The sequence below is a fragment of the Lethenteron reissneri genome, chromosome 53, assembly GCF_015708825.2.
Source record: "Lethenteron reissneri isolate LAM-NWPU_2019-01 chromosome 53, ASM1570882v1, whole genome shotgun sequence".
Taxonomy (NCBI): domain Eukaryota; kingdom Metazoa; phylum Chordata; class Hyperoartia; order Petromyzontiformes; family Petromyzontidae; genus Lethenteron; species Lethenteron reissneri.
In genome coordinates this window covers 4539648-4611567 of record NC_083831.1, presented here as the reverse complement: position 1 = coordinate 4611567, position 71920 = coordinate 4539648, and the positions used below count along the sequence as shown (strand labels likewise).

Genomic DNA, 71920 nt, shown 5'->3' with positions numbered 1-71920 from the left:
TATTAACATCGAGTTATGCGTAATTCTTATGTTCAAAATGTGGAAAAGACCGCCGACTCAAAGAATTCCCAGTCAAGCGACTTCTGCCGCTGCTGCTCAAACGAGCCACTCTGGCGCATCAGAACCCATCTTGTGTTTATGGCCTCGCAGAGCTAGTGGTGGAAATTCCACGTCCCTGGGGCCGGGAGCAGGTCCGTCTATACACAATGACAGAGGCAAAGGCGGCCGGGCGTTCTGCTGGCCACACCGTTGTCTCGTATCCATAGGTCCTAACTGCACTTGCCCCAATCGTCGGTTAAATGCTGTACGGGGGACCTTCGTCTTTGAGTGTGCGCGACTTATGTGAACGTGTGAGTGTGTTGTGGGCATGCACACGCACGCACACTCACTCGCTCGCGTGCCAAACCACCGCACCTGCATTGGGTCTACAGCTTGGGTCAACGTTCACACAGCCAGGCCTCTCTCTGCGCGTGGGCCACCTCGGGATGGGCCGAGCACTGACCCTCGCCTGTCGCGCTGAGTGTGAGGGAGTGTGTGTGTGGGCCTCCCCTAGGTCGACTCAGCCTCAACTGAGTACCTGGTGTGGTGTGTCGTCAACATCCCCACTAAAGGAGACAAAGGCGGTCGGGCGTGGTGCTGGCCACCGACACTCCGCTCGTGTGCTGTGCCGCCAGTCTTAGGTGCTGCTCGCTCCACCCAACTCGCACTCGCTGCTCGGGGCGCAGCGCGCGAACCACTGCACTGGGGCGCCAATCCCAACTTACACCCGCTCGCAAAGACAAAGACCTAAATTGTTGGGGCAAGTGCTGTTAGCGAGCACTTGTGAAGGCCGACACGGCACGCGAGGGGGTGGGAGGCCAGCACCACGTGCGGACCGCCTTTGTCTCCGCAGTGGTGATGTTAACACAGCGCACCAGGTACTCATTTTAAGCTGAGTCGACCTAGGGGAGGACCGTGAGTAGGGATCGAACCTGGGTAAACGGGTTCGTAGATGAGGCGCGCTAACAACTCCACTACCGCTCCTCCTATACTTCCCACAAAGACAACATCATCACTGGGAGACAAAGGCGGTCGGGCGTGGTGCTGGTCACCCATCATGCGAACTCCGCTCATCCTCTAAGTGGCTTGTGGCTGGCCATCGGACAAAGATGGTCACCGCATCGCACGCTTTCAGATGCTCTTCCGTGGCCGTCTGGAACGCTCTTCTGATATTAGGAAGCCACTCGATTGAAAACTAATTTCTTTAAAACGTCGTTTTGTGTTTAGTTTGTTGTCCTTCCCCTGCACCTCCGATTAGCACGGTCGGCGATGTACGGTTCGAAAGAAGTTCAACGTACACATCAAGATGCAAGCATTGTTGAATTCCCACATGTGGCGAAGTGGTGCTCATTTGACGAACCCCGGAGGGGAGGTAGGAAATTACGGGTTGAGTCAGCCCCCACTCACGAACCGGGATGTGAATTCGGAAACCTTTTGATTGCGAGCTGCTCGCTCTTGCACTGAGCCACCTGAAGGATTCGTAACTTGCTCACTCGCCATGATTGGACATCTGTGAAAAAGAGCTTCATAGCTCATCGGATTCCACCAGTCTCAATCAATGTTCTGATTTTGAAATAAAGATTCTCAATCTGATAAAGATTCTGATAACAAACGCATCAAACACATCAACAGTGTTGTCCATCAGCCTATTGGCTTCCCAACGGGTCTAGAACATGCCATGTATCCGTGTGCAAAAACACATTATGCAGTTCTGTTTATAGCGGGGTTTGCTCATAACAATCCACGGCATATTGAGCTCGGGTGGGCGTTACGGTTGTGAAAGAAGACGAATGCTAATTGTGAGGAAGGCCTAAAGATGAAAGCGGAAGGGCCGACTCAGGAAGGGGTGGTGGTGGAATAAACAGGAAGGTGTGGGGGGGGGGGTCTAAAGATGAACGTGTGGGGTTTAAAGAGTAAGGGCCAGGGCCGAGAGAGGTGGAACTTCCCTGTTGCTTTAAGGCAATAGAAGAAGAGAGTAAAACAGAAGCAGGGCATCAAATCATGGACGGCAGGCAGCAGCATGGCTTTCGTGCTGCAGACACTGCCACAGGTCAACTCGTGAACAGAAAGATGTCTCCATAACAGAAGTTTTTGGGTTAGATCACGTAGATATAAATGTGTCGTTAAACCCACCACCACCCAATACAGCCGATTAGCAAGGTTTGTCACGTAAATAAAACGTAACGAATTGGCGGGAACGAGTTTTGCTTACATGACACATTTATTTTTACGCTCTCTTACCCAAAAAACCTCTGCAGTGTGTTATACACGGAGGCAATACAGTTAATAAACACAACCCTCACAACTCGGGTTCTATCGCTAGCTGTCTATCTGTTGGACATGTGTGTGCGCCACACAGCTGCCTGACCCACGACGTCAGGCGACACGCGACTCACGAACGAGGAACGAAGACGAAGAGACAGTGGCGTAGAGAGGATATTTTGCGCCCGGGGACGAACTATAAAATTGGCGCCCCCCCCCCCCCCCCCCCCGTTTAATCACATACCAAAATGTAATTACATGACATGTAGGCTGTGTGTGGCGGGATATATAAACTTTTAGGTTGAGGTGTAGATTTGTGCAGTCGTTTCAGGCTGCCGTGCCCGCCGCAATAAGTTATAATGTCACGCTGTAAGCCTCATTTTGGCGCCCCTTTACCTTGGCGCCCGGGGACATATGTACCCCCCTGCCCCCCCCCCCCCCCCCCTAGCTACGCCTCTGCGAAGAGACGCGGGACTCCAGGCCGATACCCACAACGGGGACCCCGATCCCTGTCCCCGAGCTCCCCCTTCATTTCCCTGGGCTCGGACTCGCCCCGCCTCCGGACACGCCCCCGGACACGCCCCCGGCCACGCCCTCTGCCACGCCCTCTGCCACGCCCTCTGCCACGCCCTCTGCCACGCCCTCTGCCACGCCCTCTGCCACGCCCTCTGCTGCATCAAGTCAGGAGCTCCCGGCTCCCAGTCACGTGTCCCTCCATTTCCCGGCGCTCAGCAGGAGCACGTGTGAATGTGAATAGTGGCTGGCGCTAACCATAGAGTGACAACATTCCATGTCACTACACCTCTATGATGGATAATATTGGTCGCGAAAGCCTACGACTACTACGTGTTAAACTGACAAACTATGGAAACATTTCGGGCATGGCCATCGCAATGTCCAGGGGTCGGCAAACAAAATAACAAGGGCCATTTTCTTTTGACTCCTTCTAAAACGACATGTTTTAAAGCCGCGACAATGGCGTGTGAATCGGACAGTGGTCCTTTGTGAAACAACGCCACGAGGCAGGCCCGAAAGAGCCGCATGCGGCTCGAGCCACGGGTTGCCGAGCCCTGGGGTCATGATGTCTCACTGGGAATGGATTAGAGGGAACGGTGCAGGTGAGAAAAGGTTGCTCGGGTAGCGGGAAGTGTCGTCCAAGTGACGATGGCCGATTGGTCGACACTTGTGACGGAATGTCAGCTGGAAGGAGGGAGGGAACGTGCTGTAAAGGACGCCCACGGTGGAGACGGCGCAGCAGAGGTGCTGGATGAATTGTGTCGCCGTGAGACCGTGAGAGATGGCGATCGCTTTGCGGAAGCCGAGGGCACGGCACATCCTCACGCACAGCGCGCTCACAGCGCACCGCTCACACACCGCTCACACCGCTCTCCACAGCCTCCTCCCCCGTCTCTCCCTACCCCCCTCCACCCCCCCTCGAACAGCCCCCCCCCTCTCCTCCGCCTCCCTCCCCCGTCTCACCGCAGACTCCACTCACACGCGACTTCCCATTCACAGACTTCCCCGAGCAACCGCGCGCCTCTTGCCTCGCGACACGCGGACCCCGCGGGAGACACGGACACGGACCCCCCCCCCCCCCCCCGTGAAACTCCTGCGTGACCGGGAGCCCTGCGAGACCCCGACACGCGGACCCCGCGGGAGACACGGACACGGACCCCCCCCCCCCCCCCGTGAAACTCCTGCGTGACCGGGAGCCCTGCGAGACCCCGACACGCGGACCCCGCGGGAGACACGGACACGGACCCCCCCCCCCCGTGAAACTCCTGCGAGACCGGGAGCCCTGCGAGACCCCGACACGTGGACCCCGCGGGAGACACGGACCCCCCCCCCCCCCCGTGAAACTCCTGCGAGACCGGGAGCCCTGCGAGACCCCCTTTGACACCCTTGTCAGACCTTCTGAGACACGTTTGAGAATTAATTGTGCTATGAAGAAGGGTCATTGCTCGAAACGTCACCAATCATATTTTCCTTTGAAGCCCAGTGTAATTGACGAGTGTATGAGTTTCGTAATTGTTATACTTGTGAGATGTGGAAGAGAGACGTAGAAGAGATCAACACGTGGATTACAGGATACGCATCATCACCACATTGTGGATACACCGTGGCTCGCTGAGATCGCAGGCCGAGCGAGACTGGAGAGGAGCGAGCCAGGAGGGAGATGCTCGCGTGTCCAGAGGGGGAGACGAGAGAGAGACACGCCGCGCGCATTGCAGGCATCAGCGCCTCTACAACCAGCGGTGGATCGAGCTCGCCCCGTGATGTTGGAGTTGCCGGTCATTCAGAGGGTTTATTTATTTATTTGTATTTGTGTCCCCGTTATGGGAGCAGCTTGCCTGGTGCAAAGACAGGTAAAGGTCCCCCGGATAGCCTTGGGACCAAGTGGTGTTAGCGAGCACTTATGAAGGCCCACGTGGTCCCCCAGGGTGATGTGGGGAGCGCTAGGCCCAGACGCGTTTGTCTTCCCCAGTGGTGATGTTTACACACAGCGGAAGGCGACGCATTTGAGGCTAAGTCGACCTAAGGAAGGTCCAGAACTGGATAAGATAATCGTCGTTGGTGTTGGCCGTGAACAGGAATCGAACTCGGATCGTTGGGGTCGTTGAGCGGCGCGTTAACCACAATACCACCGCTCCCCGCAACTCACACAGAGACAAAGACAAAGATCCCCCGTATAGACTTAACAGACTGTTGGGGCAAGTGCTATTAGCGAGCACCTAATGAAGGCCCGCACGGCACACGACACTCGCACAGAGACAAACACTCATACTCATTCACACTCACAAATCCTCAGACTCACAAACACTCCCACACACTCACAAACACTCACATTCACACTCACACACACACACTCACAAACACTCCCACACTCACAAACACACTCACACACACATACAAACACTCACCCACACTCACAAACACTCACCCACACTCACAAACTCATCCACACTCACAAACACTCAAAAACACACAAACACTCGCAAACACCCACTCATACACACTCACAAACACTCAAAAAAATCCACACTCACCAACTCACACTCACAAATACTCACACTCATAATAACACTCACACACACTCACAAACACTCACACTCTCACACTCTCACACTCACAAACTCTCACACACACACACTCTCAAACACTCACACACACATACACACTCACACACACTGACACACAAACACTCATACACACTCACAAACACACTCACAAACACTCGCTAGTCCTCTCGCATCCCGTGCGGAGCGACGCTCTCAAAACGAAACGCGGATTCGGACGCTGTCATCGTGAGCACAGCACGTGCCCCCCCCTCAACCCCTCCCCTACACCCCCCACTCCATCCCCCCACTCCATCCCCCCACTCCATCCCCCCACTCCATCCCCCCACTCCATCCCCCCACTCCATCCCCCCACTCCATCCCCCCACTCCATCCCCCCACTCCATCCCCCACTCCATCTCCCCACTCCATCCCCCACTCCATCCCCCACTCCATCCCCCCACTCCATCCCCCCACCCATCCCTTACATCCCCCCCACCCATCCCTTACATCCCCCCCACCCATCCCTTACATCCCCCCCACCCATCCCTTACATCCCCCCACCCATCCCTTATATCCCCCCCACCCATCCCTTACATCCCCCCACCCATCCATTACATCCCCCCACCCATCCCTTACATCTCCCCCACCCATCCCTTACATCCCCCCACCCATCCCTTACATCTCCCCCACCCATCCCTTACATCCCCCCACCCATCCCTTACATCTCCCCCACCCATCCCTTACATCCCCCCACCCATCCCTTACATCCCCCCCACCCATCCCTTACATCCCCCCCACCCATCCCTTACATCCCCCCCACCCATCCCTTACATCCCCCCACCCATCCCTTACATCCCCCCACCCATCCCTTACATCCCCCCCACACCTCCCTTACATCTCCCCCACCCATCCCTTACATCCCCCCACCCATCCCTTACATCCCCCACCCATCCCTTACATCCCCCCACCCATCTCTTACATCCCCCCACCCATCCCTTACATCCCCCCACCCATCCCTTACATCCCCCCACCCATCCTTTACATCCCCCCACCCATCCCTTACATGCCCCCCACCCATCCCTTACATCTCCCCACCCATCCCTTACATCCCCCCACCCATCCCTTACATCCCCCCCACCCATCCCTTACATCCCCCCACCCATCCCTTACATCCCCCCACCCATCCCTTACATCCCCCCACCCATCCCTTACATCTCCCCCACCCATCCCTTACATCCCCCCCACCCATCCCTTACATCCCCCCCCCCACACCTCCCTTACATCCCCCCACCCATCCCTTACATCCCCCCACCCATCCCTTACATCCCCCCACCCATCCCTTACATCTCCCCCACCCATCCCTTACATCCCCCCACCCATCCCTTACATCCCCCCCCCCCACCCATCCCTTACATCCCCCCACCCATCCCTTACATCTCCCCCACACCTCCCTTACATCTCCCCCACCCATCCCTTACATCCCCCCCACCCATCCCTTACATCCCCCCCCACCCATCCCTTACATCCCCCCCACACCTCCCTTACATCCCCCCACCCATCCCTTACATCTCCCCCACCCATCCCTTACATCCCCCCACCCATCCCTTACATCTCCCCCACCCATCCCTTACATCCCCCCACCCATCCCTTACATCCCCCCACCCATCCCTTACGTCCCCCCACCCATCCCTTACATCTCCCCCACCCATCCTTACATCCCCCCACCCATCCCTTACATCCCCCCACCCATCCCGTACATCCCCCCACCCATACCCTTACGTCCCCCCACCCATCCCTTACGTCCCCCCCACCCATCCCTTACATCCCCCCCACCCATCCCTTACGTCCCCCCCACCCATCCCTTACATCCCCCCACCCATCCCTTACATCCCCCCACCCATCCCTTACATCCCCCCACCCATCCCTTACATCTCCCCCACCCATCCCTTACATCCCCCCACCCATCCCTTACATCCCCCCACCCATCCCTTACATCCCCCCACCCATCCCTTACGTCCCCCCACCCATCCCTTACGTCCCCCCCCACCCATCCCTTACATCCCCCCACCCATCCCTTACATCCCCCCACCCATCCCTTACATCCCCCCACCCATCCCTTACGGTCCCCCCACCCATCCCTTACATCTCCCCCACCCATCCCTTACGTCCCCCCCACCCATCCCTTACATCCCCCCCCACCCATCCCTTACGTCCCCCCCACCCATCCCTTACATCCCCCCACCCATCCCTTTACATCCCCCCACCCATCCCTTACATCCCCCCCCCACACCTCCCTTACATCCCCCCCCCCCCACACCTCCCTTACATGCCCAACCCCCCCTCCACCCTCCATCCCCTACATGCCCCCCCCCCCCACCTTCACACGGCGGCGCACTCGTATTGTTTATTTATTTATCTGACACTTTTTAAGGAAGTCGCGGACGCCACGAGGCGGCATCTCCACGAGGAGGGGGGGGAGTGACCGCCCCCCCCCCCCTCACCCTGGCGGTGCAGCGCCTCCCTGTCACTCGACTACCGCCATGGCCGCCGTGGCCGCCGTGAACTTCACTCGTCGATTCCTCCACTCGTGTGTGCCGTCACATCTACAACCACCACCACCACCATGTTCAACCACCACCACCGTGTTCAACCACCACCACCACCGTGTTCAACCACCACCGCCGTGTTCCACCACCACCACCGCCGTGTTCCACCACCACCACCACCGTGTTCAACCACCACCACCACCGTGTTCCACCACCACCACCACCGTGTTCAACCACCACCACCACCGTGTTCCACCACCACCACCACCACCGTGTTCAACCACCACCACCACCGTGTTCAACCACCACCACCACCGTGTTCCACCACCACCACCACCACCACCGCCGTGTTCCACCACCACCACCACCACCGTGTTCAACCACCACCACCACCGTGTTCAACCACCCACCACCACCACCACCGCCGTGTTCCACCACCACCACCACCGTGTTCAACCACCACCACCACCGTGTTCCACCACCACCACCACCGTGTTCAACCACCACCACCACCGTGTTCCACCACCACCACCACCACCACCGTGTTCAACCACCACCACCACCGTGTTCCACCACCACCGTGTTCCACCACCACCACCACCACCGTGTTCAACCACCACCACCACCACCGTGTTCAACCACCACCACCACCGTGTTCAACCACCACCACCACCACCACCGTGTTCAACCACCACCACCGTGTTCAACCACCACCACCATGTTCAACCACCACCACCACCGTGTTCAACCACCACCACCACCACCGTGTTCAACCACCACCACCGTGTTCAACCACCACTACCACCGTGTTCAACCACCACCACCACCACCGTGTTCAACCACCACCACCACCGTGTTCCACCACCACCGTGTTCAACCACCACCACCACCACCGTGTTCAACCACCACCACCACCGTGTTCAACCACCACCACCACCACCACCGTGTTCAACCACCACCACCACCGTGTTCAACCACCACCACCACCACCATGTTCAACCACCACCATCACCGTGTTCAACCACCACCACCACCACCGTGTTCAACCACCACCACCGTGTTCAACCACCACTACCACCGTGTTCAACCACCACCACCACCACCGTGTTCAACCACCACCACCACCGTGTTCAACCACCACCACCACCACCGTGTTCAACCACCACCACCGTGTTCAACCACCACCACCACCACCGTGTTCAACCACCACCACCACCGTGTTCAACAACCACCACCACCACCGTGTTCAACCACCACCACCACCACCGTGTTCAACCACCACCACCACCGTGGTCAACCACCACCACCACCACCGTGTTCAACCACCACCACCGTGTTCAAACCACCACCACCGTGTTCAATCACCAAGTCCACTATGTTTAACCGCCACCACAATGCAGGTCACAACTACTCACCCACTCACTCCCTAACCTACTCACCCAAACTCTAACATACTCATACAATAACCTTCTCACCCACTTACCCTCGCATTCGCCCGCTCACTCACTCACCCGTCCACTCACTCACCCGTCCACTCACTCATCCACCCTCTCACTCACCCTCTCACCCACCCTCTCACCAAACTGCAGGTCACCTCACTGTTCCACGTTGCAATCCCTCCACCCACCACCAAAACAAACATCCCCCGTATAGCCCTAGACTGTTGGGGCAAGTGCTGTTAACGAGTAGCACCTATGGAGACCGGCACGGCACACGAGGGGGTGGGTGACCAGCACCACGCCCGGCCACCTTTGTGTCCCAAGTGGCGATGTTTACACACCGCACCAGGTCCACATTTTAGGCTGAGTCGACCTAGGGGAGGCCCAGGACCGGTTCAGATAATCGTCACTGGTGTTGGCCTGAGCGGCAATCAAGCTCGGTCGGGTTGCTGGGTTGGGAGCGCAGCGCGCTAACCGCTACACCACCGCTCCCCACATCATCATCTCCACCACCATCACAGCCATCACTGTCTTCCCTCCCCCCAAGCTCTTACAACAGCAATAACCTCCCATGACACTCCCATCACACTCCCATCCATCGCAACGTTCATAATAGTGCTGCTTGTTGCTGGTCGCCTGGCGCTTTGGGTCTATGCTCAGCAACCGTGGGAGCCGCAATGAGGCAGCCCTCCTCCTCACCACGCCCCTTACCTCCTCACCCTGCCCCTCACCTCATTGACACTTCCAAATGTCTCACCCTCCACGCACTCTCCTGCCTCTCCCCTCTCATCTCACTCTACTCCCCTCCACGCACTCTCTTGCCTCTCCCCTCTCATCTCACTCTACTCCCCTCCACGCACTCTCCTACCTCTCATCTCACTCGACTCCCCTCCACACACTCTCCTACCTCTCCCCTCTCATCTCACTCTACTCCTCTCCACGCACCCTCCTGCCTCTCCCTTCTCATCTCACTCTACTCCCCTCCACGCACTCTCCTACCTCTCCCCTCTCATCTCACTCTACTCCCCTCCACACACTCTCCTGCCTCTCCCCTCTCGTCTCGCTCTACTCCCCACCACGTACTCTCCTGCCTCTCCCCTCTCATCTCACTACACTCCCCTCCACGCACTCTCCTGCCTCTCCCCTCTCATCTCACTCGACTTCCCTTCCAGTCAACCTTCGCTCAGTGCGAGGGAGGTCGCTCATTCTCCTTTGCTGTCTGGAAATCCCTGTAGACCCCCTGCCTCTGTTCACAAGCCCCAGGATTCAAGACCTTCCTCCCGTTCTCTGGCTATGACTGCCTCTCTCTACAAAGTTATATATAACTTAAATATCTTAATATATAAATGAATATCCCCATTGTTTGTGAACAGCGCCTTTGAGATGCGGTCACATTTATACGCGATATAAAATCTACACAAATTCCCACACACAGACACACACGTGTACACACGTATGTGTACACACGTGTACACACGTATCTATAGACAAAGATCCCCCTATAGCCTGAACAGACTTTTGGGGCAAGGGCTGTTAGCGACCATATATACATACGGTGGTGTTTGAACACAGTTGGTGGTTGAACACAGTTGGTGGTGTTTGAACACAGTGGTGGTGGTTGAACACAGTTGGTGGTTGAACACAGTTGGTGGTGTTTGGACACAGTGGTGGTGGTTGAACACAGTTGGTGGTGTTTGGACACAGTGGTGGTGGTTGAACACAGTTGGTGGTGGTTGAACACAGTTGGTGGTGGTTGAACACAGTGGTGGTGGTTGAACACAGTGGTGGTGGTTGAACACAGGTGGTGGTGGTTGAACACAGGTGGTGGTGGTTGAACACAGGTGGTGGTGGTTGAACACAGGTGGTGGTGGTTGAACACAGTTGGTGGTTGAACACAGTTGGTGGTGGTTGAACACAGTTGGTGGTGGTTGAACACAGTTGGTGGTTGAACACAGTTGGTAGTGGTTGAACACAGTTGGTGGTTGAACACAGTTGGTGGTGTTTGGAAACAGTTGGTGGTGGTTGAACACAGTTGGTGGTTGAACACAGTTGGTGGTTGAACACAGTTGGTGGTGTTTGGACACAGTTGGTGGTGGTTGAACACAGTTGGTGGTTGAACACAGTTGGTGGTTGAACACAGTTGGTGGTGGTTGAACACAGTTGGTGGTGGTTGAACACAGTTGGTGGTGGTTGAACACAGTTGGTGGTTGAACACAGTTGGTAGTGGTTGAACACAGTTGGTGGTGGTTGAACACAGTTGGTGGTGGTTGAACACAGTTGGTGGTTGAACACAGTTGGTGGTGGTTGAACACAGTTGGTGGTGGTGGTTGAACACAGTTGGTGGTTGAACACAGTTGGTGGTGGTGGTTGAACACAGTTGGTGGTGGTGGTTGAACACAGTTGATGGTGGTTGAACACAGTTGGTGGTGGTTGAACACAGTTGGTGGTGGTTAAACACAGTTGATGGTGGTTGAACACAGTTGGTGGTGGTTGAACACAGTTGGTGGTGTTTGAACACAGTTGGTGGTGGTTGAACACAGTTGGTGGTGGTTGAACACAGTGGTGGTGGTTGAACACAGTTGGTGGTGGTTGGACACAGTTGGTGGTGTTTGAACACAGTTGGTGGTGGTTGAACACAGTTGGTGGTGGTTGAACACAGTTGGTGGTGGTTGGACACAGTTGGTGGTGGTTGAACACAGTTGATGGTGGTTGAACACAGTTGGTGGTGGTTGGACACAGTTGGTGGTGGTTGAACACAGTTGGTGGTGGTTGAACACAGTTGGTGGTGTTTGAACACAGTTGGTGGTGTTTGAACACAGTTGGTGGTGGTTGAACACAGTGGTGGTGGTTGAACACAGTTGGTGGTGGTTGGACACAGTTGGTGGTGTTTGAACACAGTTGGTGGTGGTTGAACACAGTTGGTGGTGGTTGAACACAGTTGGTGGTGGTTGAACACAGTTGGTGGTGTTTGAACACAGTTGGTGGTGGTTGAACACAGTTGGTGGTGGTTGAACACAGTTGGTGGTGGTTGAACACAGTTGGTGGTGGTTGAACACAGTGGTGGTGGTTGAACACAGTTGGTGGTGGTTGGACACAGTTGGTGGTGGTTGAACACAGTTGATGGTGGTTGAACACAGTTGGTGGTGGTTGGACACAGTTGGTGGTGGTTGAACACAGTTGGTGGTGGTTGAACACAGTGGTGGTGGTTGAACACAGTTGGTGGTGGTTGAACACAGTTGGTGGTGGTTGGACACAGTTGGTGGTGGTTGAACACAGTGGTGGTGGTTGAACACAGTTGATGGTGGTTGAACACAGTTGGTGGTGGTTGGACACAGTTGGTGGTGGTTGAACACAGTTGGTGGTGGTTGGACACAGTTGGTGGTGGTTGAACACAGTTGATGGTGGTTGAACACAGTTGGTGGTGGTTGGACACAGTTGGTGGTGGTTGAACACAGTTGGTGGTGGTTGAACACCGTTGGTGGTGTTTGAACACAGTTGGTGGGGTTTGAACACAGTTGGTGGTGGTTGAACACAGTGGTGGTGGTTTGAACACGTGTGGTGGTTGGAACACAGTTGGTGGTGGTTTGAACACAGTTGGTGTGGTTGAACACAGTTGGTGGTGGTTGAACACAGTTTGGTGGTGGTTGAACACAGTTGGTGGGTTTGAACACAGTTGGTGGTGTTGAACACAGTTGGTGGTGGTTTGAACACAGTTGGTGGTGGTTGAACACAGTTGGTGGTGGTTTGACACAGTGGTGTGGTTTGAAACACAGTTGGTGGTGGTTGACACAGTTGGTGGTGTTTGAACACAGTTGTGGTGGTTGAACACAGTTGGTGGTGGTTGAACACAGGTTGTGGTGGTTTGAACACAGTTGGTGGTGGTTTGAACACATTTGGTGGTGGTTGGACACAGTTGGTGGTGGTTGACACAGTTGAGTGGTGGTTGAACACAGTTGGTGGTGGTTGAACACAGTTGGTGGTGGTTGAACACAGTTGGTGGTGGTTGAACACAGTTGGTGGTGGTTGAACACAGTTGGTGGTGGTTGAACACAGTTGGTGGTGGGTTGACACAGTTGGTGGTGGTTGAACACAGTTGGATGGTGGGTTGAACACAGTTGGTGGTGGTTGAACACAGTTGGTGGTGGTTTGAACACAGTTGGTGGTGGTTGAACACAGTTGGTGGTGGTTGGAACACAGTTGATGGTGGTTGAACACAGTTGGTGGTGGTTGAACACAGTTGGTGGTGGTTGAACACAGTTGGTGGTGGTTGAACACAGTTGGTGGTGGTTGAACACAGTTGGTGGTGGTTGAAACACAGTTGGTGGTGGTTTGAACACAGTTGGTGGTGGTTTGAACACAGTTGGTGGTGGTTGAACACAGTTGGTGGTGGTTGAACACAGTTGGTGGTGGTTGGACACAGTTGGTGGTGGTTGAACACAGTTGGTGGTGGTGAACACAGTTGGTGTGTTTGAACACAGTTGGTGGTGGTTGGACACAGTTGGTGGTGGTTGAACACAGTTGGTGGTGGGTTGAAACACAGTTGGTGGTGTTTGAACACAGTTGGTGGTGGTTGGACACAGTTGGTGGTGGTTGAACACCAGTGGTGGTGTTTGAACACAGTGGGGTGGTTGAACACAGTTGGTGGTGTTGAACACAGTTGGTGGTGGTTGAACACAGTTGGTGGTGGTTTGAACACAGTTGGTGGTGGTTGGACACAGTGGTGGTGGTTGAACCCAGTTGGTGGTGGTTGAACACAGTTGGTGGTGGTTGAACACAGTTGGTGGTGGTTGGACACAGTTGGTGGTGGTTGGACACAGTTGGTGGTGGTTGAACACAGTTGGTGGTGGTTGAACACAGTTGGTGGTGGTTGGACACAGTTGGTGGTGGTTGAACACAGTTGGTGGTGGTTGAACACAGTTGGTGGTGGTTGAACACAGTTGGTGGTGGTTGAACACAGTTGGTGGTGGTTGGCCACAGTTGGTGGTGGTTGAACACAGTTGATGGTGGTTGAACACAGTTGGTGGTGGTTGAACACAGTTGGTGGTGGTTGGACACAGTTGGTGGTGGTTGAACACAGTTGGTGGTGGTTGAACACAGTTGGTGGTGGTTGAAACACAGTTGGTGGTGGTTGAACACAGTTGGTGGTGGTTGAACACAGTTGGTGGTTGGTTGAACACAGTTGGGTGTGGTTGGACACAGTTGGTGGTGGTTGAACACAGTTGGTGGTGGTTGAACACAGTTGGTGGTGGTTGAACACAGTTGGTGGTGTTGGAACCCAGTTTGGTGGTGGTTGGACACAGGTTGGGTGGTGGGGTTGAACACAGTTGGTGGTGGTTGAACACAGGTGGTGGGTGGTGTGAACACAGTGGTGGTGGTTAACACAGTTGGTGGTGGTTGAACACAGTTGGTGGTGGTTGACACAGTTGGTGGTGGTTGAACACAGTTGGTGGTGGTTGAACACAGTTGGTGTGGTTGAACACAGTTGGTGGTGGTTGAACACAGTTGGTGGTGGTTGAACACAGTTGGTGGTGGTTGAACACAGTTGGTGGGTGGTTGAACACAGTTGGTGGTGGTTGAACACAGTTGGTGTGGTTGAAGTGAACACAGTTGGTGGTGGTTGACACAGTTGTGGTGGTTGAACACAGTTGTGGTGGTTGAACACAGTTGGTGGTGGTTTGAACACAGGTTGGTGGTGGTTGAACACAGTTGGTGGTGGTTGAACACAGTTGGTGGTGGTTGGACACAGTTGGTGGTGGTTGAACACAGTTGGTGGTGGTTGAACACAGTTGGTGGTGGTTGAACACAGTTGGTGGTGGTTGAACACAGTTGGTGGTGGTTGAACACAGTTGGTGGTGGTTGGACACAGTTGGTGGTGGTTGGACACAGTTGTTGGTGGTTGAACACAGTTGGTGGTGGTTGAACACAGTTGGTGGTGGTTGAACACAGTTGGTGGTGGTTGGACACAGTTGGTGGTGGTTGGACACAGTTGGTGGTGGTTGAACACAGTTGGTGGTGGTTGAACACAGTTGGTGGTGGTTGAACACAGTTGGTGGTGGTTGAACACAGTTGGTGGTGGTTGAACACAGTTGGTGGTGGTTGAACACAGTTGGTGGTGGTTGGACACAGTTGGTGGTGGTTGGACACAGTTGTTGGTGGTTGAACACAGTTGGTGGTGGTTGAACACAGTTGGTGGTGGTTGAACACAGTTGGTGGTGGTTGAACACAGTTGGTGGTGGTTGGACACAGTTGGTGGTGGTTGAACACAGTTGGTGGTGGTTGAACACAGTTGGTGGTGTTTGAACACAGTTGGTGGTGGTTGAACACAGTTGGTGGTGGTTGAACACAGTTGGTGGTGGTGGTTGAACACAGTTGGTGGTGGTTGAACACAGTTGGTGGTGGTTGGACACAGTTGGTGGTGGTTGAACACAGTTGGTGGTGGTGGTTGAACACAGTTGGTGGTGGTTGAACACAGTTGGTGGTGGTGGTTGAACACAGTTGGTGGTGGTTGAACACAGTTGGTGGTGTTTGAACACAGTTGTTGGTGGTTGAACACAGTTGGTGGTGGTTGAACACAGTTGGTGGTGGTTGAACACAGTTGGTGGTGGTGGTTGAACACAGTTGGTGGTGGTGGTTGAACACAGTTGGTGGTGGTTGAACACAGTTGGTGGTGTTGAACACAGTTGGTGGTGGTGGTTGAACACAGTTGGTGGTGGTGGTTGAACACAGTTGGTGGTGGTGGTTGAACACAGTTGGTGGTGGTTGAACACAGTTGGTGGTGGTGGTTGAACACAGTTGGTGGTGTTTGAACACAGTGGTGGTGGTTGAACACAGTTGGTGGTGGTTGTTGAAACACAGTTGGTGGTGGTTGAACACAGTGGTGGTGGTTGAACACAGTTGGTGGTGGTTGGACACAGGTTGGTGGTTGAACACAGTTGGTGGTGTTGACACAGTTGTGGTGGTGTGAACACAGTTGGTGGTGGTTGAACACAGTTGGTGGGTGGTGGTTGAACACAGTTGTGGTGGTTAACACAGTTGTGGTGTGGTTGAACACAGTTGGGTGGGGTGAGTGGTTGAACACAGTTGGTGGTGGTGGTTGAACACATGGTGGTGGTTGAACACAGTTGGTGGTGGTTGAACACAGTGGTGGTGGTTGAACACAGTTGGTGGGTGGTTGAACACAGTTTGGATGGTGGTGGTTGAACACAGTTGGTGGTGGTTTGAACACAGTGGTGGTGGTTTGAACACAGTTGGTGGTGGTTGAACACAGTGGTGGTGGTTGAACACAGTTGGTGGTGTTTGAACACAGTGGTGGTGTTTGAACACAGTTGGTGGTGTTTGAACACAGTTGGTGGTGGTTGAACACAGTGGTGGTGGTTGAACACAGTTGGTGGTGTTTGAACACAGTTGGTGGTGGTTGAACACAGTGGGGTGGTGGTTGAACACAGTGGTGGTGGTTGAACACAGTTGGTGGTGGTGGTTATTGAACACAGTTGGTGGTGGTTGAACACAGTGGTGGTGGTTGAACACAGTTGGTGGTGGTGGTTGAACACAGTTGGTGGTGGTGGTTGAACACAGTTGGTGGTGGTGGTTGAACACAGTTGGTGGTGGTTGAACACAGTTGGTGGTGTTTGAACACAGTTGGTGGTGGTGGTTGAACACAGTTGGTGGTGGTTGAACACAGTTGGTGGTGGTTGAACACAGTTGGTGGTGGTGGTTGAACACAGTTGGTGGTGGTTGAACACAGTGGTGGTGGTTGAACACAGTTGGTGGTGGTGGTTGAACACAGTTGGTGGTGGTTGAACACAGTGGTGGTGGTTGAACACAGTTGGTGGTGGTGGTTGAACACAGTGGTGGTGTTTGAACACAGTTGGTGGTGGTTGAACACAGTGGTGGTGGTTGAACACAGTTGGTGGTGGTGGTTGAACACAGTTGGTGGTGGTTGAACACAGTTGGTGGTGGTGGTTGAACACAGTTGGTGGTGGTGGTTGAACACAGTTGGTGGTGGTGGTTGAACACAGTGGTGGTGGTTGAACACAGTTGGTGGTTGAACACAGTGGTGGTGGTTGAACACAGTTTGGTGGTGGTGGTTGAACACAGTTGGTGGTGGTGGTTGAACACAGTTGGTGGTGGTGGTTGAACACAGTTGGGGTGGTTGAACACAGTTGGTGGTGGTTGAACACCGTTGTGTGGTGGTTGAACACAGTTGGTGGTGGTTGAACACAGTTGGTGGTGGTTGAACACAGTTGGTGTGTTTGAACACAGTGGTGGTGGTTGAACACAGTTGGTGGTGGGGTTGAACACAGTTGGTGGTGGTAGTTGGTGGTGGTGGTTGAACACAGTTGGTGGTGGTTGAACACAGTTGGTGGTGGTGGTTGAACACAGTTGGTGGTGGTGGTTGAACACAGTGGTGGTGTTTGAACACAGTTGGTGGTGGTGGTTGAACACAGTGGTGGTGTTTGAACACAGTTGGTGGTGTTTGAACACAGTGGTGGTGGTTGAACACAGTTGGTGGTGGTGGTTGAACACAGTTGGTGGTGGTTGAACACAGTGGTGGTGGTTGAACACAGTTGGTGGTGGTGGTTGAACACAGTTGGTGGTGGTGGTTGAACACAGTTGGTGGTGGTGGTTGAACACAGTTGGTGGTGGTTGAACACAGTTGGTGGTGGTTGAACACCGTTGGTGGTGGTGGTTGAACACAGTTGGTGGTGGTTGAACACAGTTGGTGGTGGTTGAACACAGTTGGTGGTGTTTGAACACAGTTGGTGGTGGTGGTTGAACACAGTTGGTGGTGGTGGTTGAACACAGTTGGTGGTGGTTGAACACAGTTGGTGGTGGTGGTTGAACACAGTTGGTGGTGGTGGTTGAACACAGTTGGTGGTGGTGGTTGAACACAGTTGGTGGTGGTTGAACACAGTTGGTGGTGGTTGAACACAGTTGGTGGTGGTGGTTGAACACAGTTGGTGGTGGTTGAACACAGTTGGTGGTGGTTGAACACAGTTGGTGGTGGTGGTTGAACACAGTTGGTGGTGTTTGAACACAGTGGTGGTGGTTGAACACAGTTGGTGGTGGTGTTGAACACAGTTGGTGGTGGTGGTTGAACACAGTTGGTGGTGGTGGTTGAACACAGTTGGTGGTGGTTGAACACAGTTGGTGGTGGTTGAACACAGTTGGTGGTGGTTGAACACAGTTGGTGGTGTTTGAACACAGTGGTGGTGTTTGAACACAGTTGGTGGTGGTTGGACACAGTTGGTGGTGGTTGAACACAGTTGGTGGTTGAACACAGTTGGTGGTTGAACACAGTTGGTGGTGTTTGAACACAGTTGGTGGTTGAACACAGTTGGTGGTGTTTGAACACAGTTGGTGGTGTTTGAACACAGTTGGTGGTTGAACACAGTTGGTGGTGTTTGAACACAGTTGGTGGTTGAACACAGTTGGTGGTGGTTGAACACAGCTGGTGGTGTTTGAACACAGTTGGTGGTTGAACACAGTTGGTGGTGTTTGAACACAGTTGGTGGTGTTTGAACACAGTTGGTGTTTGAACACAGTTGGTGGTGGTTGAACACAGTTGGTGGTTGAACACAGTTGGTGGTTGAACACAGTTGGTGGTGTTTGAACACAGTTGGTGGTTGAACACAGTTGGTGGTGGTTGAACACAGTTGGTGGTGTTTGAACACAGTTGGTGGTTGAACACAGTTGGTGGTGGTTGAACACAGTTGGTGGTGGTTGAACACAGTTGGTGGTTGAACACAGTTGGTGGTTGAACACAGTTGGTGGTGGTTGAACACAGTTGGTGGTGGTTGAACACAGTTGGTGGTGGTTGAACACAGTTGGTAGTGGTTGAACACAGTTGGTGGTGTTTGGACACAGTTTGTGGTTGAGCACCAGGTACTCATTTGAGGCTGAGTCGATCTAGGGGAATTCCAGGATCGGTACAGATAATCGTCACTGGTGTTGACCGTGGGCGGGAATTGAACACGGGTCGCCGGGTTCGTCGTCGTGCAGCGCGCTAACCGCTCCACTAATCGTACACACACACAGACATACACACACACTCACATACACACACTCACACACATACACACACTCACACACACTCACACACACACACACAGACGTACACACACACTCACACACACACAGACGTACACACACTCACACACTCACACACACTCACACACACTCACACACACGTACACACACACTCACATACACACACAGACGTACACACACTCACATACACACACAGATGTACACACACACTCACATACACACACTCACATACACACACTCACACACACACACTCACACATACACACACTCACACACTCACACACACGCACACATACACACACTCACACGTACACACACACAGACGTACACACACACTCACATACACACACAGACGTACACACACTCACATACACACACAGATGTACACACACTCACATACACACACACTCACATACACACAGACGTACACACACACACTCACACGTACACACACACAGACGTACACACACACAGACGTACATACACACACACTCACATGTACACACACACAGACGTACACACACACACACACTCTCTCACTCACACGTACACACACACAGACGTACACACACTCACACTTACACACACACTCACACACACACACAGACGTACACACACTCACACGTACACACACCTGCACGTACACACACACCTGCACGTACACACACCTGCAATCACAAAAACAAAGACCCCTTGTATAGCTTTAACAAATTATGGGGCAAGTGCTCAAGTGATGTTAGTGAGCACATACACTCACACTCGCTCACTCACTCACACACTCACTTACACTTACTCACTCTTACTCATACACACTAACACTTACTCACACACACACTCACACTTACACTCACACTCGCTCACTCACTCACACACTCACTCACACTCGCTCACTCTTACTCATACACACTCACACTTACTCACACACACACTCACTCTTACTCACACACTCACACTTACTCACACTCACTCACTCTTACTCACTCACTCTCACACATACACTCACACACTTACTCACACTCACTCTTACGCACACTCACTCACACCTCACACACTTACTCACACCTCACACACCCTCACACACTTACTCACACTCACTCACACACCCTCACACTTACTCACTCTTACTCACACTCACACACGCTCACACACATTCACTCACACACACTCACTCACACACACACACTCACACACTTACTCACTCACACATCCTCACATTTACTCACTCTTACACAGAATCACACACACTCACACTCACTCACACACCCTCCCACTCACACACACTCACTCACACACACTCAATCACACTCACTCACACTCACACACCCTCCCACACCCTCACTCTTACACACACTCACTCTTACACTTACTCACACTCACTCACACTTACTCACACTCACACACCCTCCCACTCCCTCACACTCACTCACACTTACTCACACTCACACACCCTCACTCTTACTCACACACACTCACACTTACTCACACTCACACACCCTCACTCTTACTCACTCACTCACACTCACTCACACTTACTCACACTCCCACTCCCTCACACTCACTCACACTCACTCACACTTACTCACACTCACACACCCTCCCACTCCCTCACACTCACCGCTCTCTTGCGTCTCTCCCCGGGCTATCCCCCCCTCCCCCCTGCCCCCTCCCCCCTGCCCCCTGCCCCCTCCCCCCTGCCCCCTCCCCCCTGCCCCCTCCCCCCTGCCCCCTCCCCCCTGCCCCCTGCCCAGGTATATCGGACCCTCCTTAGGCGAGATGATGATGATGATGATGCTGATGATGATGCTGATGCTGTTTAATTCAGCGGTACATTACATAACACGCGCTGGGCGATTACGTAAGATGCACCTTGACGCGTGTGTGTCCGTGTGTGTGTGCCAGTGAAATGTGAACACACACACGTGTGTGTGTGTGTGTGTCTGTGTGTACGTCCGTGTGTGTGTCTGTGTCCGTCCGTGTGTGCGTGTGGGGGGAGCAGTCGTGTAGCGGTTAGCGCTACGCTGCGCTACGAACCCGGCGACACGAGTTTGATTCCCGCTCACGGTCAACACCGGTAACGATTATCTGAACCGGTCCTGGGCCTCACCTAGATCAACTCAGCCTCAAACGAGTACCTGGCGCGGTGTGTAAACATCGCTACTGGCGAGACGGTGGGGCGTGGTGCTGGCCACCCCCCACCCCCTCGTGTGCCACCGTGCCGGCCTTCATTGGTGCTGCTCGCTAACAGCACTTGCCCCAACAGTCGAAGGTTATACGGGGGATATTTGTATTATTACACAAGTAAACGTTTGTGCTTATCTGTATGTGTGTGTTAATGGTGTGTGTGTGTATATGTGTATTGTGTTTATATATGTAAATATTCCTATCAGAGAGGTCCTGGGAGAGGCTTGCGGAGCCTCAATGCGGGTCGTCCATGCCAGAGCGGTTCTGCATTAACGCCCCCGTCTCTATCGGTCTGCCCCAGCAGAGGTACCGGGGATTCCAGCAGGACCCAACATCACTGCGTTGTTGACCTGGTCAAGGCCTACGATACCATCAATTGGCCAGGGGGCTCTCGGTTACTCTCCGTTGCTATCGGGGTCCCTGGCTCTCTGCTCACAATCATTCGGGGGGGGGGGGGGGGGCTTCCTTCGTGATGGTGGTGGTGTGGGCGGGAGGCAGAGACGTGCCCGACATTATTTAACATCTGCTTCGACAACGTAGTTCGAGAAGCCTTCCGTGGCTGTACCAGAGGATTTCCCACGCGGTCAAGGCAAGGGTACCCGACTGGGTTAACGATGCTATGGATGCTGATGCCCTGGCAATTGTTGCACACGCTGCTGCTGATGATGAATCTAGAACTTCCACCCCAGGGGTGCGGCCGTACCATCAACCCCACCAAAGCCAGGCACCTGCCTGGGTGTTTTGTGTCATCAGCGCGGACCGATTCGCACAGTTGGCGACGTAAGGTGCGAAAGAAGTGCAACGTACATTACATCATCGGGCGGTCGTGGTGACAATGCAAGGAGTTCCCATAGCCGGGCAGCGAACTTAAAAAAATGAGTACGCGGTGCGGTATGTACTCATACCCACTGCAGAAGACAAAGGCGGCCGGGTGTGGGTACTGACGATGTTCATCGGGGCTGCGTGGTCAGGTGACGAAATGATTAGCCCAGGGGGGTGCCTTGGCCCCCCCTGGTGGCCAAAGCTACGGGTTGCCCCCCCCCCCCCCGACACTTGACAAACACCGTCAAACAACAACAATACTTTCATTTAAATCGCGGTTTCATTGTTTATGCAACTGCTGTCATCTACGTTCCACGTTGTGTTTGAATGCAATCAGAGCGGTCACATTTGGCTTCTGCAAATTGCGCCTCGCACGTTTGTTTTCCACGTCATCGTCGTCATGGTAACCCACGAGACGGAGCTGCGTGGCTACATTTGAGGAAGACGGAGCGCCCTTACAGCGTTAAATGTTCAAGACCGTGAGGGCACCGATGTGACTGGGGCCAAGGGGTGCCGCGATCTGGAACAACCGCCGCGGCGCGACGGTGCGACACCCCCGAGCTGGTCACCCTGAGCTGGTCACCCTGAGCTGGTCACCCTGAGCTGGTCACCCTGAGCTGGTCACCCTGAGCTGGTCACCCCGAGCTGGTCACCCCTGAGCTGGTCACCCTGAGCTGGTCACCCCCGAGATGGTCACCCCTGAGCTGGTCACCCCGAGCTGGTCACCCCTGAGCTGGTCACCCCGAGCTGGTCACCCTGAGCTGGTCACCCCTGAGCTGGTCACCCTGAGCTGGTCACCCCCGAGCTGGTCACCCCCGAGCTGGTCACCCCTGAGCTGGTCACCCCCGAGCTGGTCACCCCGAGCTGGTCACCCCGAGCTGGTCACCCCCGAGCTGGTCACCCCGAGCTGGTCACCCTGAGCTGGTCACCCCCGAGCTGGTCACCCCGAGCTGGTCACCCCCGAGCTGGTCACCCCGAGCTGGTCACCCTGAGCTGGTCACCCCCGAGCTGGTCACCCCGAACTGGTCACCCCCGAGCTGGTCACCCCCGAGCTGGTCACCCCGAGCTGGTCACCCCTGAGCTGGTCACCCCTGAGCTGGTCACCCCCGAGCTGGTCACCCCTGAGCTGGTCACCCTGAGCTGGTCACCCTGAGCTGGTCACCCCCGAGCTGGTCACCCCCGAGCTGGTCACCCCCGAGCTGGTCACCCCCAAGCTGGTCACCCCCGAGCTGGTCACCCCCAAGCTGGTCACCCCCGAGCTGGTCACCCTCGAGCTGGTCACCCTGAGCTGGTCACCCCGAGCTGGTCACCCTGAGCTGGTCACCTCCAAGCTGGTCACCCTGAGCTGGTCACCCCTGAGCTGGTCACCCCCGAGTTGCCGCTGGCTCCGCGTGTTCGGCGGGTGTCTGGGGCCACCTCCGTCTCGAGCGGCGGCGGCCGAGAGCTCAACGCCGCTCGCTCTCTCGCTCGCTCTCTCGCTCTCTCGCTCGCTCTCTCGCTCGCTCTCTCGCTCGCTCTCTCGCTCGCTCTCTCGCTCGCTCTCTCGAGGAAATCCGCAACTCCGATGGCGGCAGCGGCAGCAGCAGCAGCCATCGGGTTTCACGAGAGAGCGCACGAGTCGAAACCTCCCCCCACGACGCGGCCACCGTTCATCAAGGACAGCTCATCGCCGTTACATTTTCGCGGTCGCTAAAACGGCTACCAATTTGTGAGTACTGTAGTGTTTAGTTCTTCCCCCGCCGCATAATTGGCTAGGTATGGTGCAAACGAATTGCGACATTCATACAACTGTGGACAATGTATTTGGACGATTACCTCGGCCATGGGACGAGGAATGTACCACCATTGGTTCCATCGACGGCGCTTTCAATGTGTTACGCACAGACGCACAGACTCAAACACGACACGGACATAGACAAACACCCACCCCCCCCCCCCCCTGTCGTTTACTACACATTGTTGGGGCAAGTAGAGTTAGCGAGAGACTATTACGACTAAAGCAGCGAGTTGGGGGGGGGGGTTCGGCGACGTCCGGCCGCCTTTGTGTGTCAATGTCTATACAGTGCTAGAGATACTAGTGTTAAGGCCGAGTCGACCTAGGGGACGCCCAACACTTGTTTACATAACCGTCAGTAATGTGAGCCGCGGCCGGGAATCGAACTCACGTGGGCGGCTTCGTAGCGCGGTGCGCCGCCGGGCCGGCCGCCTTTGTCTCACTCGACGCCAGTGTTGTGTTTGGTCACAGCCATCACCACCACCGCGTGACATTAAATATTCATTTGATGGCCGAGTGGCCCTAAGGGAGGACCACCCCAACACGCTGGAGTCGGTTTATATCGCGTTTGCTTGGGCAAAGGCCCAACATGCCAAGCGACCAGCAACAATCAGCACTGGGGGATCATCAACACCACAGAGACGACCGGTTTAGTAGTGGTGGAGTTAGAGCTGAGGGTTGAGCGAGGTTTAGTGGTGGAGTTAGAGTTGAGGGTTGAGCGAGGTTGAGTGGTGGAGTTAGAGTTGAGGGTTGAGCGAGGTTGAGTGGTGGAGTTAGAGCTGAGGGTTGAGCGAGGTTTAGTGGTGGAGTTAGAGCTGAGGGTTGAGCGAGGTTGAGTGGTGGAGTTAGAGCTGAGGGTTGAGCGAGGTTTAGTGGTGGAGTTAGAGCTGAGGGTTGAGCGAAGTTGAGTGGTGGATTTAGAGCTGAGGGTTGAGCGAGGTTGAGTGGTGGATTTAGAGCTGAGGGTTGAGCGAGGTTGAGTGGTGGAGTTAGAGCTGAGGGTTGAGCGAGGTTTAGTGGTGGAGTTAGAGCTGAGGGTTGAGCGAGGTTTAGTGGTGGAGTTAGAGCTGAGGGTTGAGCGAGGTTGAGTGGTGGATTTAGAGCTGAGGGTTGAGCGAGGTTTAGTGGTGGAGTTAGAGCTGAGGGTTGAGCGAGGTTTAGTGGTGGAGTTAGAGCTGAGGGTTGAGCGAGGTTTAGTGGTGGAGTTAGAGCTGATGGTTGAGCGAGGTTTAGTGGTGGAGTTAGAGCTGAGGGTTGAGCGAGGTTGAGTGGTGGATTTAGAGCTGAGGGTTGAGCAAGGTTGAGTGGTGGAGTTAGAGCTGAGGGTTGAGCGAGGTTGAGTGGTGGATTTAGAGCTGAGGGTTGAGCAAGGTTGAGTGGTGGATTTAGAGCTGAGGGTTGAGCGAGGTTTAGTGGTGGAGTTAGAGCTGATGGTTGAGCGAGGTTTAGTGGTGGGGTTAGAGTTGAGGGTTGAGCGAGGTTGAGTGGTGGAGTTAGAGCTGAGGGTTGAGCGAGGTTGAGTGGTGGAGTTAGAGCTGAGGGTTGAGCGAGGTTTAGTGGTGGAGTTAGAGCTGAGGGTTGAGCGAGGTTGAGTGGTGGAGTTAGAGCTGAGGGTTGAGCGAGGTTTAGTGGTGGAGTTAGAGCTGAGGGTTGAGCGAGGTTTAGTGGTGGAGTTAGAGCTGAGGGTTGAGCGAGGTTGAGTGGTGGAGTTAGAGCTGAGGGTTGAGCGAGGTTTAGTGGTGGAGTTAGAGCTGAGGGTTGAGCGAGGTTGAGTGGTGGGGTTAGAGTTGAGGGTTGAGCGAGGTTGAGTGGTGGGGTTAGAGCTGAGGGTTGAGCGAGGTTTAGTGGTGGAGTTAGAGCTGAGGGTTGAGCGAGGTTGAGTGGTGGAGTTAGAGCTGAGGGTTGAGCGAGGTTTAGTGGTGGAGTTAGAGCTGAGGGTTGAGCGAGGTTGAGTGGTGGAGTTAGAGCTGAGGGTTGAGCGAGGTTGAGTGGTGGAGTTAGAGCTGAGGGTTGAGCGAGGTTTAGTGGTGGAGTTAGAGCTGAGGGTTGAGCGAGGTTTAGAGCGCCACTGACAGTCACTTTAACTATTCTCACTTTACGAAACTGATCACTCGCGTGGGACACAGACGGCCACACCAAAGTTCGATTCCCGGCCGGGGCTCTCGTCATTGGCGACTGATATCAACACCCGGGGAGCATCTCGCTTCATGTTCACGACCCAGCCGCGAACGAGTGCTGCCGTGGTACGGAGTGTAAACATCAACACGGGAGAGACAAACACGGCCGGGCGTGGTTATGGCTACATCACCCATTCTAGTGAGGTGTTCATCGCTAATAGCACTTGCCCCAAAAGTCTATGCAGACTACACAGGGGATCTTTGTCTTTGGGAAAGCGGTCGTGTCGTGGTCAGTGCGCTGCGTGACGAACCCAGCGACCAGAGTTCGATTCCCGCTCAACCAAAAGTGACGAATCTCAACGGGTTCTGGGCCTCCTCCCCTGGGGGGGCTCAGCCTTAAATGAGTACCTGGAGCGGTGTGCAAACATCATCACTGGGGAGACAAAGGCAGCCGGGCGTGGTTTTGGCCAACCACCCTCTCGTGCGCCGTGCCGGCGTTCATAGATGTTCGCTAACAGCACTCGCCCCAACAGTCTGTGAAGGTGATTGTCTTCTTAGATGTATTCGAGTCGGTGTATGGATACGTGCGCGTCTACATATATACTTACCATGCCAGTTACAAATGTATTTTATACATTCATTTACAAATAACAAGTTGCATATGTATACACACATACGAGACAAAGATCCCCCGTATAGCCCTAACAGATTGTTGGGGCAAGTGCTGTTAGCGAGCACCTATGAACGCCGGCACGGCACACGAGGGGGGTGGGTGACCAGCACCGCGCCAGGGACTCATTTGAGACGGAGTGGCCCTTGGGGATGATCGTCACTGGTGTTGGCGGTGAGCGGGAGACGAACCCGGGTCGTCGGGTCCGTTACAGAGCACGTTAACCACTCCGCCACCGCTCCCGATACATACACTCACAATCATACACACTCACATCCGTACACTCACACAACAAATACACATACCGTATATACACACACTTAGAAATGCATATACATACGCAACACCACATACGCCTCGAGGTGTGTGTACTTATGGTGTTATATTACGGTGGTTTGTGTTTGAAAGTACATTTTATAATAAACAAACATGTACACACAAATACACACATATATATACACACACGCGCGCGCAGACAGACCTCCCACACAAAGATGCCTCGTACAGCCTCAACAGACTGCGGGGCGACGAGGGGTGGGTAGCCGCTTCCTTTGTGTCCCCAATGCTGCCGTTTACACACCACGCCAGGTACTCGTTTAAGGCCGAGTCGACCTAGGGGAGGGAATACTCTCGCTGTTATCGGTCGCGAGCGGGGATCGAACTCGGGTGGACAGGGTTCGTATGGCATTGTAGCGTAAAGTCTTAACCACTGCGCCACCGCTCTCAGTGCTTGCCACCAACAGTCCGTTCAGGAGTACGGTGGCGCTTTGTGGAGCGAGGTGGAGCGAGGTGGAGCTTTGTGGAGCGAGGTGGAGCGAGGTGGAGCTTTGTGGAGCAATGTGGAGCAATGTGGAGCTTTGTGGAGCTTTGTGGCGCTTTGTGAAGCGAGGTGGAGCAATGTGGAGCTTTGTGGAGCTTTGTGGAGCGAGGTGGAGCGATGTGGAGCTTTGTGGCGCTTTGTGGAGCTTTGTGGAGCGAGGTGGAGCAATGTGGAGCTTTGTGGAGCGAGGTGGAGCAATGTGGAGCTTTGTGGCGCTTTGTGGAGCGAGGTGGAGCAATGTGGAGCTTTGTGGAGCTTTGTGGAGCTTGTGGAGCGAGGTGGAGCGATGTGGAGCGATGTGGAGCGAGGTGGAGCAATGTGGAGCAATGTGGCGCTTTGTGGAGCGAGGTGGAGCTTTGTGGAGCGATGTGGAGCGATGTGGCGCTTTGTGGAGCGAGGTGGAGCGATGTGGCGCTTTGTGGAGCGATGTGGAGCGAGGTGGAGCGAGGTGGAGCTTTGTGGAGCTTTGTGGAGCAATGTGGAGCAATGTGGCGCTTTGTGGAGCGAGGTGGAGCGAGGTGGAGCGAGGTGGAGCTTTGTGGAGCTTTGTGGAGCGATGTGGCGCTTTGTGGAGCTTTGTGGAGCTTTGTGGAGCGAGGTGGAGCGAGGTGGAGCGAGGTGGAGCGATGTGGCGCTTTGTGTAGCTTTGTGGAGCGATGTGGAGCGAGGTGGAGCTTTGTGGAGCGATGTGGAGCGATGTGGAGCGATGTGGCGCTTTGTGGAGCGATGTGGAGCGAGGTGGAGCGATGTGGCGCTTTGTGGAGCGATGTGGCGCTTTGTGGAGCGACGTGGAGCTTTGTGGAGCGATGTGGAACGACAGTGGAGCTTTGTGGAGCGATGTGGCGCTTTGTGGAGCGAGGTGGAGCTTTGTGGAGCGAGGTGGAGCAATGTGGCGCTTTGTGGAGCTTTGTGGAGCGATGTGGCGCTTTGTGGAGCGATGGGGAGCGATGTGGAGCGAAGTGGAGCGATGTGGAGCAATGTGGAGCGAGGTGGAGCTTTGTGGAGCGAGGTGGAGCGAGGTGGAGCGAGGTGGAGCTTTGCGGAGCGATGTGGAGCGATGTGGAGCGATGTGGAGCGAGGTGGAGCGAGGTGGAGCTTTGTGGAGCGAGGTGGAGCAATGTGGCGCTTTGTGGAGCTTTGTGGAGCGAGGTGGAGCTTTGTGGAGCGATGTGGGGCGATGTGGCGCTTTGTGGAGCGAGGTGGAGCGAGGTGGAGCGATGTGGCGCTTTGTGGAGCGAGGTGGAGCTTTGTGGAGCTTTGTGGAGCGATGTGGCGCTTTGTGGAGCGATGTGGAGCCCAGACCCAGGGAGGGTGTCGAACCAATCGCTCCAACGTGGGAAAGGTTTTGATAAAAAAGAAGAAATATCGGTTTTCAGAATCGTCGGGTTCCATGGAAATCGGTGGCGCGAGAACAGCTCTTCAGCCTTTCGAGAGAATCATTCGATTTGTATACAATGAGTGTGCGCTGATCGACTCAGCCTCAAATGAGTACCGAGTGTGGTGTGTAGAAAACATCGCCACTGGGGAGACAAAGGCGGCCGGGTGTGGTGCTGGTCAACCCCCCCCCCCCCACCACCTCGTGTGCCGTTTTGGCCTTCATCGGTGCTACTCGCTAACAAGGACGTTACCCAAACAGTCTTTGCTAAGGCTACACGGGAGATGTTTGTCTTTGTGTGTGAGGCAGTGGGGGGAGCAGTGGCGCAGTGGTGAACGCACTGCGCGAAGATCCACGGCGACGAGAGTTCGATTCCCGCTCACGGCCGACATTCAGTGGTGAATGTCGGTTCTGAGCCTGCCCGAAAACTAGCTCGACTCGGTCTTGAATGGCACTGGTCACGTCATGCCGTGCTGCACCCTATCGGCCTTCATAGGTGCTCGCTCATGGTGCTTTCCCCAAGAGGGGGGATTTGAATTATGTGTGCGTATGTGTGATAATGTCTTTGTTATATGGACTGGGGTGTTTGTGTGGATGTATTTTTCATGTGTACATATGTATGTGCATGTCTGTGTCTTTGTGCGTGTAAAGTCATATACAGACAAAGATCCCCCGTATAGCGTCAACAGACTTTTGGGGAAAGTGCTGTTCGTGAGCAGCACGGCAGACGAAGGGGTGGGTGGCCAGCACCACGCCCGGGCCGCCTTTGTGTTTTTAGTGGCGATGTTTACAAACCGCACCAGGTACTCATTTGAGGCTGAGTCGACCCTGGGGAGGCCTTGAACCGGTTCAGATCATCGTCACCCGTGTTCGCGGCCTTGAGCAGGAATCAAACTTAGGTGACCGGGTTTGTAGTGCAGCGCGCTAACACACACTCAAAATCTACTCGTACATTACGTACACATCAATACATGCACACATACACATTTACAGACATACATGTACGTCCGTGACATAGACAAACATACATGCACTCAGACACACAGCAAAACTCTCCCCCGTATCGCCTCTTAACAGACTGTTGGGGCAAGTGCTGTCAGCAACATGCAGACACACATTCGTGTACATAGACGCACAAAAGCACGCATACAGACACTCAAATACACACACGGACCTTGTACGTACACAAGCATATATACACAGACACCTACAAATTTACGCCGTATAGCCTTGACAGACTGGTGGGGCGAGTGCTGTTCGCGAGCTCCTATGAAGGCCGGAACGGCACACGAGGGGGTGGGTGGCCCACATTACGCCCGGCCGCCTTTGTCTCCCGAGTGGCGATGTTTACACACCGCACCGGGTACTCGTTTCAGGCTAATTCGACATAGGGGAGGCCCAAGACTGGTTCAGATAGTCGCCACTGTTATTATTGATCATGAGCGGGAATCGAAATCGGGTGGCCAGATTCGTATCGCAGCGAACGAACCACAACGCCACCGTTGGCCACGGTTCACGCTCACAGCAGCAAAAACTGCCACCCCAGTTCTGATGTCCTAATACAGCCGCAGGTTTTACGTTCAGGCTGAGTCGACCTAGGGGACGGCCAGGTGCAAGTTCTAATATCGCTTGAACAAAACTTAAAACATGTTCACAGGGTAATCGTCGACATTAGGGGACAGAGAGACGGAGACGCAGAGAGATACTGAGCCACACACAGAGACATCGGGAGACGCACAGAGAGATACTGAGCCACACACACAGACATCGGGAGACGTACAGAGAGATACATGGAGATACATGGGGACAGACGCAGATTTGTAGAGACAGAGAAACGATCATTAGGGGCCATCCATTGAGGACGTACGCATGGAGGGGGGGTTAACGTATGGGGGGGGGGGGGTCTATTGACAATGTGCGTACGCTGAAGAAACGATAATAATTTGTCTACTTTGGCCTTCAAATGAGTTAGATAGTCCGGCGGTGGACTATCTGTTTGCTTTAACGCGTCAATTTTATTAACCCTCGATAGTTTATGCGTAGATTAAATATCGGCCGTTCTGTAGGATTCCGCGTGCGTACAGGGATTTTTGCGTACCTACTAAATGGATGGCACTGGACACAGACACATGCATACAGAGATCTCCCGTATAGCCTTAACAGATTGTTAGAGCAAGTGTTGTGTCAGCGAGCACCTATGAAGGCCGGAACGAAACACGATGGGGTGAGTGTCCGGTAGCACACCCGGCCGCCTTTGGGGAGAGGCCCAGGACCGGGTTCAGATAATCGTCACTGGTGTTGTCTGTGTATTGAACTTCTTTCGCACCGTACATTGGCCGTGAGTGGGAATCGAACTCGGGTGGGTGGTTCGAAGCGGAGCTCGCTAACCTGCTGCACCACCGCTCCCTACACGAACATAGATCCCCTCCTACCCCCGTATTGCCTTAAAAGACTGTCGGGGAATGTGCTGTTAGCGAGCACCTATTAAGGCCGGCACGGTACTAACACACAGACTCAAAGACAAAGACCCCCCGGGTAGCCCACACACGCTGTGGAGGGCAAGTCCGAGCACATGACGAAGACTCGCGCGGCGCCACGAGGCAGCAATTTGGGCTCGGCTGTGGCTCCCCAGCGGTGTTGGCCGTGGCCTCGTGAACGGCGAATCGCGCGAGCAGCCGCGAATGTGTCGCGCGGAGCGCGCACCAGGCACAGACAATGTCGCACGACTCGTGGAGGAATCCGATGAGATCTGAAGGTGTTTTTCACCCATCCCCCGGACTCCGTACACCCGCGCGCGCACACACACTCACTCACAGGTGAGAGAGACACTCACTCACAGGTGAGAGAGACACTCACTCACAGGTGAGAGAGGCACACTCACAGGTGAGAGAGACACTCACTCACAGGTGAGAGAGACACTCACAGGTGAGTGAGGCACTCACTCACAGGTGAGAGAGGCACTCACTCACAGGTGAGAGAGACACTCACTCACAGGTGAGAGAGACGCACACTCACAGGTGAGAGAGACACTCACTCACAGGTGAGAGAGACACTCACAGGTGAGTGAGGCACTCACTCACAGGTGAGAGAGGCACTCACTCACAGGTGAGAGAGACACTCACTCACAGGTGAGAGAGACACTCACTCACAGGTGAGAGAGACACTCACTCACAGGTGAGAGAGACACTCACTCACAGGTGAGAGGGACACTCACTCACAGGTGAGAGAGACACTCACTCACAGGTGAGAGAGACACTCACTCACAGGTGAGAGAGAGACACTCACTCACAGGTGAGAGAGAGACACTCACTCACAGGTGAGAGAGAGACACTCACTCACAGGTGAGAGAGAGACACTCACTCACAGGTGAGAGAGAGACACTCACTCACAGGTGAGAGAGAGACACTCACTCACAGGTGAGAGAGAGACACTCACTCACAGGTGAGAGAGAGACACTCACTCACAGGTGAGAGAGACACTCACTCACAGGTGAGAGAGACACACACAGGTCTGCCCCGCGTGTGTGAGAGAGACACTCACAGGTGTGCGAGTGAGAGGGTGGATAGTGGAAGTGAGAGCGTGTGAGACGGGGAGAGCGGCAGAGCGTTCCGCTCACCGCCCCCCCCCCCCCGCACCGAACATCACTCCCGCGTGTCTGTGTCCCCGTATGGACGTGAGAGGTGCAGAGCGCAAGACGAGGGGGAGAGAGAGAGAGCGTGAGAGATGGAGCATTAGAGATAGTGAGAGAGAGAGCGTGAGAGATGGAGCATTAGAGATAGTGAGAGAGAGAGCGTGAGAGATAGTGAGAGAGAGAGCGTGAGAGATGGAGCATTAGAGATAGTGAGAGAGAGAGAGCGTGAGAGATAGTGAGAGAGAGCGTGAGAGAGCGTGAGAGATAGAGAGCGTGAGAGATAGTGAGAGAGAGAGAGCGTGAGAGAGAGCATTAGAGATAGTGAGAGAGAGAGCGTGAGAGATAGTGAAAGAGAGAGCGTGAGAGAGAGAGAGCGTGAGAGATAGTGAGAGAGAGAGAGCGTGAGAGAGAGAGAGGAGAGACCTTCCGTGTCACTTACTCGGCAAGTCTCGCTCGCTCAGGTGCTGGGGCTTGACTTGCTTGCGTCGAGACATCGTGACTGCTACCGGCAATGGCGAGGAGTGCTCTGCTGGTCTTAATTCTGGCGATGGGGTTGTGGTGTGTTATTGTTGTTTTGGGTGCTGGGGAGTGGTGGTGGTGGGGGGTGATGGTGCTGCGATGTTCACTTGACAGAGTTTGAACTCTAAATGAGTCCCCGCGCAGAGCCAGTCTGGAGGAGGCGGGCGGAGCGGATGGGGGGGGGGGGGTTAGACATCGGGGCGGAGTGGGCGGAGCTTAGTGGGCGGAATGGGCGAAACTTGGTGGGTGGAATGGATGGGGGGGCTTGGTGGGTGGAATGGGTGAGACTTAGTGGTGAGTGGGTGAGACTTAGTGGGTGAGACTTAGTGGGTGGAGTGGGTGGAGTGGGGCTTGGTGGGTGGAGTGGGTGGGGCTTGGTGGGTGGAGTGGGTGGAGTGGGTGAGACTTAGTGGGTGGAGTGGGGCTTGGTGGGTGGAGTGGGTGGGGCTTGGTGGGTGGAATGGGTGAGACTTAGTGGGTGGAGTGGGTGGAGTGGGTGGGGCTTGGTGGGTGGAATGGATGGGGGGCTTGGTGGGTGGAGTGGGTGGGGGGCTTGGTGGGTAGAATGGGTAACACTTGGTGGGTGGAATGGGTAACACTTGGTGGGTGGAGTGGGTGGAGTGGGTGGGGGCTTGGTGGGTGGAGTGGGCGGGCGTTTTTAGAAATTGGTGGAACGGCAGGAGGAGGAAGTTGGCGGAAACAGAGACAGTCGGAACGGGGTGTGGGGAGAGTGGAGGGGGGGGGTTATGGTGGGGGGGGGGGGGGGTGCGTGGGGGGGGGGCTATGGTGGGGGGGGGGGTTGCGTGGTGGGGGTTATGGAGGATTTATTATTATGAAACCTGAAACGATTCACTATTCCAGCGATTATATTGTCGCGATGCAGGGTCGCGATTCAGTTTGTATTCTCTCTCTTGTTACATCTCGTTGGTATTGTCTGTCTCACGCTAGAGTCGATCATAGGAACCAATTTATACATCTATTAGTCGATAACACTCACGGGAACCATCGAGTCAGGCAGCAACAGTTGGGGGCGCGTTCACCGCGTGTCATCATCTCACCACCACACTCACTCACCTACACACTCACCTAGCCACACACTCACCTACACACTCACCTAGACACTCACCTACACACTCACCTACACACTCACCTAGCCACACACTCACCTACACACTCACCTAGACACTCACCTAGACACTCACCTACACACTCACCTAGCCACACACTCACCTACACACTCACCTACACACTCACCTACACACTCACTCACCTACACACGCACCTACACACTCACTCACCTACACACTCACCTACACGCTCACTCATCTACACACTCACTCACCTAGCCACTTACTCACCTACACACTCACCGACACACTCACTCACCTGCACACTCACCACCACACTCACTCACCCAGCCACTCACTCACCTAGCCACTCACTCACCTCGCCACTCACTCGCCCACCCACTCACCTAGCTACTCACTCGCCCACTCACTCACCCATCCAACCACTCACGCCCACTACTCAACCACACTGCTCCGATTAGCACGGTTGCCTATGTACGGTGCAAAATAAGTTAAGGTCCACTCTGGAATTCCTTCTCCCGTCATCACCATCGTATCTCTCCTCCTCCAAGCTCTCACAACAACATCTATTACAACTATGATACCAGCGTTGTTTGTTGCTGGTCGCCTGACGTGCTGGGGACCTTTGGGGCAATGTTACTCATCGGCAAACTCTGCTGAGTAGAAAATACAAAACTGTTGCGTAATGGATTATGTGGCCGCGTGGCCACCTGCCGGCATTGCCCGCTCACCCTCCCCATCCCTCGCCCCACCCCCTCACCCTCCCCCATCCCTAGCCCCGCCCCCCTCTTTATACCTTCACGAGGGAAGAATTCGCGGCCAATACTCAGAAGTGCCCGACGGTTCGATTCCGAGAAGTGGCGCTGTCGGTTTTATCATCGCTCCCGTGTCACGGACCACAGCTTTAGCCAATCCACTGCTGGATAAGCGCATGCCCCCCCCACCCCGCCCCCCATGTGTGGGTGGGGCTGTTTCACCGAAGCTCACCACGCTGGGCATCGCAGCTTTGTAAAAGGGCGGTGGTGGTGGGGGAGAGTTGCGAGGTGCCAGAAAATCTCTCCCCCAACTGATTGCAGGACGCGGCCGGTAATCGAACTCAGGTTGAGCCGGGTTCGTAGCGCAGTGCGCTCACCGCTGCGCCACCGATCTGCCACATTGTGTACACAGACACATATACAAACACATACCGCGACAAAGATCCCCCCCTGTAGCCTTCACGTGCTGTGTGGGGAAAGTGCTGTTCGTGAGCACTTATTATAAACGCCGGCACGGCACACGAGTGTGGCCAGCAACACGCCCAACCGCCTTTGTCGATTCAGTGGCGATGTTGACACACCGCACCAGGTACTCATTTGAGTGGACCTCGGGGAGGCCCAGATAATCGTCACCGGCGCTGGTGTTCGTCAGCATGAATGGGAACTCGTTTCGCCGTGGTCGGAGCGCAGCACGCGAACCGCTACACGACAGCTACCCACACACATCTCACCGAACCACGCTCAAACATTCCCTTGTGTCACCACACACACAGCCGCAGTTCGCCAGATGCACGTGACGCCAGGCGAGGTGGCACCTTCAGGCCACGTGTGGAGGAGGCTGCTGCTGCTGCCCTGAGTTCGATTCTCTGCATTTGAGCCGCCCAGCGCTTCGCTCGTCATGAGCGTCGCTCTTCCGCCCTCTGCTGTTATTGGAGGGCGACTGCTTCCAACCAACCAGCAGCGTCCTTCACGAGCCTCCCTCCACAGAAGCCGATTTTGACACGGCTGGTATCGGTATTCGGAAAGTCCACTTTGCTCCACACCCTCCTGCAGAGGTGGGACAAAGTCATTGTTATGCAAGTCCAAGTCGAGTCTCAAGTCATCAAATTCATGACTCGAGTCTGACTCGAGTCCAAGTCACATGACTCGAGTCCACACCTCAGAGGTGGGACAAAGTCATTATTATGCAAGTCCAAGTCGAGTCTCAAGTCATCAAATTCATGACTCGAGTCTGACTCGAGTCCAAGTCACATGACTCGAGTCCACACCTCAGAGGTGGGACAAAGCCATTGTTATGCAAGTCCAAGTCGAGTCTCAAGTCATCAAATTCATGACTCGAGTCTGACTCGAGTCCAAGTCACATGACTCGAGTCCACACCTCTGCCCTCCTGTGCCGTATCAGAGGTCTCTTCTTTAGTCCGTTGAGCTCCCTCAATCAGCCTAACCAGAATCTGCTCGGCTAGGGGCACACACACACCCATCACTCATCCCCACTTTTGCCACAAATGACCTCTCATCTGACAACTATTTGTATTCTTACCAGGTAAGTTCTACCGAGCTCGAAAGCGACCTGGCCACAAATGATAGCTCAACGAAGTGGCTTATCTTCGTGTGGAAATGTATAGCAGCCAAACACTCTGAACGCGTTATGTGGATTCTAAATGTGAAGGAAAACCCAAGAGGACCCACAGAAAAGCCCACGCGACCAGAGGGAGCGAGATGCAAACTCTAACTATACGGTTTGGGATCGAACCGACGAAACCTCCTACGCACCAGGCGAGGGAGTTAACATCCCGCCACGAGGCACCCCAATAGGGGGGGGGGGGGGCATTGGTTCGCGCACGACCTGCTCGGCATACTTTCACTGCCCCCTCCTACACCCAACACGGCCAATAGTGGTCACGTGAACGAACATGGCGACTATGACTGCATCGGCAGTGCACTCGTCACCATTGACCTGGTCTGATACATGTCGTCGTGCACAGATTGGGGAGGCCTTCATCCAGCAGTGCAGTCACCATTGGACGATGGCAGTTGCAGCAGCGATGCAATCCAGGATCTCGATGCCAATGTGAAGGTGCTGCTGCTCGTCATGACGAGGGCTTCAGCAGTTCCTGTCCGCTTGAGAACCGCTTGTTTAGTTTGTAGTCCTTCCCCCTGCACCTCCGATTAGCACGGTTGGGTTAGTACGGTGCAAAGGAAGTTCAACATGCGCACATCGGTGACGTTTTGCCGTTCCTCCGATGTTGAATGAGCATGGATCAGTGGGTTCACTGCGCAGTCCACACGGTAAAGATGTACTCGATGTTGAACTTCTTTTGCACCGTACGTAGATAACCGTGCTAACGGAGGTGTGGGGGAAGGACAAATATGGACGATAAGATAACCCTAACGCGAGTGCGATAGCTCAGTGGTTCTCGACCTTTTTTAAATCCTTTATATTAAGTTCGCTTGCGTGCTTACGACCGTGCAAATCTTCTCGTTTTTTAACCCACTTCCCGTGATCCAGTCGAGCTGACATTTTCCACACAGACTCGTTGTGACAATTAATTTTCGTGAAAATTTTTTCCCAAAATTTTAGTTTAGGGAAAACAAATTAAATATTTAATTACCAATTGCTTAATACTGGCAATCATCTGACTCATAGATTGCAGCCATCTCAAGCCAGAGGACGAGAGGACTCTAGCCGCGACGCATATAAAGGATTTAGAGTGAAAAACTTTGTTTTTACGGGTTTACTTGTTGGATAGTGTACCCCCCTTATTGAATTGTTTCAACTTAGTAACCCCCTTCCTTAACCCAACATTGTTGAGAAATAAATGTATGAATGAAAATCAATAAACAGACGCTCTGCATGCTTGACGCAATTTTGATAGCACTCGCTGGTTACACTTGGAGACCACATTGTTTACGATCAAGGAGCTTAGAAAATTACTTTATATCGTTCTCGGTTACCATTTAGATTTACATTCTACTGTAGTTATTTTATATTTGCATTCATACATTGATTATTCACCAATGACTCTCATGCATGATGTAACATTTATCAATCAGCTCACGTAGCCCCCCCTGGGACATTGCCCACTTACCCCCAGGGTTGAGAACCACTCCGGTAGAGAACAACTTATACTTTAACAACAGACAGAGCGCACAAGCAGCCTAATATCAAAGACTTTATTAACATCGCGTAGAGTAAAATGGGTCTCCGTTCCCTCTCCACAGCGAAACCGACCCTCCCTCGGGACAGAACAATTAAAATCCCGTGTCAAGATGAACAATTTCAAGAAAAATCCACCACGTGCTTCTTTTCCCCCCAGTTAAATCCCTCCGCAACAAACGGAACCAAACATCTGTCCACCCCCCCGCCACCGACGCATCCCATTAAAAATCAAACAATCACATAGCCAACAAACCACCGACAGCCACTGCCGAGACTCGCTCCTTCGACACTGGAACATGCGAGCAGCCGTGCCAGCGAGAGAGACCCGTGGTTGTTTTTTTTCTTTTCCCACCAGCGATTTGCCGGACTCGGTAGGTGTGTGAGCGAGCGGTGGACGAACGCATGGTGGGCGAGTGTGTGAGCGAGCGGTGGGCGAGTGCGTGGTGGGCGAGTGTGTGGGCAAGCGAGCGGGCGAGCGAGTGCGGATGTGCAGGCGAGCGGTGGGCGAGTGTGTGGGCGAGCGGTGGCTGGGTGTGTGGGTGTTTGAGCGAGCAGTGGGAGAGTGTGCAAGGGAGCGGTGGGTGTGTGGGCGAAACAGCGAGCGAGTAGTGGGCGTGGGAGCGAGCGGCGAGTGGGTGTGCGAGCGAGCGGTGGCTGAGTATGTGGGCGAGCAAGCGGTGGGTGTGAGCGAGCGGTGGGTGAGTGTGTGGGCAAGTGAGCGGGCGAGAGGCGAGTGTGTGGGTGTCTGACCGAGCGGTCGGTAAATCTGCGGATGGGCGAGCAAGTGGTGGGCGAGTGCGTGGACGAGCAAGCGGTGGATGCGTGGTCGAGCGAGCGGTGGGTGAGCGTGTGGAACGACGTGCGGTCGGTGTGTGGGCGAGCATCGCCACAGTGAATGACTAAGTAGGCGAGTGAACCGGCATCGCCGGGATCGCATGGGGAGCGGGGTGGAGTGAGCAACCAAGCCTCACTCCGGGCAGCAAAACAAGCGAGTGAGCGGTGAGCGCAGGAGGAGGCGGCGGTGGTGACATTTCTGAGGGTAAACGCACAGCGACGGGCCGCCGTGACGACGGGCGCCTCACAGGAAGGCGTCGCACCACTCGCGCAGGCAAGTGAAGCAGTCCGACGACTGCTTGGAGTTAGCATTGCAGACTTCCTTGAGCCACTCCTTGAAGAGCTCCTCCTCCTTCTTGAGAACCAGAAACTGGCCCAGCACCACGTATGCCTACACGGGGGAGAGCGGAGGGAGATGGGGAGATATGGAGGAAGCAAGGTAAGGAGGGAGGGAAGATATGTGGAGGGAATTAAGGAGAGGGAGGAGACAGTGAGGAAGGGGGCAAGGGATTGACAAAGGGAGGGAGGGAGCAGTGGTGTGGTAGGGGTTGTGGGGGAAGAAAGCATGAGACATTTGGTTGTGCAGCTCTGTAAATCCAATCGTGAATGAAGAACTCCATGACGTGACTTCATTAATGAGTGTGTGCGCAAGTGAGTAAGCGAGCGAGTGGTGGGCGAGCGAGTGGTGGGCGAGCGAGTGGTGGGCGAGTGAGTATGCGGGTGGGTGAACATGCGGGTAGGCGGGCGAGTAAGTGAGTGGGTGGTTTAGTGAGAGTGCGAGCATGCAAGTGGGGGAGTGGGTGAGCAGGTGGCCGAGTGAGCAGGTGAGCGAGTGAGTGGGCGGGTGAGCGAGCAGGCAGGCGAGTAGGCGGGTGAGTGAGCGAGCGAGTCACCCTGTCGAAGCCCTGTTCGATGAGCCGTCCCCCCAGGGTGTCGCCAATGCCGGCGAGCGCCGTCACCGGCTTCTCTCCCATGGGCTCTGCCACGAAGGAGCGGTGCTTCTGCGAGGTGGACGACATCTCCTGCACGCAACCGCAACAAAGATCCCCGTATAGCCTTAACAGACTGTTGAGGCAAGTGCTGTTCGTGAGTAGCGCCCATGAAGGCCGGCACGGCACACGAGGGGGTGGGTGGCAAGCACCACGCCCAGCCACCGTTGTCTCTTTAGTGGCGATGTTTACAAACCGCACCAGGTACTCATTAGAGGCTGAGTAGACCTAGGGGAGGCCTAGGACCGGTTCAGATCATTTGTGTTGGCGGTGTGCTGAAATCGAAGTCGTGTCGCTGGGTTCGAAGCGCAGCGGGCGAACCGGAACACGACAGCTCCCCACTCAACCGCAACCACAGCGGCTGTATACTTAGGGCAGCGCGTCATCCCGCCACTTAACTAACCACCTCAACAGCTCCCACACGCCACACGTTCACCACAACTCAACCGCATCTTCTATGCACGGCGTGCAAACCACAACTCAATGACAACTCAACCAACGAAACAATACTTGAAATGTAATGCCATGGGTTTACTCTCCAACACAGGCGGTGTGCTGCAGTAGGAAGTAATTGGCACGTTCTGCTGACGTGACAAACCTTACTAATTGGCTGTGTCGGGTGATGGCTGCTTAAACGACACATTTATATTTACGTGATCTAACCCCAAAAAAAAAATCTCTATTATGGATATTGGTTGTGAAAGCCTATGAGTGAAACTGTTCTAAGACACTCCGTACTTTCCGGAGCAGACAAAACCTGTGTACCGTTTTCAATCAAATAACGCAAATCTGTTGACGCGAAGCATGCACGAAGAGACGCGCACACACCCCGCAGAGCCACGTGTCAAGAACAGGTGTCTCTCGACGATTTTAATAAAGGAATGGCGTGCTTCAAAAAACACGCGTGGAACGAAATTTCCTAAACTGGAAATGGCTTTTCCCATTAATTTAATTCGAAAAAATGGGCGATGTGTTTCGGACAGTCATTCCAACCCTACTCCTAAATTAATAATATACACCGATACCACTTTTCACAAAACAAAATTAACATGAATATTAAAACGATGGAACAATTATTTATCTAAAACCTAAATAATTACCCATTTAAGCGAACTCAGATCTGCTGCATGTTGGAATGACTTTCGAGGCGATGTGGACGCGTTTCTGTTGCGCTGTAGCGGGGGGGGGGGACGACGACACCGTGACGCTGTCGAGGATGAGGATGGCTGCCCCCCTCTCAGGGCGCTTCTAGTTCGATGATCTCACCACACGCGTGCCGCAGTGGAATTTCGTTTACGCCGAAATCGAATTTCTTTAAATCGAAAAGTGTCCGTAATTTGTCAATCGCGTTAATGGGAAATTTCCTAAACTGACCTTGCGTTGGTAAATCGAGGGATACTTCAACAGGGAAGAGGTGCGTGACGTAACCTCGACAATTTGTTAAAGATTAATAAAAAAAATATTTAAATACAAAGTCAAACTAAAATCTTTCTTTGTACTAAATCTCACAACGAATAATCAATTTCACTCGAATAATCAACATCATCAGCCATCCACTGCTGGACGAAGCCCTCTCCGAAGCTGTTACCATCTCTCACGGTCCAGCTATGCAACAATGCAGCCAGTTTTCTGCGCACGATTCGATTGTACCGCTCCATCTCCGCACGTCGGCTGTCCCTCCTCCCTCGGCTGCTGGCGACGCGTAGATTACAAAACACACGCAGGTCACTTCCGTCGTTTAAATGAAACGAAATCGACTGACAGGACAAGTCACGACTCGAAGAAGGGGTGACGGCTGTTGTGCTAATCGACAAGTCGATTATGGTTGAGAAAAATGACGGAGTAACAGGCAAAGGATGGAACTCTTACGCGGGGAGAACGCTCGTTGTTACTTACTGACCAAATGCCCCGACTGGACATGTGAAAAAGAGCTTCATAGCTATATTCATATTCTTAGGTTTTTTCGGTAAAGTCACATAGGTAAAACATTAAAATTAATAAAAGTAAAATAAAATGAAAATCACGACGTTTCGGAGGCAACACAAGTCTCCGTCATCAGGTGGGACCGTCACAGCCAGATTTGCTGCATCAAGTGAGGCAATGATTCAAGATGTAATCCCTTAAAAGTAAGTTGAGGGGAGAGGAGAGGGGGGGGGAGCTCAGCTTCATAGCTGATCGGATTTCTCCTCCACCTGTGGAGGACGTTGATGGCGGTGGCTCTGGAAAGGCATTCACCCAGCAGGGGACTGACCATGGCTGATGAGCTCGCAACGCGCCCCCCCCCCCCCCCAATCGATCTTAATCGATCCGCGTCACCTGCTGTGGCATTAGGCGCGGGGACAGTAACGGACGAAGCGGAACGAAAACTGAAACAAGGAAATGTAAATAGAGCGTTTAACACAACTCATTAAAGGGATTCATCTTCTTGGTTCTTTCGGTAAAGTCACGTAGAAGGGAAGTAATAAAATAATTAAAATAAAACATAATAAAATCAAATAATTATCACGTTTCGGCTACAACGCAAGCAGCCGTCTTCTTCACCTGAATTATTTGATTTTTTGATTTTATTTGATTTTATTATGTTTTATTTTTATTATTTTATTACTTCCCTTCTACGTGACTTTACCGAAAGAACCAAGAAGATACATAATAGCAATTACGTTGTAAGATTATATTCGCGCTTGAACTCGTAATTTATATACTCGGGATAAGAAGTGGAGTCCATACTGGTATAGTAAGCTATAAAAGCGCTTTTTTCACAGAGGGTCAATGAAAATCTAGCGGGTCAAACCCAAAACCTAATTTGGGTGAAGAAACCCAAATTTACCTTAAAATTGCTTTGGGTCTCTCGGTAAAGTCACCGCAGAAAGGCCGAAAGCGAATCACACCGGGAGGAGATGGTCGCTTGTGTTGCCATCCAGACGTCGTCATGTTGTTATTGTATTTAAATCTACGCAACTTTTCACCGAAACACCCAAAGAAATCGAATTCCTGCAGTCACGAAAACTTCAATTGTTAAAACACACTCAGCAAACCAGTCGTAAAAATAGAACAAGCCTCACAATCGATTCCCGCAGCGAGCTCTACTAGGAATCGATTCGGCGGCAACGTTGACGCGGCGGGAGTCGATTAACTCGTAATCACTACCAATATATCAGAATCGATCCAGGCAAGGCTGAGGCGGGAATTGGGCCGCGTCAGTCGACAGCCAACGCGCGGGAAACCAGCGACGAGGCAGAGCAAACTCGACCCGCAGCTGCCGCGGCTACCACCGTCGCTTCCCCGCCACCGATGAGGAGGCGTTCGAGTCGCGAGCGTTTGTGGCGACGAGCCGAGACGCCATCGCGGCGTTCTTCCCCCCTCAACTCACCGCGGCTGATCCTCTCACGGAGACCCCCCCCGAGCTCGCCTGCTTCTCTGATTGGCGCGATGCGTGTCACGTGGACGCCCGCGACCAACCGACCAATATTTAAATTCACGGTTACGTCACTCGCCCACCCCCCCCCCCCCTATTGCCCACGCCCACTCTCACCAGGCCACGCCCCTCAGACCCCACCCACACAATATCTGACCACGCCCACTCTCACCAGGCCACGCCCCTCAGCCCCCACCCACACAATACCTGACCACGCCCACTCCCACCAGGCCACGCCCCTCAGACTCCACCCACACAATACCTGACCACGCCCACTCCCACCGGGCCACGCCCCTCAGACCCCGCCCACACAATACTTGACCACGCCCACTCCCACCAGGCCACGCCCCTCAGCCCCCACCCACACAATACCTGACCACGCCCACTCCCACCAGGCCACGCCCCCCAGACCCCGCCCACACAATACCTGACCACGCCCACTACCACCAGGCCACGCCCCTCAGACCCCGCCCACATAATACTTGACCACGCCCACTCCCACCAGGCCACGCCCCTCAGCCCCCACCCACACAATACCTGACCACGCCCACTCCCACCAGGCCACGCCCCTCAGACCCCGCCCACACAATACCTGACCACGCCCACTACCACCAGGCCACGCCCCTCAGACCCCGCCCACATAATACTTGACCACGCCCACTCCCACCAGGCCACGCCCCTCAGACCCCGCCCACATAATACTTGACCACGCCCACTCCCACCAGGCCACGCCCCTCAGACCCCACCCACACAATACCTGACCACGCCCACTCCCACCAGGCCACGCCCCTCAGCCCCCACCCACACAATACCTGACCACGCCCACTCCCACCGGGCCACGCCCCTCAGCCCCCACCCACAAAATACCTGACCACGCCCACTCCCACCAGGCCACGCCCCTCAGCCCCCACCCACAAAATACCTGACCACGCCCACTCCCACCAGGCCACGCCCCTCAGCCCCCACCACACAATATCTGACCACGCCCACTCCCACCAGGCCACGCCCCTCAGCCCCCACCCACACAATATCTGACCACGCCCACTCCCACCAGGCCACGCCCCTAAGCCCCCACCCACACAATATCTGACCACGCCCACTCTCGCCAGGCCACGCCCCTCAGCCCCCACCCACACAATATCTGACCACACCCACCACACGTTCACGTTAATCAATTGAACATTTTGAAATTGGCACATATCTTTTTTTTTATTTTATTGTATACCTACGTGACTTTACCGAAAGAACCAAAGAGTATATGATATTTGTTGCGATGAAAATAGCTTCATTTTGCGAAACGTCTCCTCGTATGTAGGTTTCCCATTTTCAGGCCCCCACACGATATTATGTGTTCATCCTGGAGGAATAGGAGGAGCTACACAGCTCTGTTTCATACTCTGACGCTGCTGCATGTTTGGAGTTTGCGTCTCTCTCTCTCTCTCCCTGTGGTCGCGTGGATTTTATCTCTGGGCTTCCCCTCTACTTTTAAGAATCAACATCACGCTTTTAGAATATTTGGCTGCTATAAATGTCCACTTCATCAGCCACTGATGAAGTGGGCGATCGTTTGTGGCCAGGCCGCTTCTGAAAACACGTTATACTCCAGTGGGGCTTACCTGGCAAGATAATAAGTATAACCCGTAAAAACAAAGTTTTTCACTCTAAATCCTTTATATGCGTGGCGGCTAGCGTCCTCTCGTCCTCTGGCTTGAGATGGCTGCCACCTATGGGTCAGATGATTGTCTGCCAGTATTAAGCAATTGGTAATTAAATATTTAATTTGTTTTCCCTAAACAGTGTACAATTTTGGAATTTTTTTTCACGAACATTAATTGTCTCGCACAACGAGTCTGTGTGCAAAATGTCAGCTCGATTGGATCACGGGAAGTGGGTTAAAAAACGACCGAAAGGTTTGCACGGTCGTAAGCAAGCAAGCAAGCACGCAAGCGAACTTAATATAAAGGATTTAAAAAGAGTTTCGCTTTATTTGTATATTTTTGCTACGTATTCACCTTTCCTATACTTTGCACTCCTATCGTGTTTGTGTTGTTTGTAACGTTCTGATATTTGTGAAAAAGAGCATTATAGCTCATCAGATTCAGATGCTTAACTTGATCATGAGCCTTAACGTACTAGTCTGTATTCTATTCTTGAGTATGATTGCAGCAGCAGCAGCAAGATGATTCAGGCTCTCGGTGTTCAATGTGGAGGTGCTGCTGTTGCTCTCCACGACGAGAAGGCCTCAGCAGAGAGAGAGAGAGTTCGTGGAGTGCTGCTGGTGAGTTTACTGCGCATGTTGTGAGTAGCATGACCACAGTCGCACTGCTGTGGATTGCCTTTCATCGATATCGCGAACAAAGTTCTCCACTCATTCTCAGAGAGGGCCGCATTCGCCGATGAGAGCTACCACACCGCCTGCAAGGGCTATTTCTAGATTTGAAGCTGTCGTGACTGCAAGGATTGTTACTTACTGACCAAATGCCCCGACTGGACATGTGAAAAAGAGCTTCATAGCTATATTCATATTCTTAGGTTTTTTCGGTAAAGTCACGTGGGTAAAACAATAAAATTACTAAAAGTAATAATAGAAATAAAATTAAATAATAAATCACGACGTTTCGGAGGCAACACAAGTCTCCGTCATCAGGTGGAACCGTCACAGCTAGAATGAGTGCATCAAGTGAGGCAAAATTCCAAGAGACAAGCCCTTAAATACAAGTTAAGGGGGGAGGGGCTTATCTGAATGTGGTGACCAGGGAATGTCACATGGGGGTGGTGGGCAGGGCTACAAGAGAAATTGGCCAACGTCGTCATGTGCAAGAGAACAATCGGTGTACCTCGACCTAAACCGGTGTTGGTTGAGAATCCAAATACAAAAAAAGGCAGTGCTGTTAAACGCTGGGGATGTCAACACTCGGTAAAGTAGAAAAGTACCTGTCAAATGAGATGGTACAAATATGTGTAGTTAAATCTTTTTTGCATGGTTAATAACATTTTTCCAATGATCGAATATGTTCGGCGATCTTGGACTTAGGGGAGGGGCTGCTTAGTGCGCAATTGAATGTCCACGGGGGGGGGGGGGGCAGGGGGGGGTTGACCTCACTGCCGGACATCAGGCAGAATGGGGAAAACCCCGTGGCCGCATGGGGTGCCATTCTGTAGGCGGCCAATACACCGGGGATATGAAGGTCCCAATCATTGCCTGACACCGACGCTACACATATATACAGACGCAATTTCAACCGAGACGACGGTTTTAAACTCGGCAATCATTGGAAAGATGTCAACCACTTTAGGTCATGACTTGATTTGTGTTTTCTTGTCAACCTCTACCGTCAGTAGTGTGGATGGGTGTAGCGAGGTGCAATGTCCCCCCATCTCTACCACCCCCCTCCCTCCCCCCATTGTCTAACGCACTCGCTTTACTTGTGTAATGAGAGAGCGTCACCTGGGGGGGTTACAGGGGACGTCTGCATGGCCACCGCTGGGTAACCGGTATCCAATCTGGAGTAGGGATTCGATCTAGGCCAAAGCAGAGGTCGCAACCGGATACCCGATACCCGGCTACCCGTACCCGGCCGGGTACGGATACAGGGCAGCCGTTTGCGACCCTGGTGCGGCCGGGTACGGGTAAGGAATCAAAACCCATTTGTGACCTCTGGGCCAAAGGTAACGGGCGGAGCTACTATACGGTAACCATCCAGAGGGTTCCACGAGCGGGCGTGGCTCCACCGGGAGGCAAATAAGCGGAGGCAGGAGAGGACTCGGGGTCGGTGTGGGAAGCCTCGGGTCCGGACTGCATCGCCGCTCGACCTCTCCTCGCCAACGACCACGTGGCGAACCTCCAGCGAAGCAGCATCTCCTCCTGGGCACGCCGCCAAGCAGCGGCGTGAACGGAGAGGGGGAGAGAGAGAGAGGCGTGCCGCGGTAAGTGGATCGAGACGGACCGTCAAGGCAGCGGGGGAAGCCAGGGAACTGCCCAGAGAGAGAGTGCGGAGCGGTGCAGACATTCGGCTGAATAAAAGACACCAGTCAAGAGTTGTCGTGGAAGTCGCTTATTCCACTTGTACTTCTGGTGCTTTGCTCCTACATTGGCACTGGCTGCCCCACCCATGCTGTCTACGGCGCACAGCTTTGCTCACTCTGAAAGCCCTTTATAAGCAGTTGCATGCGAAGGCTTGCCCCCTCTTTTCTCTCCGCCTGATGAAGACCGCTTGTGTTGCGATCGAAACGTGTTTTTTTGCTTTTATTTTAAATTAAAATTTTAAATATAATTTTATTTTTATTATCTACGTGACTTTACCGAAAGAACCAAGAATATGAATTTCTGCATTCACGAAAGTTTAGTCAAAATTGATACGGTCCAGGGCCAGTCGCACTAGTGGCTGTGTATCAACGTGCCACCTGATCGATCCTTATCGACCATATCGGCAGTTCACCACCATTGATTCAAACAAGGCGGACTGCAGGCGAGACACTGCATGTCGAAACCGGTAGTTGTTTAGCTTGTTGCGAATCAATGCTGGTCAAGTATGAATTCCGAGGAGAGACGGTTTGTGTGGGGAGATGAATTGTCTGCTTATTTATGTTGGTGATACGCATCAGAAACGCGATGTTATCGGCCCAAATTAATCCACGTCGGAGTCAACTCTATCCCCGAAAAGATGGAACAGGCGGAGTCCACATTTTGTTGCACTGCCTTCTGGCAAGCCAGAGGATTCACGGAATCTGGTGATGACCCAACCAAGCCTCGTTGCTGCCTCAAGTGCTTGCTTACAGGCATCCATGTGCAACAACAGCAACCACCACGGCCCCACGGTGTCCACGTTTCTGATGCATGTCATGACATGACACCTGCTGGCTGGAAAAGGGAAGCGCGGGTACGGGCACCGCTAAGACACATCCAATCTGAAAGGGGTTGGCCGAGATGCTCCGGGAACCTGCTCGAAGGTTCCACAAGAGGGCGTGGCCAGATGCGGAGCCGCGCCGCGCCTGGGGAGGGGAGATTAAGCGGGGGCGGACCGAGGCTCGTCTGCGGTCCGGACTGCGTCGCTGCTCGCCGTCATCTCTCTCCGTCGTGCGGCCACGTGGAAGATCTCTTGCGGGCTTACATCACCATCCCCGTCACGCCGCCCGTCGGCCAGCGGCGTAGTGAGGGTGGACGGTGGAACCGCGCCGAGTAATCGGCCGTGTGTGTGTAGCCAATAGAGACGTGAATCTCTAAGTGCTGTGCTCACAGTGAAAGGATAAGGTTGGCCTGTGTTGTGCCCGCATAAGAATAAAAGTGCCCTCTACACGACGTGTCGTGGAAGTCGCTCATTACACACACTAGCACAGAGGGCCTGCAACCAAAACAAGAGCCGTTTTCGGATTCGGTAAAAAAAAAAACAACCACGAGCCACAATATGAGACGGACCTTAATAAATAACGTCACGGAAGTCCTGAAAGAGCCACAAGTTGCCGACCCCCCTGCACTCGAAGGTGGTACGCATATTGAAAACTTTCACTCCACTTAGCAGTTTAAAACTATCACAAATACAAAGATTCCAAATATAGCCTTGCACGTAGTGTTATGGCGAGTGCTGTTGGCGTGCACCTATGAAGGCTGGCACGGCACACGAGGGGGTAGGTGGCCAATACCACGCCCAGCCGCCATTGTCTCCCCTGTGATGTTTACACACTGCACTAGGTACTCATTTGAGGCCGAGTCGACCCAGGGAAGGCCCTAGACTGGTTCAGATAATTGTCACTGGTGTTGGCTGCGAGCGGAAATCCAACTCGGGTAGCCAGATTCGTAGCGCAGCGTGCTGCTACACCACTACTCTCCCCTACGTCAAATATACACACACACATGCTCGCATGTTACACAAGGCCCACCAATATTTTTATTGTAACAAAACATACAGGTCGTAGAGATGCAGACGTGGGACAGTAATTTACATACAAGGGAGGGGGTTACTTTCATGGGACAGATCCAACACTGAAGCACACCTGGACATCAATGCATGTGGCTGAGCGACTTGGGGAATTCATAATATCTGGGTTTAGACACCACCCCCCCGACCCGGCACCGTTGAGATTACAAGTTCCAATCTGGGTTAAGCCAGTCACGATTAAACAAAGTTCTTCAGTGTAGCGAGTTGGTCTCAGTCCGGCCACCAATGACTGACATTGAGACTTGGAGACTCGCATAGAGATCGGCTTAATCGCCACTGTCTGAATCCTGGATTCCAACCAAGGTTTTTCTGCAGTGCCGGCCCAACGCCTGTTATCAAGGCTTTTGATTTAATTGACACCTCACCGACTGCAGACAACAGGGCTCTAGGAGGGGATGCAAAAGTAGTTCTGCGCCATTTCTGTACCACGAGGTGGTGCACTGCTCGCTGTGAGGGGGTAAACAAAGGAAGCGTCTCCATCTCTTGGCGACACAATGGAGGCGTTTCTAACGTCACCGGGTTTCTGCTGCTGCTGATTAATTTAATGGAAGGATAACATCGAGCAGTAAATAATATCTGAAAGGTCGTGGACCTCCCGTACGCCGCCGACTCAGCCTTAAATGAGTTACCTGCTGCGATGTGTAAACACACAACAGTACGGGGGAGATAAAGGTGGCTGGGCATGGTGTTTGGCCACCCAGCCCCCCCCCCCCCAACCCCGCTCTGTCGTGTGCCATTGCCGGCCTTCATAGGCGTTGTGTTCTCAAATACCTGGATAAAGCAGTGTTCTTCAATAATTTTCCAAGGGGCCACTTTCAGTTGATAAGACATATCATTGTGAGGGTCGCCATGCATTTGAAACCATTGGGTTTGACAGCAGCACGGTGACAGGGTGTTTTCACATTTGTATATTGCTGGGCGTGCCGTACGTCAGGTGCCGCCAGTGGCTCGTGGGCCTTGCAATGAAGAACACTGAGCTCAAGGCTATATTGGGGATCCTTGGTCGTCGTCGTCGGTGGAGGCAGAAGGTCGAGGAGAGGAGACCCCCCCGGGGGTGGGAGGTCGAGCGGCACAGGAGGTGCCCACACTGGCCTGGGTCTACCCCCTCACTTCGTTATTGTGTTCCTGTAATCACACACACACACACCGAGCGTCAGGGTTATGGGTTAGCGATAAGGTTAGAGTTAAGGGCTAAGGTGACGTTGACAGGTTGGGGTAAGGGTGAACGTGAGAGAGCGAGTCTATCGTAACGCGAGTTAGTAGCTCTGCTCTGACGTGAGCAAGTGAACGTTTGGTGACGCGTGAAGGACTCGTGTTCCTCTGGTGACATGAGTGAGCTAACGAGTGGGAGAGCGAGCAAACGAGTGGGAGCGCGAGCGAATAAGCGCAAGAGCGAGCGGGAGAGCGAGCGGGAGAGCGAGCGGGAGAGCGAGCAAGCATGTGGGCGAGTGGATCTACGCACGCGTTCATGCTCTTGCCGCTGCCGCTCAAGATGATGAATGGCGTCTTCTGGGCCTTCTGCTTCTCCTGCAGTAGGGCAACGGTGCCAAGTGGAGTGTCACTCGAACTCATCTTCCTCAGCATCTGCCGCGTGGAGGGGAGGTGGGGAGGGCAGCGTCACAACACGGGCAACATTGTACCGTCAATTTACCTCCGTATTAACTGGGGTACCCTGCCAGATTCCAACTGTGAATCTCAGCGACAAGCGGTGAGCGCGCCACCACAAGGCCATGGCAGGGAGCGGTTTGAGCGTTGGCACATTGCGGGAGGAGTGTTACAGACAGAGTACTTGAGTGTGTGTCTGTGTTCTGGGAAGCAGGTAGTGTAGAGGTTAGTGCACTACACTACGAATCCGGCGATCAGAGTTCGATATCTGCTCACAGCTAATGCCGGTGACGATTATCTGAACCAGTCCTGGGCCTCCCCTAGGTCGACTCGGCCTCAAATGAGTACCTGGGTGCAGTGTGTAAACATTTCCACAAGGGAGACTAAGGCAACTCGCACCAGTGCTGGCAATCATAGGTGCTGCTGACGAACAGCATTAGCCCCAACAGTCTGTTAAGACGATATGGGGGATTTTGTCCGTGTGTTAGTGTGAGTTTGAGAGGTGAGCATTTGCAAGTTGTAGTGGAGAAGTGTTTGAGAGCAGGAGTTCAGGAGTGAAAGCATCAGTGTTTGTTTATTTGAGAGTGTTTGGTTGTGCTATGGAGTGTTGCATTTGGTGCGTGGGAGAAAATGCTTCGGAGTGTTTCCAAGTCACTCACGTGCTCCTCTTCGAGTTTCTTTTGCCGTTTCTCAGTTTTCATCCTCCCCGAGCCCTTCCCATGGAAGCGGTGAGACAGCTGTCGGAACGCCTGTGTGTGTACACAGCAATGCACACCATTCACAACGACGAACACCATTCACAACGACGAACACCATTCACAACGACGAACACCATTCACAACGACGAACACCATTCACAACGACGCACCCTGTTCCCAACGACGCGCGCCGTTCCTAACTATTCTAACACTATTCCTAACGTGTTCCACGGAACTGTGGGCTTGCAACTTGAGACCCCTCCAGCACCGGAAAAAAAATGTCAAACCTTGAAAAACCCACCGACCTCCCTACCACAAGTCCCTCTGGAGCCCACGTCCGTGCCGCGTCTCATCAGGACCAACGCAACGAGGCGGGCAACCGTTTAGTTCCCAATGTCTGAGCAATCTCGACACGAAACCTCGCCACGCCCCATCGTTTCACATGCTCCCTCGCGTCAAGGGAGGGGAGCAGGAAGCAGCGCACCTCCTTGGGCGTGAGCTTGCGCCCCGTCTCGTCCACGTACTCGATGCGCACGTCTGGCCGGTAGTGCTCCTTGTCCTTGAACTCCTGCCCGTAGGCGCGGTACTCCTCCCGGCGGCTGTACTTGTCATCGCTGCCGTGACTGCAACGCGCGCGCGCGCGCACAGATGGGGTGGGGGGGAGAATCGATTGTCAATGAGAAAACCTCCCGAGGCTGTGGCGAGGCCCAGCAATAGTAGCGTGCGTTGTTGCAGAGATTCAACGTTTTATTTGAAGGGGCAGCCACAGTGAATTGCGCGCTGCATACAAACCGTAATACTACCACGACTACTACTCGCGGTGCGCTTCTCTCACAGTGGACGATAAATGGTGGTGCAGTGGCGAGATGTTAACTCCCTCGACTAGTATGCAGTAGGTCGTGGGTTCGATGGCCGTATCGGAGACAGCGACATGCTGGCTTCAAGCCCTGTGGTGGCCGTCTCTCACCCTGTCAGGAGGTTCACGATGGCCATGCCAAAAACAGTTGCCAGTGCTGGTGAAATCCTCCGGTTTTTCCCTCCACACATTTAGAATGTGTTTGGATTATTTTGTTGCTATACATTTCCACATGATAAGCCACTTTGTTGGGCTATCATTTGTGGTCAGACAGCTCAGTGAGCTTTAGTTGGTAATGTAATAACAGCCATAGAGGGTTCACGTGGGGATTGGCTTGCCGGTCCTGCTTTGTAGCCAATAAGGGTTGAGACAGGGAACATGGCCTCTGCGTGATCGCGGCGTGTTAGCAGGGGGGAGTGGCCTGGCCATTCGGGGCCCCAGCTAATGGGGAGCCGGATCAGAGGCGTGGTCCCGGGATTGACAGGGAACCATCGAGACCGGTGAATGCTGTCTATGGAGGATTGGCTGGGGGGTACCACGTGACGAAGGGATTAAGAGAGAGAGAGAACGATCGAGAGCAGACTGGGGAACGAGGAGAGCAAGAGCCACGCGCGTACGGGGGCTCTGGGTGCCACGTGCGCGGTGGGAACTTGGTGTGAAGTCTGCCCGCTCTCTGTTGTCTGCCAGCAACGGAGAGTGTGAGTAAAGTGTATTGTGGAAGTGGAAATAAAGAGGACCGATTCCGAAGCCGTCTCAGAAGGATTATTACAGTAAGATCACAATTGTTTGGTTTTATTTGTATATTTAACTGATTTGTTTACCTTTGCTATACTTTGCACTCCTATCGGGGTTTTGCATTGCTTGTTGTAACGTTCTGACTGGACATCTGGGAAGAGGTTTATAAATCGTCGGATCCCTTCAGTATAAATATTCTGATTCTTTCGATTTTGAGCATGTCTCCGTCTCTCGCAGAAATAATGGCCGTGTTGGGGCACACTGCATCGGCAACCACAATGCCACTGGCTAGGAGATGTGAACTACCTCGCCTGATATACAGGCGGTTGTGGGTTCGACCCAGACCCTGACGCCTGCTGTATATTTGGAGTTTTCAAGTTCTTCCCATGGTAGCATGGATTTTTCTCTGGGACCTCCGGTTTTCCCTCCACATTTAGAATCAACGTGCGTTTAGAGTATTTGACTGCTATAAATTTCCACACGATGAGCTAATTTGTTGAGCTATCGTTTGTGATAGCCAGATTGTTATGAAAAACAGCTGTAGAGCCCAGTGGTACTTACCTTGTGAAATAAAAACAGAGTCCCCGAGTTACGATGACTTACGATATTTCCATCTTACGATGGCGATATGAAAAAATTGTTAAATATTTTAAATTTCGCGCGGCAGGCAAACGCAACAGCGTACGAGGTACGATCTTGGCGAGTACAGTACAATATGATACGTTACGATACGTTCAATGCATGTACGATATGTAGCTTTAGCGATTACATTTTAGGGTTACCACGATAGGATACGTTCAATGCATGTTAAAAGTTTTTATAGCCGATAGGATTGTTTCCTGAAAAAACGTTCTATTAAATTGCAGTTCATATAGGTAGGCTAAGAATTTACCTTGTTTTTTTTACTTGACATTTTACTATGCAATACAGTATTGTAATTAATAAATACATACGGTATATAGTTTATACAGTACGGTACTGTAAATTGCTCTGTTTTGCTCAATTATCACCATTCGTTAAGACTTGGGTAGGCGAGGCCATCTTCGACTTACGATATTTTCGACTTACGATGGGGTCCTCGTAACGCATCTCCATCGTAAGTAGAGGACTAGCTGTAGTTTATAGTTTTGGTACGATGGGGTCCTCGTAACGCATCTCCATCGTAAGTAGAGGACTAGCTGTAGTTTATAGTTTTGGTACGATGGGGTCCTCGTAACGCATCTCCATCGTAAGTAGAGGACTAGCTGTAGTTTATAGTTTTGGTACGATGGGGTCCTCGTAACGCATCTCCATCGTAAGTAGAGGACTAGCTGTAGTTTATAGTTTTGGTACGATGGGGTCCTCGTAACGCATCTCCATCGTAAGTAGAGGACTAGCTGTAGTTTTTAGTTTTGGTACGATGGGGTCCTCGTAACGCATCTCCATCGTAAGTAGAGGACTAGCTGTAGTTTATAGTTTTGGTACGATGGGGTCCTCGTAACGCATCTCCATCGTAAGTAGAGGACTAGCTGTAGTTTATAGTTTTGGTTTAAGCCCCTGGGGGTGACGGTTCGATCTGGGGTGATCGACATGGCCATTAAAAAAATCGGGCGAGCAGCATCCTCACTTCTTGTCCTCGATGGTGTAGAGGGCGGAGGGGAGGGTCTTGTGGGGGTTTTTGACGCGCGCCATCTTCGATACCTCCGTCTCTAGGTACCCTGCACGTGCGCAGGGGGAGGGGGGCATACACAGACGGCTATAGAGACAGGCGGACGGCTATACAGATCGAGACAGATACTCGCACACAAATAGGCAGCTACACACAGACGGCTATACATGCATACAGATAGGCAGACAGCTACGCACACAGACCTCCGATTAGCATGGTTGCCAATGTACATACATAGAGATCTACACACCCAAAGAGACAAACGGCTATACAGAGAGGCATACAGCTACGGGAGGAGCAGGAGCAGCAGCAGGAGTAAAAGCATGAGGAGGGGCATGAGGAGAAGTAACAGGCAGGAGGAGAAGCAGCAAGAGCAGCAGCACTCACCCTTGGTGTTGCAGAGCTTGAGAGCGGATGCGAGACCACCCGTAATCATCGGCTCTTCCTCCAGGATTGCACCAGCTCCCGTTGGGGTCTGTGTGGTCACGCACACACACAAGAGACAATTGAGATACACAGACAAGACACGCTCTCACACACAGAGACAAGACACACGCACACATACACACAAGACAGACACACATGGCAACACACGCGCACACAGACAGATGCTTGCATAAGACAAAGACCCCCCTATATGAACATACTGTAGGGGCAAGTGCTGTTAGCGAGTAGCACCTATGTAAGCCGGTACAGCACACAAGAGGGTGGGTGGCCAGCACCACCCGTGAAAGCCTTTGGCCTCCACCGTCGCGATCGTTACACACCGCAACAGATACTCATTTGAGGCCGAGTCGACCTAAGAGAGGCTCAAGACTGGTTCAGATAATCATCACTGGTGTTGGTCATGAGTAGGAATCAAACTCTGTTTGCTAGGTTCGTAGCGCAACGCGTGAACCGTTGCACTACCCGTTCCCCATAAACATGCACACACGTGGACAATGGTGAGTGGGGGGTGAGTGGGGGGTGAGTGGGGGGTGAGTGGGGGGTGAGTGGGCAACCTCCACACGCTCCCGCTCTTCCTCCAGGTTGACTGCGCTCCAGCCGGCCCCCTCCTCGTCCTCCTCGTCCGCTCGCATCTCCGAGTCGCTCTGCTCAAAGTCCTGTGTGTGTGGGGGGGGGGGCAGCAGAGGGGAGAAGGGGCAGTGGGGGGGGGTGCGAAAGTTTCATCATCACAGGAGCTCTTGCACAATTGCTCACAATTACTCTCATTCACTTACGCACTCACCAGAAACGCGGGTGAGTTTGAGTGAGCCAGCAAGAAGCGAGCGAGGGGATGAGTGAGTGAGCTAAAGGATGAGTGAGAGAAAGTGGTTCATCGTTAGCACCTTTGGCTACGTTCGGTGCAAAGGAAGTTCAATATACATACATATGTGAGCAAGGAATGAGCGAAGAATAAGTGAGCAGGCGCGTGAGGAGGGAAGCGGGTAAGTGAGCGAGACAAGGGGTGAGCGAGTGAGCAGGAAGTGAGCGAGGGGATAAGACAGAGGGTGAGTGAGCGAGCGAGGTGCGAGGGGATGAATGAGCGAGTGGGCGAGCGAGTGGGCGAGCGAGTGGGGAGGGGATAAGACAGCAGCGGGCAAGTGAGCAAGTGAGACTGCGAGTGAGTAGCGAGCGAAACCACGCGTGAGTAAGACAGCAAGTGGGTGGGTAGCGTGGTAGGGCGAGGTTGGCGACGCCCATACCAGCAGGTCGTCGCGGTCGTCGCGGTTCCCCGACAGGCCGTAGGTGGGGATTTCCCCGAGCGTGCGGCAGAACTCTGACGTGGAGTTGAAGACGATGTGGCCATGCCGGTCTCGCTCCCCCAGAACCATCCGCTCCTCGTCCTCCTCCTCCTCGTCCTCGCCACCGTCGTTCTCACCTCGTCGCTCCCCGCTCTGCATGCTCCGCACCACCGTCGCGACCTGGAAACCGAGGTGGACGAGTTTGGTGGGTGGGTTTGGTTTTGGCCGTGGCTGCTACTGTTGTCGTTTTTGTTGTGCTGGCAGACTTCGTGGTTGTCAGCGCGTCGCTTGTTCTTTCATTCGCGGAACCAGGCATGCGCTCGCTCAACTTTCTCACCAAGCGCGCACTCACTCACCCACTTATTCACCGAACCACTCGCTCGCACGTGTGAGCGTATGCGTGTGCATGCGCGTGTGATGGTACAAGCATGCGCGCTTGCGTGTGACCACGCGACTGAGCTTGTGTGCACGAGCGCACAATCACGCGGGCTTGCGTGCGAGTTCGAGCCTCAAGTGAGTACTCGGTGCGGCGATGTGTAAAGATCGTTAATGGGGAGATAAAGGCAGCTGGACATGGTGCTGGCCTTCATAGGCGCAGGCTCGCCAACAACACTTGCCCCAATGGCCTGTCAATGGCTACACGGAGCATCTTTGTTTGTGTGGGTGTGCGTGTAATCGAGCGGCAATGTTACTGTTAGCGCATTGCGCTACAAACCTGGCGACCTGGGTTCAATTCCCGCTCATGGCCAACACCAACAGCGATTATCTGAACTGGTTCTGGGCTTCCCCTAGGTTGACTCCGCCTCAAATGAGTACCTGGTGCTGTGTGTAAACATCGCTACTGGGGATACAAAGTTGGCTGGGCGTATTGCTGGCTACCCATTCCCTTGTGTGCTGTGCTGGCCTTCATAGGTGCTACTCGCTAACAGCACTTGCCCCAATATCTCGATGAAAGCTGTATGGGGGGGGGATCTTTGTGAAAGAATGGGGCGCCACGATGGCAACATGTTAACTCCCATTCCTGGTATACAGGAGGGCATGGGTTCAATCCCGACTCTGGCGCCTGTAAATTTCGAGTCTGCATGTTCTCCCTATGGTCGTGTGGCTTTTTCTCTGGGTCCTCCGGTATTTCCCTCCACATTTAGAATCAACGTGTTGAGAGTATTTGGCTGCTGCTATAAATTTCCGCACGACGATGAGCCGCTTCGTTGAGCTATCATTTGTGATAGCCAGGTCTCTTCTGAAAAAGAGCTACAAAGCTCAGTGGGGCCTGACCTGGTAAAATAAAAACACATTTAGTTTTAGTGTAGTAGTGTATGCGTGTGAGCGTGCGTGTGAGCGTGCGAGCGAGCGAGCACCCTGATAGCCGCGTCACGCAGGTCCCTCTTCTGCCGGAGTCGCCGCTGCTTGTCCAGCTGCCTCTGCAGCTCCTGTTCCGCCTCGTCCTCCTCCACCACCACGACGGGTGACGCGGGCGTCACCAGCTCCTCTAACCGCCATACACACACACACAACGATGCCCCCGTATAGCCTTAACACTGTTGGGACAAGTACTGTTAGCGAGCGGCGCTTATGAAGGCCGGCACGGCACACGAGGGAGTGGGTGGACAGCACCACGCCCGGCCGCCTTTGTCTCCCTAATGGTGATGTCCACACATTGCACCAGGTAGTCGTACACAGATGCACCCCGCCATCACCAACATCATCAGCAGCCGTAGTCTACCCACTGCTGGGCGAAGACAAATCCCCCGCGATGTGCAACGTCTCACCCTCGTCGTCGCTCATTTGCATGTCCTGCACCGTGGTGTCGGCATCATGCCCCTCCTCCTCCTCCTGTCGCTCCTCACCACCCCCCCTGCCATCGCCACGAACCTCCTCACCCTCCGCCTGCTCACCCTCGCCCTCTGCAGAGTGCAGAGGCAGAGTGCCCGGACGACGCCTGGGGGGGAAGGGGGGGTGAGAGGGGAGGTGGTGAGTGTCGTGGTGTGTAGGGGTAGGAGAGCGTGGTGGTGTGTAGGAGTGTGTGGTGGTGTGTAGGGTTAGGAGAGTGTGGTGGTGTGTAGGGGTAGGAGTGTGTGGTGGTGTGTAGGGGTAGGAGAGTGTGGTGGTGTGTAGGAGTGTGTGGTGGTGTGTAGGGGTAGGAGAGTGTGGTGGTGTGTAGGAGTGTGTGGTGGTGTGTAGGGGTAGGAAAGCGTGGTGGTGTGTAGGGGTAGGAAAGCGTGGTGGTGTGTAGGGGTAGGAGAGTGTGGTGGTGTGTAGGGGTAGGATTGTGTGGTGGTGTGTAGGAGTGTGTGGTGGTGTGTAGGGGTAGGAGAGCGTGGTGGTGTGTAGGTGAGTGTGGTGGTGTGTACGGGTAGGTGAGTGTGGTGGTGTGTAGGGGTAGGATTGTGTGGTGGTGTGTAGGAGTGTGTGGTGGTATGTAGGGGTAGGAGTGTGTGGTGGTGTGTAGCAGAGTGTGGTGGTGTGTAGGAGGGGTAGGCGATTGTGGGGAGCGCTTGTGTAGCAGTTACCAGCAAACCGAGATCGATTCCCGCTCGTGGCCAATACCAGTGACAATCATCTGAACTGGTCCTGGGCCTCCCCTACATCAACTCAGCCTCAACTTAGTATTTGGTGCGATGTGTAAACATTGGCCAGCCAGCCTACTTGCTGCTGGACTGCCGCCTCAACCACAGCCCTTGGAGGCCGCCTCACCGCGAGCCGAGGTCTGAGGCCGCCGCCCCCCCCGAGGTCTTGCCGGGGAGCGGTGCCAGCTGGTCGGCACGCAACGTCTTCTCTCTGCGCCGGATCTTCTTTACCCGGCGCTTCGTCTTTCGGAACATGACCTACGTTGTCATTGTTTTGGAAAAGGGGGTGGTGGGGGGGTAGATCAAGGGTCAAGGGGACGTTCGCGACCGCCCGGAAAACAACAAAAAACCGACAGTTCTATTTTTTTGAAATGCTTTCCCGATGAAGGTTGGAAAGCACGTTCATCACTGCCGTCCATCTGTCAAGCTATTCAATTTTTTTGTTTTACCAGGTAAGGACCACTGAACTATGCAGCTATTTTTCAGAAGCGATTTGGCCACAAATGATGTCTCAATGAAGTGGCTTTTCACGTGTATAGCAGCCAAATACTCTAAACGTGTTCTGTTGATTATAAATATTGAAGGAAAAACCGGAGGAGCCGGAGACAAATCCACACGACCACAGGGAGAGAGACACGCAAACTCCAAATATACAGCAGGCCTCGGGGTCGAACCCACGACCTCCAGTATATACCAGGTAAGGGAGTGAACATCTCGCCGCCGTGACACCCCGTGGCAAGCTACGAGAGAACGGCAGAAGGCAGGGGAGTAACTCAACAACGAGCGGAGCGAGGTGGCACAGCAGGGTGCACATATGGTGCATCTGCCAGTCATCTCAGTCAGTCAACCCACGGCACCTAGGCAGGGCCATCCATGGGGAGGGCGGGGTGCGTGGCCCAAGGCAAATCTCACTGTGGGCCTCCCCACCCCGATGGCTTCAAACTGAATCGCAAGTATTACACCTGACAAAGTGACAACGACGTGCGGGGCCCCCTCAAAGCGTGGGGGCCCAGGGCAGTCGCCCCGATTTGCCGTACCCCTAGGGATAGCTCTGCACCTGGGTCCGTCTCGTGACCTCCTCCCGCCAGCGGCGGGAGCCTTCCACACTTCACTCGACTGGCTCAAAGCGGCACAGCCAGCCGGTTACAAACGACGTTGGCCGTTTCGTCTTCGCTGTCGCCGTCTCACCATCTCTTGGGGTGAGTAGAACTCGTTGGCTATCTGGGGCACCGCAGTCTCGAGCCGCTGGGCCTGGCTGCGCAGCGTGTCGCGCACGCTTTGCAGCTCGCGCTCCCAGCTGCCGTCCGCCGTCCCGCCGTGCTCCAGCTGGAACGACTTCCTCTTCTCCCCGTCGATCTCCTCATCGTACTTGGACAGCACGGCCCGCTGGCGCATCTGCAATGAGGTGAGGGCGACAGGGAGGGAGAGGTGAGTGATGGAGGGGTAGGTGGATGGCTCCGAGTGTGTGTGTGGCAATTGAAGAGGCTCGTGAAGGACGCTAGTGGGCAGTTGGAGGTTTCCAATAATGGAGGGCAGAGGAACGATGCTCTGCCAGCCATCTTAGTCAGTTTCAGTTTAATTTATTAGGTAGAGCCCTGTGAGCCATTTGGCTCTTGAATCGGGTGCAACCGCAACAAACAAAAAAACAAAAACATGGGTCTGTCCCGTGACCTCCTGTCAGCAAGCATTCAACACTTTACGTGGCCTCGAAGTGCACCTGGCGTGGCAGAGGAGCGGTGGTGACATCACCGTGGTGAGTGTTGTTGTTGTTGTTATTGAATAAGTGGGGAGCGGTGGTGTAGTGGTTAGCGCACAGTGCTACGAACCTGATGTTTGATTCCTGCTCACGGCCAACTTTGGTGATGAATACCTGAATTGGTCCTAGGTCTCCCTTAGGTCGACTCAGCCTCAGTTTAAATAAGTGGGCACCACGGTAGTTAACATCTCGCCACCTCCTGACCCCGACACCTGTATATTTGGAGTTTGCATGTCTCTCCCCACGTGGTCGTGTGGATTTCCACGTAAGCCACTTGGTTGAGCTATAATTTATGGCCAGGTCAATTATAACAAGTATAACCCGTAAAAACAAAGTTTTTCACTATAAATCCTTTATATGCGTGGCGGCTAGAGTCCTCTCGTCCTCTGGCTTGAGATGGCTGCCACCTATGGGTCAGATGATTGTCTGCCAGTATTAAGCAATTGGTAATTAAATATTTAATTTGTTTTCCCTAAACAGTGTAAAATTTTGGAAATACATTTTTCACGAACATTAATTGTATCGCACAACGAGTCTGTGTGGAAAATGTCAGCTCGATTGGATCACGGGAAGTGGGTTAAAAAACAACTGAAAGATTTGCACGGTCCTAAGCAAGCAAGCAAGCACGGAAGTGAACTTAATATAAAGGATTTAAAAAGAGCTATATAGCTCAGTGGGCCATAACTGGTAAAATAAAAAATAGTTTATAGTAAAGTACCTGGTGTAGTGTGTAAACATCAGCGCTGGGGAGACAAAGGTGTTGGTCTTAATTCGATGCTCGCTAACAACACTTGCCCCAACAGTCTGTTAAGGCTATACGGGGGGGAGAGGAATCTGTCTTTTGAGCGAGTGGGTGAAGGACTGATTGAGTGAAGGCGTAGGTGTGTGGGAGTGAGTGGGTGTGTTAGTAGTGAGAAATCGAAGATGCGAGGGAGTGGGCGAGCGAAGGAAGGGGAATGAACGTGCGGGTTTGGTGGGCGAGCGTGGTGAGGAAGCGGGTGAGTGAAGGAGGGAGCGAGTGACGAGGTGGACCGGGGGCGGTGAGCGAGCGGCTGAGCGAGCGACGGGGTGAGACAGCGAGTGAGGGATGAGCGTGGCTTATCGCGCGAGGCTCACAATGGCCAGGTCGTCCACAGACTCGTCCTCCGCGTAGGGCTGATACACCGGCTTCTTCTTCTTGAGCTCCACGTTCTTGTCAGCCTTCTCCTTGTCCACCATGTTCACGTTCACCAGCACGTCTCCGTCCTCCTCATCCAGGATGGCTGAGCAACGGTAAGACGACGAGGAGGATGGGGAGGTGGAACGGAGGAGAGACATCATCGCCACGATTGCCAACATTTCAATCATCAACACAATGAGCATTGCCATCGATATCATGCATGTATGTTGAACTTCTTTAGTACTGTACGTAGCTAACCGTGCTAATTGGAGGAAGTGTTTACCTTTATCCTTAAGCGTCAGGATGACTGTCTGCCCTTCCTGGAAGGTCTCGATGTCGTGCTCGACAGAGAGCCCCGTCAAGTCCTTGGAGGTGTACGACGGCTACGGGACGAGAGAGATGTTCATCATCATCATCAACACAATTATCATCATCGTCACAATCATTATTGTAGCCACCGCTGTCATCATCAACCAGCGACGATAATGATGGCTAGCTAGCATTGCCCGGTGCTCCACTCGTTGTTGTGAGCATCACTTCTCTTCCCTCCTACACAAGCTCCACTACCACCGCCACAACCACCTCCTGCTTCATCACAACCTCCACCACCGCCGCCCTCCACCATCACCACCGCTAGGAGCACCACAATCGCAGCGTTGGCTGCACGCCACTCACCTCCTTCTTGGCTCCCATCTCTTCCTCCACAAGACTGCTGATGCCAAACTCGGCGTCCATCTCCTCCAGCACCTTGGCCTGGGGACACCGCAGAGACGCAATCTCAAAGACACGCGGTATACGAGGCTCGCGATGCCATGCACAGCCAAACACACGCAAGCAGCGCTCATGAGACAATAGCTCCACCTGTCCAAGCGTCCGTACGTAAGTTCACAAGAAACAGTACATCACACAATTATCCGGCTTCCAAAAATATCCGGCGATCCCAGGCCGATCTGGCGAACCTCCATCACAGCTGATGGGAGTTGGATTCAGACTCTGAATAACCACCTCCAATTCTACATGCCCTATTATCACCCCATGCAGTCTTCGAGATTGGAGTCAGTACAGTACAGTACAGTTAAATACAGTAACTTTTTACAGTATACATTTGATTTTGATCTATTCGTATGTTAATTTATGCCAAATTCATATAGTTAACAAATTAAAAACACCAAAAAAAACTTTCGTGACGATGTCATCCTAATTTCTTTCTACCTGCTTTTCGTGTTTAGTTTGTTGTCCTTGCCCTGAAACTTCGATTAGCACGGTTGGCTACGTACGGTGTGAAAGAAGTTCAACATATGTACACCTTGTTGTGTAATGCAACAGCATCAATCGCGGTAGCAGCAGCAGCAGTCATCGCAACATCAGAAGCAGTCATAGCAGCATCAGCAGTAGCAGCATCAGCAGTAACATCAGTAGTAGCAGCATCGGTAGCAGCACAAGCAGCAGCAGTAATAGTAGGAACAGCAGCATCACCAGCAGAAAATAACATCAACAGCAGCACCGGTAGCAGCAGCATGAGTAAAAGCACAAGCTGCAGCAGTAGTAGTAGTAACACCAGCAGCGTCATGTGCAACAGCATCATCGGTAGCAGCAGCAGCAGCAGCGCTCACCCTCTTCTGCGCCATGTCCTTCTCCTGCTGCAGCTTGCGGCTGCGCTGCACCCACACTGCGGCATCATCCAACCAGTCCTCCTCTTCAGCCAGCGTGCGCACCTTCCTGGAGATGACAGCACCGGCACCACCACCACCACCACCCGGCGCGTGTGAGTGGGCTCGATAATATGCCCCGGTGGCGAGATGTTGCCTGCCTCACCTGCTATACAGGAGGTCGTGGGTTGGATCCCAACCCTAACGCCTGTATATTTGGAGTTGGCGTCTCTCTCACCGTGGTCGCATGGATCCTATGGTTTTTCCCTCCACATTTAGAATCAAATTGCATTTAGAGTATTTGGCTGCTAGAAATGTCCACATAAGCCACTTTGTCGCAATATAATTTGTGGCTAGGCCGCTTCTGAATAAGAGCTATAAAGCTCAGTGGGCCTCACCTGGCAAAATAGATATTTTTTTACGACAGCTCAAAGCAGTGGCGTGTCACGTATACATTTATAGCAGCCAAATGCTCTAAACGCACGTTGATTCTAAATGTGGAGGGAAAGAAAAACTGGAGTACTCGCAGAAAAATCCACGTGACCACGGGGAAAACATGCACACTTCAAATACACACACCTATTTACAATACTGGTTCATCAGGAATTTTTTAAACGTGATTCTCATCAGCACCACCCATGGCGAGCGATGATACTTAAACTATTTTACCAGGTCAGGCCCACTGAGCTATATAGATCTTGTTCATAAAGCGACATTGCCATCACAATTGATAACTCAATGAAGTGGCTTATCATGTGAAATGTATAGCAGCCAAGTACTCCAAGCGGCCGCTGCCCCAACATTGTGGAAGACGCTTCCCCCAGACATCCATGCTGCGGACTCCATGCCCCTAATCTATAAAGCCCAGGGTTATGAATTTGTTTCCATCTGCCTATGCATGACTCAATGTATAAAGAAAATACGGTGATATACGTTTGTTTGGTAAATTAAGGTCGTATCACAAACTTCGGATTTTTATTTACCATTATTTACACAAAGCTAAAAAGAAAGTAGAATAATGAATAAAAAGACATTAATAAATAATACATGTATTGATATACAGTATAAGAAAAACAATGTTTCTTCAATCTATGTCAGTTTTTTTTATTTTACTACTGTACAGTATAAAATATTATATTATTTTCAATATAAATTCTCTGTTTACAATGAATGGTAAGTTAAGTATTATGAGTGTGAAATGGTCAGTTACAAAGGCTGAGAATGCATTCCCATAGTACTAATGTTATGAGTTATTCAATATACGAAATTTCAAGATACGAACGATTGTCCAGGAACGCATCGACTTGGTATAACGAGGTATTACTACTGAATGCCCATTGTGTCTGCAGTGTAAGGTGATGCATTCACATTTGACGCTACGTAAACACACATTGTATTGTACTCAAGATATGCACAATCATCACCATACGCCATGGTCGAGCCAATGCTGGATGGTCTTCTGCACCCTCTCCCACCCTCTCCCCACCTTTCTACTGTCACTTCCCGCTCACCCACCTCACCCCGGTCCCCTGTTATCACACCTACCTGTCCCTCGTGGCCCCCTGCTGTTTACCCACATCCACTTACCCGTCCACCCCCCACCGCCCCAACCACTCACCCCAGCTTCTGGTTGATGAGTCTCTTCTCCTTGAGCGCCGCGAGTTTCTCCTTGAGCACAGCCTTCTTCTTGATGCTCGCCAGGTTCTCAGGGTGGAACAGCACCGGGTTGTCCTTGGAGCTCCCCTCTTCTGCTCACCGTGGGGGCACGGGGGTGGGCAGTGGGGACGTTCGGTGAGGAGATGGAGCAATGGGATCGGCTTGTTTGCAGGATGCGAGATGGGAGTATTGCATTGCTAGACCTTGAAAGATTGGCAACAGCTAGGAGATGCCATCGTGCAGCAATGGATTGAGAATGGCAAACGAGGACGGGTTAAGCTGTGCAATGGTGGCAAGATGTTAACTACCTCGCCTGGTATACAGGAGGTCGTAGGTTCAATTCCGTTGTAGATTCAATGGAGTTTTCACGTTCTCCCCATGTTGTCGAGTGGATTTTTCTCCAGGTCCTCCAGTTTTCCCCTCCACATTTAGAATCAACGTGCGTTAAGAGTATTTGGCTTCTATAAATTTCCACACGATAAGCCACTTTTTTGAGCTGTCATGTGTGACCATGTTGCTTCTGAAGAAGAGCGAGTGTTTTCCTATAACGCGTGTTGTTTTCATGACGTGAATTGGACATAACATGAAGAACGTATTAGGGAACACTTTTTTATAACGCGGATGCAAATTCTAAATGTGCTTGAGTGAACAAAAATACATCACACGAGTAGGAATAAGCGGTTGTACAGCTGCCTCGGCGTAGCATCACACAAGACGGAATGCTGCCGGATGCTTCTAGATGCTACCCACGCGCCTCAAGTCTTTGTTGAGTCTGCCTACGCATCTCACACATTATCCCGGACTCTGCTTTACCCTATATTAATTACTCGCTTTACTACCCGGCTTCGCCCGGGACTTGGATTCACCACACCCGGCCGCCTTTGTCTACCCAGTGGCGATGTTCACACACCACACCAGTTACTCGTTTGAGGCTGAGTCGACCTAGGGGAGGCCCAGGACCGGTTCAAATAATCGTCACCGGTGGTGGCCGTGAGTGGGAATCGAACTCGGGTCGCCGGGTTCGTAGCGCAGCGCGCTAACCACTACACTGCGTTACGCTTCCGTATGAGCGGGTCACATGACAGATGTGACACGTCACAGCTCACTTCCCGTGCAAAATAATATGCATTATTGAGCCCCCCCCCCCCAAAAAAAAATACAAACGTCTATTTGTATAATGTTTGCATGGTGTACAGTCTGGAAAGTACTCACATGGCAAATTTCAAGTTTGTTACATGTCGAGAAGTACGCTAAACATTTTGAATAGACACACATAATCACAAATTTCCCTTTTTTATATATATATAGAGATAATACGATGTTTCCATAACGCCGTGTTCTTCAGGAAAGCAACTACCTCCCTATAGGAGAAAATACTGTACCTAGATCAGTGGGCCTTACCTGGTAAATTAAAATATAGTTTAGTAGTTTACTCACCACTTTGCTTGGCAGCATCGCTGGTCTCCAGAGGCTTCAGGCCCAGCTTGGCTCGCAGTTTACTGCACGAGAACAAATTTAAAATCAGTCACAAGGCAGATGGAACACGAGCTTCCTCACTTCCATGCGTACGTGTCAGCATCCGCGCACGCGCGAGTAAAGATCCCCCGCCACTTTTACGACATTACAACGCGTTGTTCCTGGAAACCTCGTCTTTGTAAATCTACTGTACATCTGTGAAAGAGTTTCATAGTTCATCGGATTTCTACAGTATAAATATTCTGATTGTGAAATCGGATCGTCATAAATCGGACCCCTATTTTCCCAGACAGTATAAACAGGAAAAACATAAATTGCCAACGTGTATTTTGATCAGGCTTATTTAGCAGAATTGAATTGGTAAATATTTACACAAACACAAGTCACGTCAGAATCCAGACTGCTGACTGTTCAAATGTGTTCCGAATCGAACCATGGAAAATGTGCCGCAAATCGAGTTTGGCCAGGTCGCGTCTGAAAAAGAGCTACATCGATCAATGGGCTTCACCTGGTAAAATAAAAAAAAGTGTAATAGTTTCGTGTAAAGTTCCTCTTCACACTGCTTTGCCGATTTTAATATACAAGTTCGACTTGTTACATAGACCCCATCATGCTCTTTTCCTCTTTATTTCACGATATAAAAACAAAACAATTGTACGAATCATTGTAAAAGGTTTTCGTACTCACTTGGTTTCTTCAATACTCAAGGAATTGTTCCCAGATGCCGACTTTGGCGCTGGGACTGTGGGGAAAGAAGCGAAAAAGTTTTACTCTCAGACCATCAGCCAACATCAACAATTACCATATTCTCCAGACTACAGGATGCACTATTTCCCCCCTGTATTTTAAAGCGCCTTACTATTAGCACAGTTGGCGACGTGCGGTGCGAAAGAAGTTCAACATACATACATAAACATCGATTACAGTGCGTTTTATACGGTCGGTGTGCGTATAACAAGATTTGTATAGATAGGCCAGTATTGCTAGTATGCTAGTCCAACACCAGCTTAGGCAAGTACTGCCAATTATAAAATGGGCAAGAATTTGAGCCTGTATCTGCCAAACTGTATACCGATTCAGTTGTATAATTATCTGAGGCCGGTATTGCCAGTAGAGGCGCCACGGTGGCGAGATGTTAACTCCCTCGCTGGTATGCAGGAGTCAATAAGTTCGATTCCGACACCTGTATATTTGGAGTCTGCATGTTCTTCCTGTGGTAGCGTACATTTTTCTCCGGGCCCTCAGGTTTTTCACTAGACATTTAGAAACGAGTATTTGCTATAAATTTCCACTTGACGATAACGAAGTAGGCATTATCATTTGTGGCCAGGTCGCTTCTGAAAACGAGCTACACAGGTCAAATAAAAATTAGGGCTAGCACAGTATCGTTGATCCTCTTCAATGGCTCCACACCAGGGGTCGGGAACCTTTTTGACTGGGAGAGCCATAAAACCCAAATATTTCTAAATATATTTCATTGAGAGCCATATAGTATTTTTAACGTATAATAAATTAAATATGTATTACTTTTAATGCGACTTCTGGTGCTGCATGGTTTTGCTGATGGCCTTGTAGTCTGGTTCGTACGTGGCGAGGTTGAGCTTCATGCAGGCGTTGAGGCCCCGTGACCCGTGAAATGTATCTTCAAAACTAATTTCTGTTTACTTTAAAATGACACAGTATTATTAAGCAATATCACAAGTATTTTAAAATCAGTTCCAAACTGATTTTTGTATTTTTTTTTCAACTCAAAATTGTCTGGGGAGCCATATACCGTCACCAGAAGAGCCATATATGGCTCGCGAGCCATAGGTTCCCGACCGCTGCTCCACACCATTGCCGACACCCCCACTCTTGGTAACTCACCATCTCCACCCTCAGTCACGGCTTCGTCTCCCTCGTGGTCGCGTTTCGATCTCTTCTCCGGTGGGGGTCCGCCTGTCGAGGTGTCTTCCCCTCGTTCCCCTCGGTCCCCTCGGTCCCTTCTCTCCCGGCGCGACCTGGTTCGATCCCGCTCCCGGTCGCGGTCTCTGTCCCGCGACCTGGAGCGCGACCTGTGGCCGCGCGGGCGTCGTTCTCCGCGCTCCCCGCGTCTCCTCTCGTCCTCTACTCCCCCGCGATCCTTCTCCTTGTGCTTCTTCGAGGAGCCCATCGTGGACGTTGGTGCACGGGGTGAGGGGGGGCCCACGTGTGTAACGATGCAAGTGTGTACAATGGTGTGCGCGGTTTACCTGTAGCGAGTGTGACGACGCGTCCGTGTACTCGCGTGTATTATTGCTAGGTAATTAGAATTTTTAAGTACGTCCGTGTAATAGTATGTTAAAATATGTCAATATTCACGTGTATTTGCAATATATAAAGCGTGTTCTTGCCGATCTGTAATCAAGAGTTCTATGTTGAAATCCAATTTTAACGTTATCTACGTGGTTAAGTTTTACAGTACGTTACGTTCCAATTACGTCACACATGCAATGTTTATGTACAACAGCTACCCACTGCTTCTTTTAATCCCGTTTATATTTCGTATTCAATCGCCGAACTATAACTGTACCAAACTAATTACTTGCACAAACTTTAACAGTTAAAATAAGAATAGCTTTTAGTTGCCAATTAGGCCTCTCAAGGCCGAAGCCTCGGACTCGCCTTGTCGCTCCGCCCCTTTCCCTTCAACGAGGCCGCGGGGAGCAGACCAAAGACGCGAAGTCCATGACGCCCCTCTATATTCTCTTCCTCTTCGCCGCTTCGACTGAATGATGTGTTTCGTTGATTAAATCGCGATGAACCTGGGATCCGCCGCGACGACGCGGCGATTAACCGGCGACGAAAGCTCAACATTCACAGCGGAGAGACTTGAAAGAGAAGCAATATGGCGGCAGTGGCGTCACTACCGATAGCGAAGGGACACGCGGGGAATTCTGGGACGTAAAAGGGGGAGGGGTGGGGGGAGGGTTGGGGTGGGGAGGGTTGAGGGGTGGGGAGGGGTGAGGGGTGGTGGGGAGGGGTGAGGGGTGGTGAGGGGTGGGGAGGGGTGGGGAGGGGTGGGGAGGGGTGAGGGGTGGGGAGGGGTGGGGAGGGGTGAGGGGTGGGGAGGGTTGAGGGGTGGGGAGGTTGAGGGGTGGGGAGGGGTGAGGGGTGGTGGGGAGGGGTGAGGGGTGGTGCGGGGTGAGGGGTGGGGGGTGGGGAGGGGTGAGGGGTGGGGAGGGGTGAGGGGTGGGGAGGGGTGGGGAGGGGTGAGGGGTGGGGAGGGGTGGGGAGGGTGGGGGAGGGGTGAGGGGTGGGGAGGGGTGGGGAGGGGTGAGGGGTGGGGAGGGGTGAGGGGTGGGGAGGGGTGGGGAGGGGTGAGGGGTGGTGGGGAGGGGTGAGGGGTGGTGGGGAGGGGTGAGGGGTGGGGAGGGGTGGGGGGTGGGGAGGGGTGAGGGTGGTGGGGAGGGGTGAGGGTGGTGGGGAGGGGTGAGGGGTGGTGGGGAGGGGTGAGGGGTGGTGGGGAAGGGGGGAGGGGCAAGAGAGAGGGGGGGGCGCTGCGTGAGCGCTCGGGGGGAGAGGAGACGTGGAGTGGGGGGGGACGTGGGGGACGTGGGGGGGGGACGGGGGGGACGTGGGGGGGGGACGGGGGGGACGTGGGGGGGGGGACGTGGGGGGGGAAGTGGGGGGGGGGGCCGTGGGGGGGGGACGTGGGGGGGGGAAGTGGGGGGGGGGGACGTGGGGGGGGACGTGGGGGGGGACGTGGGGGGGGACGTGGGGGGGGTACGTGTGGGGGTGGAGTGGGCACGTGGGGGGGGACGTGGGGGGGGGACGTGGGGGGGGACGTGGGGGGGGGGACGTGGGGGGGGGACGTGGGGGGGGGGGACGTGGGGGGGGGGGACGTGGGGGGGGCGTGGGGGGGACGTGGGGGGGGACGTGGGGGGGGGACGTGGGGGGGGGACGTGGGGGGGGACGTGGGGGGGGGACGTGGGGGGGGGACGTGGGGGCGGGGACGTGGGGGGGGGGACGTGGGGGGGGGGGCGTGGGGGGGGGGGGGGCCGTGGGGGGGGGGGGACGTGGGGGGGGGGACGTGGGGGGGGGGACGTGGGGGGGGGGGGGGGACGTGGGGGGGGGGGGGACGTGGTGGGGGGGGGGGGGGACGTGGGGGGGGGGGGGGGACGTGGGGGGGGGGGGGGACGTTGGGGGGGGGGGGGGACGTGGGGGGGGACGTGGGGCTGGGGGGGTAACTCGGCAAACGAGACTCGCTGTAGTGGTACCCGGCAGATATGATGGACACGACCATAAAGCAGTTAGGGTTTGACCTGGTTAATAACATCCTTCCAATGATTGCTCAATTTGTATCCATCTTCTCGGTTTAAGTCATGTTTCTGTTTATATACAGCTAGTCCTCTACTTACGATGGAGATGCGTTACGAGGACCCCATCGTAAGTCAAAAATAGCGTAAGTCGAAGATGGCCTCGCCTACCCAGGAGTCTTAGAGAATGGTGATAATTTAGCACAACAGAGCAATTTACAGTACCGTACTGTATAAACTATAATGTATATATTTATTAATTACAATACTGTATTGCACAGTAAAATGTCAAGTAAAAAAACAAGGTAAATTCTTAGCCTACCCATATGAACTGCAATTTAATAGAAAGTTTTTCAGGAGACAATCCTATCTGCTATAAAAACTTAACATGCATTGAACGTATCGTGGCGTATCATATTGTGCCGTATACTCACCAACATTCTGTCCGTCGTCTGCATACTTGAACGATGTTAGGTTGTTGATGGCGATTTTGTCATTTCGCCATCGTAAGATCGAAATATCGTAAGTCGGACCATCGTAACTGGGGGACTACCTGTATCTGGATGGCTTCATGAACAAACCTTTGATAGTAGCCCGAAGGTTTGCAGAGTACCTTGGTCTCGGAAAAAACAA

At 53.3% G+C, this 71920-nt stretch overlaps 2 protein-coding genes across 2 annotated transcripts; both read right to left on the bottom strand.

Annotated features, from left to right (window-relative positions):
• Nucleotides 1-38782: 38782 nt before the first annotated feature.
• BANF1 (BAF nuclear assembly factor 1) lies at nucleotides 38783-43609 on the bottom strand. The gene is made up of 3 exons (XM_061573844.1): nucleotides 43501-43609; nucleotides 40035-40163; nucleotides 38783-39532 (listed from the first exon to the last, which is right to left on the bottom strand). The coding sequence occupies exons 2-3, from the start codon at nucleotides 40158-40160 to the stop codon at nucleotides 39386-39388; spliced, it is 273 nt and encodes a 90-aa protein (XP_061429828.1). The 5' UTR covers nucleotides 40161-40163; nucleotides 43501-43609; the 3' UTR covers nucleotides 38783-39385.
• A 5794-nt stretch (nucleotides 43610-49403) lies between these two features.
• Nucleotides 49404-69888, bottom strand: SART1 (spliceosome associated factor 1, recruiter of U4/U6.U5 tri-snRNP). The gene is made up of 20 exons (XM_061573689.1): nucleotides 68877-69888; nucleotides 67698-67752; nucleotides 66972-67033; nucleotides 65497-65626; nucleotides 63843-63948; nucleotides 62905-62982; nucleotides 62513-62612; nucleotides 62187-62332; nucleotides 60503-60709; nucleotides 59442-59572; nucleotides 58517-58686; nucleotides 58106-58236; nucleotides 56709-56927; nucleotides 56025-56126; nucleotides 55411-55498; nucleotides 54982-55072; nucleotides 52269-52407; nucleotides 51746-51835; nucleotides 50944-51065; nucleotides 49404-50606 (listed from the first exon to the last, which is right to left on the bottom strand). Exons 1-20 carry the CDS (start codon nucleotides 69160-69162, stop codon nucleotides 50588-50590), a joined length of 2472 nt encoding a protein of 823 aa, XP_061429673.1. The 5' UTR covers nucleotides 69163-69888; the 3' UTR covers nucleotides 49404-50587.
• Nucleotides 69889-71920: the final 2032 nt, after the last annotated feature.

Excerpts from the sequence above, each read along its gene's own strand:
- BANF1 (XM_061573844.1), bottom strand. The coding sequence starts at position 40,160 with ATGTCGTCCACCTCGCAGAAGCACCGCTCCTTCGTGGCAGAGCCCATG. Across the intron at positions 39,533-40,034 it reads TCGAACAGGGCTTCGACAGG|GCATACGTGGTGCTGGGCCA; the intron begins GTGACTCGCTCG and ends TCCCCCGTGTAG.
- SART1 (XM_061573689.1), bottom strand. The coding sequence starts at position 69,162 with ATGGGCTCCTCGAAGAAGCACAAGGAGAAGGATCGCGGGGGAGTAGAG. Across the intron at positions 65,627-66,971 it reads CGATGCTGCCAAGCAAAGTG|AAGAGGGGAGCTCCAAGGAC; the intron begins GTGAGTAAACTA and ends CACGGTGAGCAG. Across the intron at positions 58,237-58,516 it reads GCAAATGAGCGACGACGAGG|AGGAGCTGGTGACGCCCGCG; the intron begins GTGAGACGTTGC and ends TATGGCGGTTAG.